This window comes from Equus asinus, chromosome 2 (genome assembly GCF_041296235.1).
Source record: "Equus asinus isolate D_3611 breed Donkey chromosome 2, EquAss-T2T_v2, whole genome shotgun sequence".
Lineage (NCBI taxonomy): Eukaryota > Metazoa > Chordata > Mammalia > Perissodactyla > Equidae > Equus > Equus asinus.
The window spans coordinates 13,068,011-13,138,818 of record NC_091791.1 but is presented as its reverse complement, the minus strand read 5'-3'; the positions used below and the strand labels follow the sequence as shown (position 1 = coordinate 13,138,818).

The following is a 70,808-nucleotide window of genomic DNA, read 5'->3' as shown; positions in this document are numbered from 1 at the left end:
AAGCCAGGCAGATCAGCGTCCTCCCCTGGAATGGATACAGGGACCCTTTGGATGGATACAGGGAAGCTTCTTTTGCTGTCTGCTTACCAGGCCAAGGCTGCCAGCTGCCATGCCTCCTGCCCCGTGGAGCAGGGTTCCCTGCAGCAGCAGGGAATGAGGTCCACATACAGAAAGGGCAAGCCCCAAGGCTCTGGTCTCTGAAGCATTTTTCTTGATTCTGTCAGCTACCCCAGAGTCCTTCGCAGGTCCATGAGCAGATAACCCCCACCCCTTTTATTTTTTAAATAGTGTGAATTCATTTTTCTGTTACTTGCAACCCAAGACTCCCGCTCCAATACACTTCCTTTCATGAAATCATAACAGCACATGCACTCTCCTTTGATGGTTGGGCTGAGAACCGCTGGGGCTGGCGGCGATACTGAGCACATCTGGCCTGGACTCCACAGGATTCGGGAGCGTGGCTGGGTGTGAAATCCCAGGCCTGGTGAGCTACGTTTGCCCAGAATCCTGCTCAACTTGGAAAGGGGCCCTGGACAGTTTGCCCTGAGGCACGCAAAGGGAGGCTGTCACCTGTCCTGACATCCGAGAAAACCAGGTCGCCAAGGCCTGGAGTTGCTCTGCCCCATCCATCAGCCACGTGGGGTACGAGGGTCATTTGGCCCAGGCCTCACAGCCATGGGGCCTCATAGCCCAAAGCTACACCTGCGAGACCAAAGGATGGTTCATGGGGCCAACAACTCCGAGTTTGTGCCCCTTTACTGACCAGACCACGTGTCAAGCACTACGGATATTTTTTAAACTAATTCTATAATTACACTGTAAATAGCACAATTACATGGCAATGTATTTTGCGGGTGTGTTAGAAGTGAAATTTGTTCAGAGTAACTATTTCTTTCAATTCCACCAGTTGTTTATCTTTTTGTGGCATTCTTTATTTTCTTTCATCTAAAAGCTTTAAAACGACCAGGTCTAGGCCTCTCTCCCTCTAAGAGGTTCTGGGTTTGCAGAGTCTCTCCGAAGGGTGCCACCCCCACCCCCCCCCACCCCCGCCACACGCACACAGCCCCACCCAGCCCACCAACCCCACCTGCCCTGACTCCACTAGGAACCATCTGAGGCTTCAGGTGGACAGTTCCACCTTCCCAACATTCTCCTGTCTGAATCTCCACCAGGTCAGAGCCATAATCCACCCGAGCCAGGCCAGCTAGTGGATGGATGGATTTCCCTCTAAGAAAATTATTCTCAAGTACCAGATTTTTCCTGTGGGTGACTATGGTCTGGTCTTGATTTGCTGCCAGCTGCGTGACCTAGACCTTTCTCTAGCTTCAGTTTTCCTGTCTATAAAATGGGGAGACTGGACAAGCCCTTCCCTTCCATTCTCAAGCTGGAGTACAGAGTTGTGATGGCAGTATGCAAGGCATGGTGACCACAGGGGACATTTTCCTGGAGCTTCAGATTTGCTCCATGGTGACTAGTTTAAGATATTATTTTGCTATATCCATAAACCACTAAGTTATGGAGAGGAATTCAAATTTGCATAAAATTGTAAGATAAACAAGTGATTTTGAAAAATGTTTATACTTGCCTTGGACACTTAGGGCAATGGCTCTGACTCCCTGCAAGTGTTCGGGTCTCTTTCCGGTCCATGGGCGACAGAGAAGCACTGAACTTGGGTGAGGGGGCAGTTCCTCCCCGTTCCAACAATCAGCCAGACTTCTGCAGCTTGTTCTGCTTTAGCCTCCCACCTTGTTTCCCTTTTATTTTCTCCTTTATCTGAGGGTTGTCATCTCTAATAATAATAATGAATGAATGAAGGCTCTACAATCCCAGGAGTACTATGTAGATTGTATTCTACGTACTCCCTGGAGTTATGAAATCCAGATGCTCTATGACGGATGGGTGGCTGCATGGATAAACGAAAGGGTGGATTGCAGGATGGATGGATGGATGGATGGATGGATGGATGGATTGATGGTTGGATGGATGGATGGATGGTTGGATGAATGGATGAAAGGGTGGATGGATGGATGAATCGATAGGTAGATGGACAAACGGATGGATGGTCAGCCGTGGTCCTGTGAACAAGATATGCCCTATATGCAGACCCAGTGGCGGATACTTGGTTGCAAAGGGAGTACCCAGGCAGAGCAGACCTTCCCAGAGAGTCTTCAGACCTTTTCCTGGTGTCCTGTGTTTATACAGGTGGCACTTGGCTCAGGAGAATCAGGTATGGAGGGTGGCCAGTGAACCAGGGCCCGCAGCCTGACTGCTGAGCATTCGTGTGAGGCCCGTATCTGCTGCAGTGATGTGAGAATAGAGTAGATGTTCTGAGCTGTAGTAGGGTTGAGTGAGCCCTGGGCATGGAGGCAACTCCATTTCTGCCCTAAAGGATCCAGTACAGACATTTGGGATCCAATGAGGGCTCCACCAATCCTCCTGGGTAATCACGGCGAACTGCAGAGTGGGGAAGGGGCCTTAGAGTTAGGGTTAACATCCCCCTAGGAGCCAGAGAACCCTGGCGGAAAGGAGAGGAGCTTGGTGCTCAGTTCCCAAGCAGAGATTTACCTGCAAACCTGGGCACAGCCCAGGCCGGGGTCAGGGGAGGGGATGGTTTTGCGGGAAGACTCCAATCAGCCCTCCCATGACCTAACCCCTAGCCCTGCTCCTGCTGCTCCCACCATCATTTGTGGGCCCCCCGAGGCAGCCGCTGGCTCCCCACCCAGCTCCTGGGTAGGACTGGGCCCTGAGTGGCAATTAGCTGTTAGTGCCGCCAAGTTGATTCCAGCTCCTGGTGACCCTGTGGACAACAGAGCAAAGCTCTGCCCGGTCTTTTTGCGCCATCCTCTCCTCTTCCAGCGCTCTATCAGACATGCTTACGTGAAATTATGTTCTGTAAAGAAGAAAGTGTTGGACGAGCTGTGCCCTCACCCCTTCCTCTGAGCCCGGGCGTCCCCAGCCTCCTCCAAGCTCACAGCAGCGGTGTGCCCTTCAGGCCCATGTGTTCCCTTGGGAGCAAACCTCCTCCTCCCTGCAAGGTCCTGAAAGGCACCGTGAGGTTCACCAGGGCTCACAGGGACCCACTCGAGATGTTTGCTGCTTTTTCTGAGAAGCCAAACATGTCCCTTAGCAGGGAGCCACACAGGAGTCTGTGCATTAAAAACTTCCCTTAAAAATGCTTTCCTTGGGGCCGACCCCATGGCCAAGTGGTAAATTTGCGTGCTCCGATTCGCCGGCCCAGGGTTTCGCCGGTTTGGATCCTGGGCGCGGACATGGCACCACTCATCAAGCCATGCCGAGGCTGCATCCCACATGCCACAACTAGAAGGACCCACAACTAAAAATATACAATTATGTACTGGGGGGCTTTGGGGAGAAAAAGGAAAAATAAAATCTTAAAAAAAACTGCTTTCCTTTTTGAGCTACCAAAACCCACCCTAGAGGCAGTAACAAGTTTGGGTCAGCTCCATTAGCCGCACAGAGTAGGGCAGGCCCCGAGACGCTAAGCAGCCTGGCACCAGCGGGGTCACACAGCGGACAAGGAACCAACAACCGAGCATCCTCAGTTCTTCCGCAGCCCTGGCCCCGCCGGCTGGCACTGCCCCTCTTTGCTCCACACGTGACTCCAGCTCCCACAGCACAGCAAGAGCGTCCAAAGGCACAGGGCTCGGGGCCTGCGGGGCTGGAAGAGTTCTCTCCTGCAATCAACAAAAGAGAAGTAACGTTTATCAGGCACTCACCAGGTACCGGAGTCTCTTTATCTTCACACACAGCCCTCATAAAGGGAGGCTGGAAGGCTCAGGTGTGCCCAGGTCACTAAGGTAACAGGAGGCAGAGCTGAATGAGATTCAAGGGCGGCTCCCAAACCCTGCTCCTTCTCCTCTAGGCCGGCAGCTTCCTTGCCTCGACTGGGAGAACACCCATCAACCCACACTGGGCCCCACAGTGAGCAGACTGTTCCTTCCGTAAAATGGAGAGGAGTAGGGAGGGCGGACCAGGCCTGGGGGGTCTCAGTTTTTAGTGAGCACCAGATCACCTAAACCCAAGCTGTCCCAAGCCTGGTCTTCATACCAGCAGCCTCGCTTGGGGGCTTTTTGGGAAGGGAGGACCTCAGGTCCCACCCAGACCTGCTGAGTCCAGATCTGCAGCTTAACGAGATCCTGGAGAAGCACTTAATGACATTCAGATTCCCAGGTTCTACCCCAGGGAGTCCAAGGCAAGGACCCAGGAATCAGCATTCTTAACCGGCATGGAAGGCTTCAGGTGAGAAATTCCTGCTGGACCTCGGGCTCCAGAGCCCTTTGGGGAAAGCCCATGGATGGGTGGCGGGAGTTCCCGTTGTCAGCAGATGGACAGATGGTGCAGCAACCACAAGGGAAAGGGCTCTTTCTCCTATAATGAGGAGAGGGTGCCTTAATGGCCCTTCTGTCTCCGTTCTCTGGAGTGTTCTTTGGAAGTTGTGGGTGACTCCTCTTCTGTCACTGAGGTCCTGGTCAAGTGCAGGTTGCTGCCTGCCCTGTGGTCAATCCCAGAAAGGTTCTGTCTTAGCCAAGATTTTCTCCATTGCAAGTAAGTGCGAAGGAGCTTAAAAGAAAAGGGAAGCAGAGAACCTCACGGAATTCCAGGACAGGAAGCGCTCTCCGGGGCTGGAGCGTACTGATCAGGAGGGGTGCTTCATCCTGCCCAAGCCAGAGGGCTCCTCTCCTTGGTGAAGAGCACAGGCTCCAACCCTACTGCTCATTACAATCACTTGAAGAATTTCACAACCATGTCAGTGATCAGAATATCCAGGGGGAGGGCCCTGGGGTGGCGTCTTAGTCTCAGCATCTTTGGCTATAAAATGGGGATAATAACTGTCCCCACCCCATAAGGTCATTGCAAGGATTTCACAAGGTGACCTGGCAGGAGCCCTTCACCCAGCGCCTGGAGGTAGTAAGAGCCCAAGAAGGGCTGGCTATTGTTACTGTTCTCCTGAGTCACCGGTACAACCCCCCAGCAAGGCGGAGGGTGCCACCCCATCACAGAGGGCAGCAACCTGGTTTGGTTGCTTAAGTCACTCACCCAGTGTCCCACAGCTAGGAAGCCCCAGACGGGGCTGGGATTTGAGGCCTGCACTGTCTGGCCACAGAGCCATGCTCTTCCTAGCCTAACCAGAGTTGAGCATCTGTAGTGTCGCCTCCTATATGTGAGCTCTTTGGACCCCACTGGCTCTCCCTCCACAGCCTCACTGGCCCTGACATTAGCCTGGACGCAGTTGGCCAGAGAAGGCTCCATGGGCCCCGCTCGCCCTCACTGCCCTCGTGGGCTCTTTGCCAGGCTATTCATCTCTTCTGGCGGCTTTGCTCGGTGCTAGAACTGAAGGACTCATGTGGCCACAAGAGAGACAGGAATCCTGTGGAATCCAAACTCAGGAAGATAAGATGAGACCTCTGGAAGTCTGAACCAAGCTGCAAGGTGGCACAGGGCCCCCGGCCCCCCAGTGCTCCAGGCCCCCCCTGCAGTGGCACACCTACTCCCCACGGGGCAGTCGGCTGCTCTCCCGTTCTCACCCGCCCACCCCACCCCAGACCTCAAACGGCTGCTCCTGGAATCCCGAGAGCTCATCAGACTCCTGCCTGTCATCATCTCCTGACCCTCACGGCCTCTCTGGGTCACAACCTTTCAGCCTCTGTCTCTGCTGCCAACTGCCCTGGCTCTCCACATGTCCACTCAAGTCCTGAAGGGAGAGCTCTAGGAGGAGGAGAGCTCCTGGCACAGAGTGGCTCGGCGTGGGCAGAACTTTGCCCCCCCAGGCCATCTCACAGGTTGACCACCTGCCCCTTGGATGCCCATCTTTGGTCCAGTCCTGATGCCGCCAGTGAGAAGAGGGGGTAGGGAAAGTGGACTGGAGTCACGTGCTGCCAAAAAACGTTGCCCAGGGCTGCCCCCTCCAGCAGGGCTCTGGGCAGTTTCCCGAACCTGGTGCCCCGATACTCCACCCGCCCCCTCCCCATAATTCCCACCTGCTATCTGGAAGCCGAGAGGGTGGACGTGCAGTAGCCAAGACAAAAAAACGCAAGTCCAGTGGGGTCTCCTAATACAAACGTTATTTTCATTACTCTCATCTTTAAATGTTTCACCAATGTAACATACACCAATGCGATGCAGGCCACCGAATACGACAGGTGTTAGCAGTTGCTAACCCAGCCTTCCGCACCTGCCAGCCGCACCTACAGTCCCGCCAACCCCTTTTAGACTCTGCCCTCCAGAATGTAAGATCATAAAGTTGTGTTATTTTAAGCCACTAAGTTTTTGGCAATTTGTTATAGCAGAAATAGGAGACTAATGCAATAATTGATATTAACAGATTCGTTACATTAATAATATCTTACGCTCATACTGCACTTTACTATTTATCAAGTATTTTACATCCATGTCTCCCTGACTAGATCGTAAACTCCTTAAGGGTATGAATTGCCTTTTCTACTTCTTTTGTACCCCAGGAGTGCCTAGCACTGCCCTGGGAACTCAGGGAAGGAGGAGGGGGGAAGGGAAAGAGTGATGCTGACGCAGTACGCATTATGTCCCAGGCACTGTGCCGAGCATCTTATATGCTTTATCTCATTAAATCCTCACGGTCCTTAAAAAGGAGAAGAAAGAATCTATTTTATAAGTTCCACATTTACACGTCCTCGTGTTTCCCTTGTTTATTTCCTTTTGGGCTTTGCGGGTTGTCAGTAAAGTTCCATTTGAAAACCGCTGCCGGCATCCTTTCGGCCAAGGAAAACACAGAAATGGGAGCTGCTTTGCCGACGCTTGGCCAGAGAAAGGCCAGGCCGGGGTGGCATGGGGTTGAGATGGGGCTTTGAGCCAGGAGAGCTGGTGCAAGAACAGGCCCTGCAACCTACTGGATCCACAATCTCTGGCAAGTTACTATAATCCCCAAATCTAAACGTCCGCCTCTGTAAAACTCACGGCACATTCGCCCCACAGACGTCCACTGAGCTCCGACTATGTGCCAGGACTGTCACTGGCTCTAGAGATACAGCGATGAACAAAAAAGGCGGAAGTCCCTGCTGTCACGGGCTTACCTTCTAGAGAGGGTACGGAGAATAAATAAGACACGTAAATAAATACATAGTATGTTTGTCAAAAATGCTAAGGGAGGGGCCGGCCCTGTGGCCGAGTGGTTAAGTTTGCGCGCTCTGCTTCAGCAGCCCGGGGTTTCGCCAGTTCGGATCCTGGGTGCGGACGTGGCACCGTTCATCTGGCCATGCTGAGACGGTGTCCCACACGCCACAGCTGGAAGGACCCACAACTGAAAAAAATATATATACAACTATGTACCGGGGGGCTTTAGGGAGAAAAAGGAAAAAAAGAAAGAAAAAAAAATGCTAAGGGAAACAAATGCCCGTTTTTTAAAAACATCTTTGAATATTTTTTTTAAATAAGATTGGCCTTGAGCTAACATCTGTTGCCAATCTTCCTCTTTTGTTTTCTCTTCTCCCCAAAGCCCCCCAGTACATAGTTGTATATTCTAGTTGTAGGTCCTTCTAGTTCTGCTGTGTGGGACGCCACCTCAGCATGGCTTGAGTGGTGCCATGTCTGCGCCCAGGATCCGAACTGGTGAAACCCCAGGCCACCAAAGCGGAGCTCACAAACTTCACCACTCAACCACGAGGTTGGCCCCAACAAATGACTTTTAATAGGTGAAGCCTTAAGTGAGCTGTGGTACAGCCAATGTGGTAGAATGCTATTCAGCAATAAAAAGGCAGGAACTATGGATTCACACAACAACCTGGATGGATCTCAGGGCATTATGCTGAGGCGAACAAAGCTAAATTCAAAAGGTCACACGCTGTGTGATGCCATTTATGTATCATTCTCAGAAAGTTAAAATTATAGACATGGAGAACACGTTAGGGAGTTGCCCAGGCCGTTGGGAGAAGGAGCAGCCGTGGCTGTAGGAGGGAGCATGAGCGAGAGCTTTGAGGTGATGGAACAGTTCTGTGTCTTGGTTGCAGTGGTAGTTACACACATCTACATGTGTATAAACATGGCATGAAACTGTATTCACGTTGAACCAATGTCAGTTTCCTGGCTTTGATGTTGTATCATGGCAACGTAAGGTACAGCATTTGGGGAAACTGGGTGAAAGGTGCATGGGACCCCTCTGTACTATCTTTGCAACCTGCTGTTGTCTACAATTATTGCAGCAATTGTCTATAATTATTTCAAAATTAAAAGTGTTTTTTAAATATGTAAGAAAATAGAAACTAAAGCAGGGAGGGGTAGGGACGATGTGGGCAGTGGGTGTTGAACTTGTACAAAGGGCCTAACAGTATGTAACTACCTCAGAGGGCAGCGGGCGGTTTAAATGAGATATGACATGAGCCCAGAACACTGCAAATGGTCAGTATATGCTGGATTCTTCTTCTTATTATTAGAGAGTTTAGTGTTATGTTTAAGTTTTTTTTTTAGTATGATAATATTGCTGTGGTTATGTCTTTTTAAAAAGTTCATAACTTTTGGAGATGCGTACTGAAATATTTATAGATGACATGATGTGAGGTCTGAGATTTCAAAGTAAAACAGCCGGCGGAGAAGTAGGTGGAGTGTGGATGGGCAGGACAGGCGACGGTTTGAGGCTGGGCGGGATGTCCCTTGAATTCCTGCGGGTTTGTGAGGTCAAGACCACACTCACGTCCTGAGCTCCCGGTGCTGTGGAGGAGACGTGCCTTGCCAATAGGGTGGACCCACATCTTTGTGGGGGGTCTGTAGGAGGCCATCTGAAACGCCCCCCCCCCCCCCCCCCCCCGCTCCTTTCAGGTTGAGGCCACTTCCTGGTTCGCTGTCTGGAGCTGGTTTTAGGTTTCATTCTGTTTTGTTCTGTAATGATCCATTCGCTAGGAAGCCAGGTTCTGAGAGAGGGCGGCACAGCAGAACACATGCTTTCCCCAAATTTGTTTTAGCTGTAAAATCTTTTCTCCCTCAAACAGATGCTTATGAGGCTCCCAAATGTATGAAACGGACAACCTTTCAACATTTTTACTGTGCCGTCTCGGGGAAAGTGCTTCTCCTCACTGGGCTGTGGTTCTTTTTTTTTTTTTTTGAGGAAGATTAGTCCTGAGCTAACATCTGCTGCCAATCCTCCTCTTTTTGCTGAGGAAGACTGGCCCTGAACTAACATCCATGCCCACCTTCTCCTACTTTATATGCAGGACGCCTACCACAGCATGGCCTGCCAAGCAGTGCCATGTCCACACCCGGGATCCCAACAGGCGAACTCCGGGCTGCCGAAGTGGAACGTGTGAACTTAACTGCTGCGCCACCCAGCTGGCCCCTGGGCTTTGGTTCTTTATTTTTAAATTTTTTAAATTTATGTTATAACAGTTTATAACATTGTGAAAATTCAATTGTACATTATTGATTGTCAGTCATCACATATATGTGCCCCTTTACCCCTTATGCCCACTGCCCAACCCTGTTCCCCTCTGGTAACCACTAATCTGTTCTCTTTATCCACGTGTTATTCTGCCACATAAGAGTGAAATCATCCAGTGTTTATCTTTCCCTGTCTGGCTTATCTTACTTAATGTAATACCCTCAAGTTCCATCCATGTTGTTGCGAATGGGACAAATTTGTCTTTTTTATGGCTGAGTAGTATTCCATTGTATATAAATACCACATCTTCTTTATCCAATCATCATCGATGGGTGCTTCAGTTGCTTCTATGTCTTTGCTATTGTGAATGATGCTGAAATGAACATAGGGGTGCATAAGTCTTTTTGAATTGTTGATTTCAAGTTCTTTGGATAAATAGCCAGTAATGGGATAGCTGGGTTGTATGGTATTTCTATTTTCAATATTTTGAGAAATCTCCATACTGTTTTCCATAGTGGCTGCACCAGTTTTCATTCCCACCAGCAGTGTGTGAGAGTTCCCTTTCTCCACACCCTTTCCAACATTTGTTGGTTTTTGTCTTGGTAATTATAGCCATTCTAACAGATATAAGGTGATATTTCATTGTGGTTTACTTACATTTCCCTGATGATTAGTGATGTTGAACGTCTTTTCATGTGCCTCTTGGCACACCGTATACCTTCTTTGGAAAATTGTCTGATCACATCCTCTGCCCATTTTTTTGATGGAGTTGTCTGTTTATTCATCGTTGAGTTGTATGCGTTATCTATATATTTTGGAGATTAACCCCTTGTCAGATATATGATTTGCAAATATTTTCTTCTAGTTGGTGGGTTGTCTTTTTGTCTTGTTCATGGTTTCCTTTGCCTAACAGAAGCTCTTTAGTCTGATGAAGTCCCGTTTGTTTATTTTTTCTTTTGTTTCCCTTTGGGCTTTGGTTCTTTTACACAGCACTTTACAGTTTGGTTCCAACTGTAAAGAACTGTTTGGCTCCAAAAGGTAGGCAGGCCAGATGAGGTCATCCCCACGTTGGAGCCAAGGAAACCAGGCACAGAGGGTGCTATTATTTGCTCCAAGTCATATGGTTGGCGAGCAGTAGAGCCACTTTCTTCCTGTGTCCTTCACCATGTCCAGTGGAAGGACGGATAGGTGGTCTTCCCGACTGCAGCCCTAAACTCCGAGTCCAGTGACCCGTGTAGGTGAGACGCCAGTGTGTGCTCAAGCCAGTCGGAGGCAGACAGCCCCAGCTGGAGAGAACCTCCTGGTTCAAGAGTCAGTCTGCCCACTGGCCACCCAGGGGACATTCAAGGGACATTCAAGGCGCCCAAGTTTCTTGGAAAGAAGGCACTTTGCCACTGCCCTCAGGCTTCTAAGAAACAGCGGCCTGTGAGAGGGGTCTTTATTAACGAAGATGATAACAGTTGACAGTATTCATCAGGTCATGAGCTTCACATGCATTTCTCACTCGATCCTCCCAACCACCCAGACTGTTTGGGTGTCATTGTGATTATCATCCCTGCTCTATAGACAGGGACACTGAGGTTCAGAGACTGAAATAACCTACCCAAAGTCACACAACCTGTCAGTGACGCGGTGATGGAAGCAGGACTCAAAGCCCAGTCTGTCTGATTCTGTGGGCTACATTTTTTCTTTTCTTTTTTAATCTTACTCAAAATGAGGGCTATACGTACTACTCTCCACCTGGCTTTTTTCACTGAATGGTGCATCTCGAAGACGGTTCTGTATCAGCACCTATAAAGATGCCTCATTGCTTCTTATCTGCTCAGTATTCTGTATGTATGGCCGTATTGGTTCTTTTAACCAGTCGTTTATACATGATCACTTAAGTGGGTTCCAGAGATTTCTTTCTCCAAATACTGCTAATGCCAATGCCCACACTCAGCCAGTACTCCACACTGCCCCTTGTCCAGCAACGTGGCCACTTGCCCTCTCTGGGCTCAGAGTCTAAGATTCCTTCTAGTCCTAACTACAGCCTCTGATCCTTCAGTTGGAGAAGGGCTGGAGCAGGTGTTCTTGGTCCCCCTGGCATTGTAGGAAGTTCCTACAAGAGGGTATGAGGGCCAGTAAAGGGTCCGCCGGTCCATTTGCCCTCCTCCGGGCATAACTGTGTTCAGACTTCCCAGAGGTGACATGTCTGGCTTGCTTCCTCTCTTGCAAGAATAAACACACACGGCACATGCAGATGGCCTTTGTGCCCTGACCACCTTTTCCTGCCCTTCCCCTTGGGCCTGAGTCTCTAGTCCCCTTTTCCCGTTTTGTAACCTCAGGCCAACTTCCTTCCTTATGTTCCCTCTGCAGAGGGCTAATGGTGTCCCAGGGTGGAGCAGATGGTGACCCGAGCCTCAGGGTCAGCTCTGCCTCTCATGGGAGGTGGCCCTCCGATGGCTTGGGACTCTGCATTGAGGAGGGGGCTTCTGGTAGGCAGCAAGCCCTGGGCCTGTGACAGGAGTCACTTGGGCATGAAGTGATAGCAGGGCAATGAGGCCACAGGCAGGTTGGGAAGTCACCCCAAACCCAGAAGTGACCCCTTTCTCCAACCAAATCAAATAAAGCACTAATTGAACCAAGCCAAAGCTTTCACTAGTCTTCTTTCTGCTTCTACAAAGCTCAAAAGAGAAGCAGGAAAGAGAAGCGGAAGGCATGCATCCTTCTCAGTCTGATGCTAAAGAACATGCACCTTGGGAGCAGAGAGAACTGGATTTGAATCCTCGCCCTGGAACACACCCGCGACATGACCTGGAGTAGGAACCCAGGCTAGGCCTCAGCTTCATCAGTTGTGAAATGGGGACAAGAATACTAACCTCGTGAATTGCTGTGACAAGGCATGAGGCTTTGGTCCCGATGCCCAACGTGTTAGTAATGCCGCTGTTGGTCTTAAGTCAGGTTCTCTAGAAGCAGAGCCTGAGCCTGGAAATCTTGTGCAAATGATGTATTGAGAGACTGAGGGAAGCAGGACAAGCAGTGGAAGAAGCTGAGCAAAGATGTGGTTTCAGAAGTCCCGCCTCAACACGGTACCCCGGGGAGCTCTGGAGCTTACGCTGCAGCAGAGAAGTGCTCCTGAAGCTGGACTCTTAAAGCCCTGCATCAATCAGCCGTTGGCCACAGGCATCAGGGGAGCCTCCAGAGAAGAATGCAGGTTTGAGTCCTTAACAGCCAAGCTCTGCAGCACCTGGAGTGTGGGTGCGCCCACTTGGTGAAAAGGCATCTGCGCAGGGCACGAACAGCATCTGCTAGGTTGTATCATCATCAGTAGGAGTGGCTCCCTGGAGCACTGAATTGAGGAAGATTGTGAGGCTGGATGGTGGGTTGGTGGAGAAGAATGACTCCATCGATTAGTGATGTCTGCAGTGGGCATGGGTGGCAGATAGCAGGAAAGTGTTTGCTCATAAACTTGAGGACCTCCCAGCCCTTTCCAGCTCTGCCTGTCTAGAATTCTAAATGCTGACCCATCACTCGTTCACCACACATTGAGTGAGGAGCTGCTGATGTAAAGTACTGGGCCTTTGCAGGGCCTTCAAGAAGCATTTTGTCCAGGAGGGAAGAGAAGACATGAGCATCGAGAAAAAGTACCAACTCACCCATGAATGAGCCAGGGTAATAAGAACTAAACCCTCACCGTGACCGCCAGCCACTCAATAAGGCCTGTCAGGAAGGGCCGTGTTTCCCAGCAATTCAAACGCATTCTCAAAACTAAATCCAAACAATTCAGTCCCTGGGTTTGCTTGTTTCCTCGTAACATATGTCCAACTCTTTGGCTGCCCCATTGTTCTCCAGGTGCCGTACAACACATTCATTAAGAGCTCCAGCTTTGGACACAGAGAGAGATGGGACTGAACCCTGGCATGCCGCTTACTAGCTGTGTGACCTTAGGCAAGTTACCTAATCTCTCTGAGTCTGTTTCTTCATCTGGTAAACTGATATAACAACAGCAGCTGCCTCGTACGGCCAATGTGACATTTGCTGAGGTGAGACATGGCAAGGAGGACATATGTCCCAAGTGCAAGAAGTGTTTCTGCAGAAGTGGGGAGAGTATAGGAGTAAGAGAGGCTGGTGGGATGGCCCCAGAGACTGGGAAAGGTGAGGCCACCGCGGCTACCTTCTCCTCTTGCTTTCTCTGCCTCTTTCTCTTTGCTGTCGGTCAGGTGTCTCCTGCCGCCCCCGGTGACGTAAGAGCCCAGCCCCCGCAAGCCATGATCTTGGCTCAGTCAGGTGCGTCTCTGAGTCTCTGTGTCCTCAGCACTGACGGGGCTGCAACAGGAGCCTGGGAGGCAGGTCCCCACTGTGGCGGCTGACAGGGCCCCTGAGCCCCAGGGGAGACCCTCAGTGCAATCCCAGACCTGGAGGGGCTTAGAGAGCCAGGCAGGGCCAAGAGGGTCGTGCACCCCCGCTGTCCCAGCGAGAGGGACAAGAGTGGCAGCTGGAAGGAAACTCCACTGCAGCCAGCTCTCCCTCTGGGAAGCCCCAAGGAGGGAGGCAGTTTGTGGTGAGGGGTGTGTGCAGCTGGGCTGGAGGAAGCCTGGGGGTCCCTGAGCCCCTAAATGCCCTTTACCCCTCCCAGTGGCCTCCAGGGAGGAGAAGGGTTGGGCTGTGTTCATCGTCCATGCTGCCTCCTGTGCCCCGGGGACGTTCTGGGGTCAGTACCTCCAGAGACTCCACCTGCCTCCTCGGACAGTAGCTGGGAGAGGCTGACAGGAGGCACAGGGCGAGTCTCACATGCCCTCCCCATCTCCCTTGCTCTCTCTCTTCCACAGTCTCTCTCCCACCCTCTTCGTGCCTCTGTGTGTGTCCGTCTCTGTCTCTGCTTGTTTCTCCATCCGCGGTCTGCTTCTTCTATCTGTCTGTCTTTGTCTCTGGCTCCCATCCTCCTCTGTCACTGCCTGTGCCTGGCACTCTCCATCTCCTGAGCTCTCCGTCTGTCTTTCTCTTACACGCTCTCCCTCCTGCCCCACTTCTCTGTAGCCCGCCCCTCACTCCCAGATTTTTCTCTCTCTGAAAAGAAGTCCATTCCCCATGTACCAAACCCAAGCCCTCTGAGGTTTTGGGAAAGTGGAGTTTGGGGACCAGAGGCCAGGCCTCCAGAAGCCGAGCAGAAAAGCAATCGGCAGCTCCCCAGAGGCCACGGCCCGAGAGCCGCGGCTTTGACCACCCTTCATTTGGCCTATTTAACGTAATTGTTTCTAACGTGTCCCACATGGAGTAACAAACAACCAATCCGTCCTCTCCCCCAGGGCCCTTTCTTTCTGAGGAACTTTGTCATCCAAGAGCTTCTTGTCTCCAGAACAGGGAGGATAGAGCTGACGATCCCAGCCAGTAGGCTCTGACGACAGCCAACCCAGCTGTCTGGGTTTTCCCACAGCTCATCCAGCCCACCTTGGTTTGGAGTCGGCTGTGTTTGGCACACACTGGGCTAGAATGGCGTAATGTGGGCTGGAATGCCCAGGGGCCATGAGGATGGCGTGTTAGAAGACCCTTCTCATCTGCAGAAACCTATTTGCTGCCCTGGCTGGGACGGGGAGCAGAGGGTGGTCCCTGGCAGAACGTGTTGCCCAGCCCTGGCCCTCGGACCCCGGCTGATGGTACAACAGGCCTCAGATTCAGCTAGCAGGGTTGGGTCATGTTCCTTCCCTCTGCACCACCCTGTAGCATCTGGAGCCACCTGGCACAGTAGACCGATGCCCCAGGCACCTCTCAGCAGCTGGCCAAGACCTTCCAATTTCACCCTTTTGCAATTTCCAGGTCTCCAGCTGTCCAGCCCCATTTTAACTGGAAGTAGGTTGGCCCAGAGCTAACCAAGCGCTTCCAGCCAACTTGCTCACCACCCAGCTTTTGATTCTAAAGCCATCTTTATGCCAGTCCCACAAAAGGAAGCGCAAACCAGCAACAACAGGATGGGGAGAAAACAGCAATAGTAATGTGCTGGACTCAGTGGATTTTTACACCAGGTCCTGGGGGGGGTCCAGAGAGGTTCTTTTGTGCAGGCTGGTCTCGCCTGTGACAAGGACCGAGCATCTAGGCTGAGTCACTGGCCCAGCTACAGAGGCATCCCCTTCCCCGTAGCCCAGGACTCGCTGAGCATTCCAAAAACAACAAGCGGATTTGAGGCTGGAAACTGTAGTTGAGCGATTTTGTTTGTGTTTTTGTAAATAATACACAAGTATTCATCCAAGTGAATGGGATAGGCTTAGACAATTTAAACATAATGTAGCGAGCAAGGGCAGATGACGGTGACGATCGCTGGCTCCGTCCTCGGGGGGCCCAGGCTGCGGGCACTGTTTTCAGAAGCGGCCTTGTCCTCTCTGTGGCTGGTCTTAAAGTCGGGTGTTGAGGCCATTTCTAAAGGACTGCGGGGGGTTTAGTGGCAGCATATCTCTTTGCAACGTAATTTGTGGAAATTCTGAAAGGCTGAAGAAGGAATGAATTTTAAAAACAATCTTTGTATTCTCTAAGGAAGAGTGTATTTGAACTTTATCCCTGTCCTCCTAAATTTGCTTAATACGTGTTTTTCTGTTCTTTTTTACCCCATTCTTCACATACCCACTGCCCAGGTCTGAGTTCGCCATTTGCGCAAATTCTCCTATTTGTCCATTGCCCAACAGAGGATGTGTTTCTGGTCTTTTAATGAACCCCCCCTGGTCCTATGAATTAAATAGATAGATAGATAGATAGACAGATGGAGATAGATGATTGATAAGGAGAAATAAGGTATCAACATCTATGATAGATATCAATATATAGATAGATATTGATATCTCTATGTCTATCTATTTATATCTCTATCTATCGCTCTATATCTATATCTATCAATCAACATATAAATAAAGAAAACAGTCGTAGACTAGGAATTCAAGGCTCTGTCATTCATCTGCCCAGAAAGCCCTGATGGTCTTCAGTCACATTAGAGTCCACCTGTGCCTGGGCGTGCTCAGTGGTGTGCTGGTAAATGCTTAACAACAGGCTCCCAGGGGAGAGAGGTGAAAAGCCCTCATTGTAGCATTTGCGATTTCTGCAGTGTAAATACTCCCACCACAGCTGGTTTCACACTACCCATGTGATGGTACTGAATGTGGAGTTGGGAAGAGATGCACATAATGGGCTCTCATGAGCTGTACTTGCTGCATCCAGCACAGCACATGGGAGATCATTATGGGGTGGACACAAATGGCAGGACGTCCCCGTGATTCCCTCTTCTGTCCACTGCAGCTCCCGGGGTTTGGAGGCACTTTCCTCCCAGCCAGCTTTTACCCTTTCCCCTCATCCTGTTCACCCTTCTGCCCCTCCCTTTCCTCCAGCAAGTACAGACCAGAGGGTCAACAATCCGTATCAATCCACGGACTGAAGCCAGCCAGAATAACATGCCTTTATTTTTTAAAAAACAGAACTATAAACCAAACCAAATAAATGTATTGTTTTTTCCAGATATGTAAAAAGAAAATACATGATTGGTTATTGAACGTGGAGAGTGAAAGAAAGGAAATGGGTGGTGGCTCCTGAAGGAACAGACCACCACTGAAGCGGTCAGGGTGACACTGGCTTGAGGGGCCCCAGCCCCGGAAGGTCGTGGCCTCTATCTGTGAAGTTTGCGGTTGATGGGGTTGGAGATGGCCTCAGGAAAGGAAGGAAGAGGTAAATGTGGGCTGTAGCGGGTCAGCTCAGAGCCCTGGGAGGTCACAGAAGGAAAGGGAAGGCCACTGTATGTATGTAGGCTCAGGTAAAGGGACCCCATGCACCTTCAGAGAGTCTCCGAGTAAAGGAGGTCACATCAGAAGATCACTTACTGTAGAGATTCAACTCTACCCACTTGAGAGACAGAAGCGACCATTTCAATATTTGAGGCAATTCCACCCACCGTCCCACGCAGGGAGCATATTTCCCCTGAGTCACATGAATCTGATCAGCTGCTCTGACTGCCCGACTCGGTCAGAGCATCTCATGCCATGTGATTCTGGTGTTGAAAGATGTGCTTTTTTCACCCAACCCGGGCCCTCCATGGAGGCCAACCAGTGGGCCAGGCACTTGTCCTCAGACCCAGGAATCTGTCCCCACCCTTCAACACAGTGTCTTCCAGGGGGTCCCAAGGGGAATCTTGACTGGTTTCCACCTGCAGCAAAGGAGCAGGGAGAGGGGGATGATGAGGCTCACGGGACCCAATGGGGAAGGCGGGCGGAGTTAAGAGACTCTTGGGGCTCAGGACCTTAAGAGAGTAAAGGTCAGACCCAGCTGACCCAGTCACCCCCATGCTGACCTTGCCTTGTCCATTGCAAGGCTGAACAGCTGCTGCCAGGACGCCCTCTTGGTGCTTCTTGAGTGAATCCTGGGGCTTTTCCAGGGGTGGCCACCCCTGCCCCGCCTCACCCTCTCTGCAGCTTTAGCCCCTCCCCACTTCACGACCTGAAGCCCCTGGTGAAATGAAGAGTATAAGGTTCCCCCTTAGAAAAGTTGGGGACCCCTGAACTACATGTCTACTCTTTCCCCAACATATGAGGGGCTTTTGGGTGGTGTTCAGACAGAGTTAAACAATATAAATTGACATCCTGGAAAAAAGTGATTTTCTCTCCATTTATTTTTAAGTCTTTCTGGTTACCTTACAGGGAAACTCTATAATCGTCTGCTCGGGCTGCTACACAAAGTCCCACAGAGCGGGTAGCTTAAACAACAGAAATTTATTTTCTCACTGTTCTGGAGGCTGGAAATCCAAGATCAAGGTGCCTGCAGAGTTGGCTTCTTCTGAGGTCTCCTTGACTTGCCAATGGCCGCCTCCTCCCTGTGTCATCACGTGGTCTCCCTCAGCCGTGTCTGGGTCCTAATCCCCTCTTCTTATAAAGATACCAGTCAGATTGGATTTGGGCAACCCCCACCCCCCCCCCCCCCCCCGCCCCGGCAGTGACCTCATTTCAACTTAATCTCCTCTGTAAAGACCTTATCTCCAAATACAGTCACATGCTGAGGTCCTGGGGTCAGGACTTTAACATACTAATTTGAGGGGGGGCACAATTCAGCCCATAACACCTCAGTTTAATGCTAATAACACTCCATCTCTATCTTTTCTCATTTTTCGCAAAGAGAGAGAAGATCTGAGGCTGAGAGACTTTGGAGGCAAGAGGACCTGAGTCAGAGTTAATCACGTCACGTTTCCATCAACTGTATCTTTACATTGTCTTCTAGGACGTATGACACAGATCTGCTACTTATAACAGTGATTTTATTTTTAAAAATAAGTACACTTAAGAAATGAGCAAAATTTTCAGTGTTACAAGGTGTGTTATGAAGGTGGGACACAGAGGACTGAAGTTTGGGGAAACGTGACCTGGCTTAGCAGATGTGACTGGGTTGCTCCCATGGCGAGTTGCCCAAAGTCTCAAGACTGGCTGTGTCAGAGCAAGAACTGGGACCCACGCCCCACCTCCAAGCCCAGAGCCTTTCCAGCAGACCGAAAGCTATGCCAGTTGATGTTTGATGCCACGCTCACGGGCAGGGTAACTCTCTGGCTTGGTGTCCTAGTCCACCCAGGCTGCTGTAACAAAATACCATAGACTGGCTGGCTCATAAACAACTAACTTTTATTTCTCTCAGCCTGGAGTCTGGAAGTCCATGAGCAGGGGGCCAGCAGGGTCGGGTTCTGGTGAGAACCTTCTTCTGAGCTGCAGACTTCAGACTTCTCACTGTGTCCTCACATGGCAGAAGGGGGAGGGATCTCTCTGGGGTCTCTTTCATAAGGGCACAAATCCTATTGATGAGAGCTCCACCCTCAAGACCTGATCACCTCCGGAAGGCCCCACCTCCTAAAAGCATCCCCTTAGCGGTTAGGATTTTAACATGGGAATTGGTGAGGGACACAAACATTCAGACCATAGCATTTAGGGAGCACGGTCTTACAAGTCTTGACCCCACCACTTCCAGGCTGTGACACACTGGTCACGTTCCTCGAACTCTCTGTGCCTCTGTGGCTTTATCTCACGGGGTTGTGGTAAGGATGAAATGAGCTAATACGCATAAAGCGCTTAGTTTAGTAGCTGGTCTGCAGTGAGCCCTTGGTTAATATCAGTTTTTGATCACGACCATAAAAAGAATCATGGAACACCTTCTGAGACAACTGAATCCCAGGCATGTGTATTTATTTTTAAAGAAAAAAATCTAGAAACTAATATCCTGTGAGCACTTCCCATACAACCCTAGCACATATAAGCAGTCACCCTGGGGAAGGAATGAATGAAACGAGTGAACAATGAACGAGTGGGCAGTTTCCATCAGATTCTCCTGGGGCACGTGCTAAAATGCAGGTCCCTGGGCCCATCCACAAACAGGGACTCTCTGGGAGGAGGGCTTGGGAATCTGCTTAACAAGTGCTCTGGGTAATTCTGATGCACTCTACGTGTTAGAACCACTGACCCAGAGCCAAACCTGTCTACCTGTACAGCCTGTGGGCCGGTCAGCCTGTAGACAGCCCCAATGGGGCTCCCTGCTAGCTACTAGATAAAAACAACCTTTCTCAAAATTGTACATTGTTAGAAGCATCTTCCCATCATTGACTGTAATACGGAAATGCAGCGTGTTTTGTTGTTGCTTTGTTTTGTTTGTTTAAGTCAACCTTTTTATTTTGAGATAATTGTAGATTCATAAGCATAGAGATCTCACGTACCCTTCACCCAGTTTCCCCCAATGGTGACATCTTACAAAATTCTAGTACAGCACCACAACCAGGATATTGACATGGATGCTGTCAACATACTACACACATCCATCACCACAAGGATCCCTCATGCTGCCATTTTATAGCTACTCCCTTCCTCCTGCCCCACCACCTCCTTAATCCCTGGCAGCCACAAAAAAGTGGCAGAAAGGGAGGCCACTGCAGAATGCACCTGCTCTCAGCCACAGAACTGGTTGGCTGAGGGCTTGGCAGCATGAGCCAGGGGGGCTCCTTGTTTTAGGAAAATACTTGAGAGCCAAATCTGTTAACACATTGGCATTGCAAGGGAAACCTTCAGTGGGGTGTGCGAGAACGAGAAATCTACAGAGACCCACAGGTGCGGTGGGAAGGATGCAGGGCTGGGCATCAGGGCCCCACGCTCTCTGCCGCCTCTGCTGGGGGCTGGGGAGGGCACCCCACCGGAGGTCACGTGATTTCTGCCTCTCGGCGTAGGAACTGAAGGAATAAAGAGATCAGTCAGCCCTCCCCACCCTAGACCTCCGTGATACTTAAAGTAAGTTTTGCAGTTAGTAGCACCTTGGAAACTGTTTTGTTGACATTAAAGAAAAAAATAATCCTGTGAACTGGTTCCACCTCTGAAGAAACTCTGTGGTTTCTACAGCCTGAACTTGAGCAAAACCGGAACATTAGAAAATTCTTTCCTTCTGTTGCATCTCTTAAAATCTTCTGATGCAACTCCTGATCTATTCCCGTTTCTGTTTCCAGACAGAAAGCTAGGTAAAGGAGGTTGTCTCCAAAAATACATTTTATTGTTCCTCTTTCTCCTCCCTCTGTCCCCTTCCACCACCCTCGCCTCCTCTGAGATCCATAGAAGGAAGGTTCTTTTTTTCTCTTCTTCTTCTCCCCAAACCCCCCCAGTACATAGTTGTATATTTTAGTTGTAGGTCATTCTAGTTTCTCTATGTGTGCCCCTGCCTCAGCACGGCCTGATGAACAGCGCCATGTTCACACCCAGGATCCAAACCAGCAAAACCCTGGGCCGCTGAAGTGGAGCGTGAACTTAACCACTGGGCCACGGGCCGGCCCCTGTAGGAGGGTTCTTGTTGGAAGAGTGATCTGCAACCAGTCTCTCTTTGAGATGAGCTGGCAAGGAGTTTGTTTACCTTTCGTTTTCTAACCTCCAAACACCTCAGAACCAGCACCTGCAATTTTCCCTAATGTATCCTTTGAACTTGCTGCAGGTTAAACCATAGAAGGTTTTATTTCTCAGTTGTAATGTATGTCGCCTTTGCCCACCCCACGCTTCCAAGAAACACCCGGTTCCTCTTTTCCTCCCCACCTCCCAACAACAGCAACAAAATGGAAATAAGAACGTCAACAGCAGCGCCCTTCCTTGGCTCTATGTAAATACCGGGGAAAGAATAAAGCCCGGCCCCCTCGCCCTCCTCCCTTTCACGTCTGAGCTGAGGACACCATCAACAGCAGCATGCTGAGGGGCACACGAGCGCATCCAGGCGGGACAGATGTAATCAGCAGCATGATTTCTTTGTGTGTGCAGAATAGATAGCAGAATGCCACCACCCACGGGATGCTTTGGCAAATGTACTGTCACTCATTTTCCCAAACAATTCAATGGGTTTTTAAAAAGTGCCTACAACAAGCAAAGAAAGGCCCAGGAAAAAACAGAATGACAATTCAGCCTTGAGTTCCCAAGTGACTTGAGAGTGGCTCTGGGCACAGGGAAGCCAAACCAACCTGATGACTCTTCAAACCAAAATTCAGATGGATGGAGAGCCTGGTGCTCACGGGGCAGGCAGTGGGAAGAGCCCCAGATTCACAGTCAGAACAGGGGAGCTGAAATCCCCCATGTTCCTCATGCGGCTGTCACACACGGCCCTCGTACTTTCGCTGCAAACATCTTTGTGTAGACGTCCTTGCCGCAAACATTTTCACTGCAAACAGTTTCACGACATAACAAAATTAAAAAGACTTTATTGCAAAATACAAAATATTTGAACACATTTAAAATGTGAGTGGATTCCTGGTAATGCTGAGCAAATATCTGACTTTATTTTGTGGGTTGTACCTAAGCACTTGTATTTGGAGTCTTCCGTTCATAATATTATACATTTTTATTGTTTTGCATGTTGATTCAGCTCCTTGTTCAGCATCCATCACACTTTTTCTTTTTGGCTATAATTTCTTCTTTCATTAAGAGAGGTATCGATTTCCAAATCCAGTTTCTAACCTAGGGTGTGTATATGCCGGGCTTTGAATCGTGTTGTGAAAAGCCTTCTACACTGCTGTTTGTTCTTGGCATATTGTCATATGATAGACGTGCCAAACTTCTATGGGAATGTGGAGCTAAGATTTATGTAATATGAAAAATGGGAGTACTGCATCAACGGAGAAGTGAATCCAAACTGTCAACCAGTCATTTAATCTTCTACAGCAAATTTGCCTTAGGGCCAATTAGTTATGCAGCGAAAAATGTTTGTGGCAAAAATGCTTGCAGCAAAGATGTCTACAGCAAAGATGCTTATGGCGGAAATACAGGACACGGTCACCTAGGCCTCTGAGTCTTACTTTTCCCATCTGCTTAATGGGCATATTGATACCTATGTCTAGACTTGTAGTGAGGCTCCAAGGAGATCGCTCGGAAGAGTGGGTGCTTTGTGATCTGTAGGGTGGAGATTGTTGTTTAGGCTGCCAGAGAGGCAGTACCATTCCTAAGGCAAGTCAAGTTTCTAGAAGCCCCTGTAAGCACACTCTACAATACTGAGCATTGGCTCTTCCACAGCAGCAACCCCAACGGCCTCTCCTCGTGAAGCCAAGGCTTAATAAAGTAGCCCTTATAAAACCCAGAACCTGCTGGCCCAGTCGCAGAGCAGCTGTTTTCCTTTTCCTCCTCCCAAAACCCTGAAGGAGATCCACGTACTAAGTTCTGGGAGCTTGTTAAAATCCCCGTTTCTCTCCCACCCTCGTCCCTCACCCCCGGCAGGGGCCCCGGCACCTCCCCTGCTTCTCTCTCCCTTCTTCTCTACTTTTCTGCATTGTGTAGCTCAGTCTCACCTCTCTGGGCTAGAAAGAATCCTTCCTCTCATGTGTGGGGCGTGATCCAACCGGCACTCATGGGATTCTCGAGAGCAGCTGGTAACAGAGGGAGGTCCCCCCCCCCTCCCGGTTAATATTTATTATTCTGTTGAAATTGTTTTGTTTGATGGTGTCCTCGAAGCTCTCGAGGGCTCAAACTTAAGAGCTTGGGCAAATGTTGAAACAAATTGTGCCTTTGGGTTTTTTTGTTTTTTTTTTTATATTTTTTCTCTCCTAAATCCCTCTTTTAAGCTCACTTCCTGCTTTCCCTCAGGGTGAAACGAAGATGTGAGCTCCCATCTTTCTTGAGAAGCATCTTCCAGAGCAGAAACCCATGGCCTCTCAGAGTTGAAAGAGGCTCTGGGTTCAGCTGGTCCAATCACCGGTGATGTGCAAAGGCCCTGTTGCACCTCCGGCAGGTGACTGCCCAGCCTCTGCTTGAATGCCTCCAGGGAGAGGCATCCACACAGTGCCTGGTGTACGGGAGGCACCCAATGTGTTTGAGTGGTGGAAGTTATTAAAGAAAACAATTTAACCTTGATCAGTCAGGATTCTGATGGCATCCTTTCACAACTGCAGCTGTTTCTAAGAAGGAATGGAAGGCCGCCCAGAGCACAGGCCACGGCTGGGCCTGCTGACGGAGGCCAGTTCAGGGTGCAGGTCCGCCAACCACTTACCCCCCAGGGACCTTGAGCAATTCCCTCGGCCTGTGTCGTCCCCACTTCTTCATCTGTAAAGTGGGGTTAATATGCCCTGCTTTGTGGCCTCACCAGCTGCTTTCAGTTTCAGCGGAGATAATGTAAGTGTGAGCTGGGAAGAACTTTATAAACATACGATTTGTTCTTATTATTCTTACTTTTTTTAAGGAACAGTGAAAGAAACCATGGAAAGGCCCCCCAACATTTCAATTTAGAATTCTAAGTAATTCACCAAGGAAATATTGATATTTGCATAGAAAAAGAGCCCCCAGTTCTTTGGATTTGGGGAAAATGGCCTCATTTGGTGTGAAACAGGGGAGGAGAGAACACAAGGTGGCGTCAGTCAGTAGCCCTGGAAAATTGCAATCACTGTTGAAATCTGCCCTGAACTAAGTCATGCCCTGAAGAGACATTGTTTATGTTTCTCTCCTCTCACCCACTAGAGGAACTCAGGGTAGGGCCGGCCTTGTTCACCTCTGAGTCCAGCACTGCCGTGAGATGTACTTAACCAGCGCCATTCAAGAGAACAGGTTAGCAAGGGGCATTCACAAGGCCACTGAACTCACTCTATTGGCTGGATCAAGACCCAGACTTTGTTCATTGAAACTTTACTTTCTTGCCTTTTTCCATTTTCTTCTCTGAGAGTGAACTCTGTGTCAGAGATGACCCAAAAGGACTTGTCCTAACACAGTAGTCTTGGAATTACTTAGACCACCAGGAATGCTCCTTTTTAAAACAGATGCCCGAAACCTACTGGATCAGTTTCTCTGGGGTGGGGCTCAGGAGTGTTCATTTTAATAAGTTGCCAAGATGTTTCTGAAGTCTAGTAAAGTTGGGACGCACTGCTGCAGGTCAGGAGGTGGTGTTCTCGTTCGCTTCGTTGAGACAACCCTGTGCTTGTTCACTTTGCCTTCAAATCGCTTGTAATCTTGCCGCTGAAGTTACGGGATACTGTACACATGTTATGGTTCCCGAACTGCCCACTGAGACACCCTGATGCCACAGCACACTGACGGGAGTACCACAGGATATTTTAAATTTTCAAGGGAAATACAGTGATAATTGAAACTGTGAATTAGCTCAAGGTGGTTCACGGTTTCAACATTAGATACTACATTCTTTTTGATGGAGTCATATCTTTGCAAAGTTGGGTTTTCAGTGGTTGCTGTGATAAAAAATAAGCACCACACGAAAATCATTGTGGGATGGGTGGTGACATCAATCTGATTTCAAGGTATGAGAAGCTGTGTGGTGTCCACAGGTGCCCACATCCCATTACTAAGTTAATCTGGTGATTTCTGAATGAAATAGAAATACACTTTTAAAACTCCAATTTTTATGTACACTATTTTTTTTCAGTCAGCTGCTAAGTTGTTAGACTCACATACTTATGAAGTTGTTTGGACCTGTGTAATAAATGGAATTGTTACATTTTTGTTTGTTTGTTTTTCTTTAATGTAAGGACACTGTGGAAAAATTTCTGAGACGACAATGATATCGTGAACTGGGAAAATCCAGGAGCCTCTGGGCTCACGGGGAAGGTCAGCATAAGGAATGTTCCTTCCTTCTCAGAAGTGAAGGAAATACAAGCTAAATGACACCAGGAAGAAAAAATAAAACAAATTGAGAATGTAGGGCGTTTAACACTATACTTAGCCTGGTTTCTTCAAAAAGGTAATGTCACTACATAAAACATAAAAAAGGTTAGGAGACTGGTCTAAATTGAGAGACATTACAAAGCCTGCTCCTTGCTTGGATCCTGGTTTGAAAAAAGGACGTTTTGAAGCGTTCTATAGCTTGGGAAGTTTGCATATGGAGTAGGTGTTAGATGACATTGGAAATAATGATTCATTTTATTAGATGTAATACACGCCCTTATTTTAGGTGAACCATCATGTCTAATTTTCTTTAAAATAATTTGGCAAAAACGTGAACAGATGGAGGAAACATGGCAGAGTGTTAATAATTATTAAATATAAACAATGGTTTTCTTGTAATTGTACTTTTACTTTTCTGAATGTTTGGAAATTCTTCCTATAAAAAGTTTTTTTTTAAGTGACAGGTTATTGGTAAACTGAGCAATACAACTTGTCAGCTCTGAAGAAGCAGGGACGTAAAGATAGGGACAAATCCTCCGAAATTCCTCCCGACTTTGCCACAAAGTTTACAAAGGCAAAATGGCCCCTTGGCTGCTAAAAAATTTGGGAAGTAACTAATTTCCCTAATGGAAAAAATGAGAAGAAACTCTCAAAGAGCTCTCTGCATGAAGGAGAGGCCTCTTTTTTCTCACTCCACACAGCTGGACGAGGAGCTGGGGACAAGGTGTGGACATTCTCCATCAGCTGAGAACCAAGACATGAAACATGGAAGGTAGAATGACAAGCACACTGGGGGCCCTGAGTTCCTCGACATCCCACCCCCAGCATCACCCTGGTCCCAGGGTGCAGGTCGAACGTTCCTCTAGGGTGGACCTCTTCTTAAAAACTGTCCCCCAGATGCTGGCAGTGTTCTGGACCAGGACCTCGTATAAACATGGACATTATTGAGCTGCTCACTTAAGATTCGTGTGCTTTACTGAACATCAGTCATACCTCAGTGAAAAAAAAAGTCCATCCCTTGCCCCCTTCTCGCCCGCCGAAATAATAATGCATCCCAGAGAGCTGGAGAGGAAAGAGTGAAATTTTAGCCTCTTATCTTGGAAGCTTCAGAAATAATAACTACATTTCAGAACAAACACCAGAGATAAAAGATGAGGATTTGGAGATACTCTTTTAAAATCCAGCAATGGGAAAGGGAGAAATTTAATATCTCAACCATTTTAAATCCTTAAGCCTCTGTGCACACAGCCAGTCATTTCTTGATCTCTTTGTTAATATGTTTAACTTTCCTAACAGGCAGTTTAGTCCTGCAGTTTTTTAAGTAATACACTCACATCAAAACATTGTTTCCAAGTGTTTAAAAAAAATTAGCCGTTTAAAAAAATTAGACTTTAGAAATAAATGAAATGAACAAAACAGTCTTCCGCTGATGGCCTGGTGAATATCTGCGGTCTTTGGGGCCAGCAGAGGCCAAGCTGGGGGCGGGGCGGGGCGGGGTGGGGGAGCGGATAGGACAGGAGCCGGGGTCAAGAACCGGTGACAGGAAGAGAAAGAAAACCTCAGCGCAGCCATGGCGCTGTGGGGGCTAGGAAGGGGCAGCTGTCCCGCCTTCTTGCCTAGTCCCAGCCCCTGTGCCACTCACACCTGGAAGCTAGGGCGGCTGCCTTGGTCACCTGGCACACACTTGGCAGTTCGAAGGCTGCCCCATCCCTGGACCTGGGCTCTCGGAAGCTGATTAGCACAAAGACCCTTTTACAGCCGGACCTGGAAGGGGGCGCCACAGGGGGCCTCTCTGGGGGGACCCCCCCCTCCCCAGGTGGTGCCCAGGGCCTTAGGGGGTCCTCCCTCGCTGCAAGGGCCCTCCTAGCGGGGAGCCCAGCTGCTCTCTCCCTCCACGGCTCACCAGCGCCCCCGTGAGCCCGAGCCAGGAACTTCAGGAAGGTTGTCGCCCAGCGAGTTGCTCCTCTGCCGGGAGTCTGGGGAGCTCGACACAGAGCAGAGCACGTGGGCAGCTCCTTCCTGGGAAACCATCATTCTCACATGCCAAGAGAAAGTCACCGAGGATACAAGCGGCTCCCCAAAGGACATCTCCTGGATTCCCTTCCCCTTCTTCAGATGCGAATGCCTCCAGAGGGGACACACAGCTTCTTGTTTTCATTGCTTTTCCCTCGTCAGCGACCCTCTCTCAGACTTCTGTCCCTTTAACTTGGCCACTTGGCTAGACCAGGAAGCTCGCTCCAGGTTGGCAATGGAGCCATCTCTCAGCCTTGTTACGCAATCCTAGGCCCACTCGGGCCTCCCCCTCACCTCCCTGGCTGCCCTCGCAGGTCCTCCCAGCCTTCACCCTCTCCTGCCAGGAGACCTACCCACTTTCCACCTCAGTCATCTGAAGGACATTCAGATTCAGCTCCCTGACCCCGGATCTCTTCTTGTGGCCACTCAAACCATGATGATGTGGAGGAAGAGCCCCAACCAAGGAGTCAGAAATTAGCCCAGACCAGGAATCTGCCACACCTTCCCTGTGTGACCTTGGACGGACCACACGACCTCTCTGGACCACAAATATTTATTGACCCCTTATGGGCTAGGTACTGTGCCAAGTACATTGCATGTGTTATCTCATTGAATCTTATGTTGGGACCAATGTCATCCCCATCAACAGGGGAGGAAACTTCGGCTTGGAAAGATACATGACTTGTCCAAGATCACGCAGCAAATAAGCGATGGAGCTGGGTTAGGATTTAGGCAGTTAACTCCATGATGTGATCTTAACCAAAACTCTCATGCTAACCAATAGTAAAAAATAATAATAATCAAGATAATTGAGAGAGGCTCTCCACTGCTAAGATTCTGGGGAAAGCTGCAAATTTAGTAAAGGTGGACCCACATTTTCATGTCTCTAGGTCATGGACAGTGACCTCACCCACCTAGGAACTCAGAGAAATACTCCCTCTGGGAGAGGCAGACACAGCCCTCCTGGGAGACCAGGGTGTCAGCTCTATAATCCCAAGGATCTGTAAATACAGATATTCACAAGGCAGCCTGCGGCTCTGTCTCTCTTACCCTGTTCTTACGAGGGTGAGAGGGGCGACATGTGGACCAAAAGCCACATACTTGCAAAGGCATCCTTCCTCTGGAGACCAAGCAGCAGCGGATTCCTTTCCTGGGAACATCTCTATCAAGTAGACATCTGTTACTCTTAGGCGATCTGTATGCCATAACAGTTTAAAAAACAGAGTTTAAATGCTTAAATAAGAAGAAAACAGTTTGCCCACGTTGCAAAACAGCATATAAACTGTGCTGGAATTAGCACAAGGGAAACAGTCATCTTTCCTAGATAATCTCGAGATTTTTTTCTTAATGGTGTATAATTATGTTTATTGGCATGGAAAGATGGTCATAATATACTGCTAAAGGAAAAAAAAAACTAGTTGCAAATAGAAAGCCAGACTTTTTAAAGGAGCATTTGACTCCACCTCTCTGGCTGGGGGGAGGCCCCCTCTGCATGTCCTGCAGAAGAAAAGGAAGAATGAGCCAAGATGGCGCTGAGTGGTGGCCTGCTCCCTGAGAGAACAGAGACTTCCATTTCTAGCTGAAATGGCCAAAGATTTGCCTGAGCTGAAATGTGGCCCAGCTCAGTGGAGTGAAAGATGGTGGGCTGTGGGTCTAAAAGCCCTGGGTTCCGGAGCCACGGCAGCCGGGTGCAGGTGCAGAGCCTCTGAAGGTCAGGTCTGCACTGATACAGTGGGAGCCACGCCCACTGCACAAGCTCCCTACCTCTGCAGTGCACCTTGCCCCGTGCTCAGCCCATGGGGGACGCTCAGGAAATAGTGGGCCTCTCTGGTCCTCCCAATTCTGCATTTTTGTGACAATCACAAGGGTTGGCCATTAGCCAGGGGCAACACTGAAGTGCCAGGATGTGACTGAGATCAACCAAAACTTGAGATCCTGACAAATTTGGCATTGATTCGCTCACTCAGGAAATATTTATGGAGGTGCCTCTGGGCCAGGCACCAGGCTCCCCTCTGGGAACATCTCGAAACACACCCAGTCCACGTCCTTAAGGAGAGAGGCCACAAACCGGTAACAGATAAATAGCTATGTACCAGTGCTCTGAAGGGGCTGGGAAGGGGCATAAGGGCAGGTGGCTGCTTAGCAGGGTCCTCAGGAAAGACCTCTCCCAGGAGCTTACAGTTGGCCTGAGACTGGAAAGAAGGGAAGGAGCTGACCATGCCAAGGTCAGGAGGAGCCAGCCTGTGCAGAGGCTGCAGAGAGCAGCACCCATGCCCTGCTCAAGGAGCCACAGAGGGGCAAAGGCAAGGTGCGGCTGGGCTCTGCTCTCTTGGCCTTGTGGCCGTGAGGCCATGGTCAGGATCTGAATTTCTACGCTGAGAACAAAGAAAGGCACAGAAGGGGCTTATGCAAGTGAGCAGCATGGTCAGGTTTCTGCTTTTAAAAGATGGATACTGGATGAAGATGGGGAGGGGGCGTGAATGAGGAGGACTGAGCAGTGAGGAGGCTGTGACAGCCACCCAGGCAAGGGGTGAGGGAGGCAGCTGGGTCAGGGCCTGGGGCCGTGGAGATGAGAAGGCATGGACGCATCCAAGCTAGATTTTGGAGAAGAATCTAGAGGGCTCACTGACAGATCAGACATAGAAGTGCAGGAAAGGGGAGTCACTCGGGCCACTTCCAGCTGCCCCTACACAGTGGCTTTGTGGGAATCGGGAAAAGGCCCCCCCTTTCTCCAGGGGGATGCAACACGATGAAACCTTCCATCCAGTGAGGCCACAACCTACAAGAGGCCCCAAGAAGAGGGAGCCCCAGGTTTCTGCTCGAGCAACTTTGGACTTGCAAAGCTAGCAGTGCCTGTGGGAATCCAGGGAGAGCCCAGGGTTCTGTCCAAGATTTGGGCCCCATTTTGATGGTGATTCTGCCCTGCCCCCAGCTGTGCACGAGGGCACACCCAGGCACCAGCCCTTTTACAGTGCTCACGGCATTGTATGCAACCAACCTGGGGAAGAAACACAACTTAAAAACCCTGGAAGCTAATGGTACAACAAGACTATTTAGCACTTATATAAATGCAAGTTCCAGAACATCTGCAGCCAAAATGAAAGTAAATAATGACAGAATGTGAGTCATGGCGGTGCTTGCCTCATAGTCTACAAGCTTGTAAGCAAAGCATGCTCCCGAAAGCAGAGCCGGGACCTGCGAGTTGGGTACCAATTCATCAGCTCCCAACTCCGTAACACAGGAAGGGACGTATGTCCTCATCAGCAAAACCATAACGGGAAACTTCATTAACTAATTCTTCATTCTCTAGAGTTCACCCGAGACTGGAATGAAAAAGCTTCTCCTTGTAAGACCAGAGTACTTATTGTCGTGTTTTTCAAAAAAAATCACCACCAGTGTCAACACGAAGTTTAACATCCTGATATTTAGGGGGAAAACAAAACAACTGAGCTTGTAAACTTAAGAGATGAACACAACCACCCAGTGTTTCCCATCCGTGTCTCTCCCAGGGACCGATCCCTTTCTTTCTGGTAACAGAGCGTTTGGTAAAGACCTTGTCTCATCTGACCAGCTGCTCCCTGCAGGCAGAGTTGATGCCTCCTTCTGTCATCCCTGTAGCTAGCATTTGGCCTGGGACGTTGTTGGTGCTCATTAGATATCTGTTGTGTAAGTAAATGAGCATCTTCGCCAAAAGGCAAGTATTCACCCCAGCTATGGGTTTCCCTGGGGCCTGTCCAAGCAGAGGACAGACCAAAAAGGGAGAAGGGGTCAGGAAACAAGGTTTGGTTCCAGCCTCAGAGTCTACTGGCTGTTCTCCCACTTTTTAAGGTTTTATGTATGACGCAATGGGAAAGAGGCACTTGGAAGGCACTCTGCAAGTGTGAGGTGGTCCCCACCACGCCTTCCAGGGTCATTCTGCAATTGAGACGGTGGGACCATGCAGGACTCTGGACCACAGTTTACTCTGAGAAAGCCAGCTGGGTCAGCAGAGTGGATTTGGAGGTATAATTAATGACGGCAAAGTCACAGGGGAACATGTCTCCCAGGCCATGTTCTCCGCACGTGGGAAATGGAGATCAGGGCACAAACTACAGAGCTAGCAGATAACACAGTTATGTGAGTGGCCTGTTATAATGCAATAGGGAATGGTGGGGCCTGCGGCCAACTGGAGATTACACTCATGCTCTGCCCAATGAACTTGCATTGAAAGCTTTAAAACACATGCTCCATCAGACACAACATCTATGCCCTGCAGGCTGACAGTCTGAGACCCTGCAGGCTGTTGTATTCACGTGTTTTTTATTCTGATGCTTTGACATCTAGGGCCTTGTTGACTCTCCAGGTACGGTCCCTCCCAGGGCTAGCTAATTCCTAGAGACAGGAGCACGTCTTTCACGTGCAAACTAACCAATCCAGAGCTCTGTTGCCACCCTCCTCCTTTACTGGGCTCTCACACTCTGGGCCACTTGGCCTCATGACCCAGAGCCAGGTGCCAGACAAGTAGGGACAGTCCCTCTGCCCCAGCGCCCACGGAAATTATTCAGACCAGCCAATCCTAAGCCTGCTTACCCTGCCCTGCCTTTCCCCAGGAAACCACAATAAAGGCTCTTGCCCACGTTTTCCCTGCTCCCTCTGCCTCCTGACCGACCCTGGTGCTTCCCCAGTGCCCCTGCGTGGTTCGGCATGCCCCCTCCTCGTAGAGACTGTAACAAACTCCCTTTTCAGTGGCAGTGCTCTCCTGATCTGTTGGCCTCGCCAGACCTGAATAATAAAACCTACATGTGAAACTCCCCTAGAGCATGAATCATCACAGCTGCTGTGTTCCCCCTGCTGAATCTCAGCACCTGACAGTCCTAGCACATTACAGACACAAATATTGCTCAGTAAACGCATGGATGGACAGACAGACACAGGGGGAAAGTGAAAAGCTGGTAGAAGCATCTATCCGGCTATGTGGGTTCCCTACAGTGTCACTCTTGCAATGGCCTCAGGAAGCTGAGTTCTGTCCATGCCTCGGTTCTGCAAGTGGCATAGACATAGGCAGCCAGGCGGGAGGAAGCTGGAGGAAGTGGTGTGAGTTCACGCTGGTAGGAGTCAGCTGTGGTTTAAGTTATAGGCCCACCACCCCACTGACATTCAGCTTTTCAGGCAGCTCCTAAGCAAAGGCTTTGCTTTTGGTCGAAAATCTTCCTGCTATCTCTGGCTGTTTCCTTTATTCAAATGCTTATAAAGAGAGCGCCACCTCAAAGGGTCTCTGAACTCAGAGGTAAAAGGGTAAAAGCCAGAAAGAGGGTTCTCAGCACACCGGCAGCCTCTGGGACCTGCCTGCACAGGCTCTCCAAAGGGAGCCCTGAGCGGGTTGTTCAGCTCCATGGTGCCCCGAAATTACACTCTATCTGCAACTGTGCCATGGGGTGGGTCTGCATCCCTGCACTTTTCTAGTTAGGAAACTGCAAGCTGAGCTAGAGAACCCATGCTGTTTTTAATCCCTACTCTTAGAAGTATATCGATCTACTCTGCTTGAAGACGGACTGAATTTCTCGGATGGCATGGCCCTTCGGTGTCATTCTCAGCATCACTCTCTCTCGTCCCAGGCAGAGAGAAGGTCCGTCTGGGATGTCCCAAGGAAACGGAGAACCCCCTGTAGGGGGATCGAGCATTTGCCACTTCTAATGAACACTCAGTTGGATGACTCCGTTCTCAGCAGCGAATGGCTCCCTGAAGGCCATCTTTTCCCAGGCCCAAGATGGAACGACAGGAAGCATTCACTCATAGTGAACGGACAATGAGGCTAGAAAATCTGGGGGAACCACCCGAGAGGTCACACTAGGGGATGGTCATCACTAGGATGACCATGAGAAGTGGTTCACCCAGAACAGAACCAGCTCAAGCCTCTTATCCCAGTGTAATTATTAAACTCACTCCTCTTCTCTCTCAAAAGTATCCTGGTTTGATTGATAAATTATGCAGTCACCCTCAACATCAGGGAATTCTGCAAATGGGAAAGCCTGAGTCAGAAGGCTCACAAGTAACAGAAGCTGGGTGCTTTGTGTGCACAAATGGGAGTTTAAGGTTTGGCAAACATGCAGGAGCAGGTCGGGCAGCAGCAGATGGCGGGAACAATTCGCAGAAGGGGACTGTGCCTGACCTCGTGCTCTGCTGGGCTCCCCTCTAAAAGGGCGCGGGGTGCCTGGGCCGAGCAGGACTTCGCTCACAGCCTCTCCACCCAAGAAGAGGCTTTCAGAGCCAGCATGTCTTTCCCTTGTTGAAGTCTCACACCCGGAGGTAACCAGTCCAGCAAAGGGTAGGTGCACAGAAGAAAGGGTTCCAATGTCCCCAGAGGGGCTATGGGAGAAGGGAACATGCCACCACCTCCATCATTGGCACGGGCTGTGTGCCACATCCCGTTCAACATCACCTTGAGCTGCCATGGGGACTCTGAACAATTCCCCATTTGTCTTTCTTTCTTCCTGGTTGAGATCTTGTTTCTGTCAAGATGAACTATTTATCTGTGTTGCAAGAAATGTCACAGATTGTGGGCAAAACCAGGACAAACTCACGCACAAGAAATCAGAACGATCTGCTGAGGCTCACACGCAGCTCCCCAGATCCGTAGAGGCCGGCAGTGATGAATTTCCTTTCCCTACCACTGAACTCGCTCTTGAGAAGTCTTTAAGCCAAGAGGTGCCCAAGAGACAACACCCCCGGTGGCCTGAGTTTGTCAGATCAACTCATCCTTGAGCTGATTCGCCAAGTAAATCTGTGGATATCACGACCCCTCCCACAGAGGCAGGGCAAAGACTTAAAAGGTAAGAGGCGGCTATAAGTTTCACCTGGTGGCCTCACATGACGTTTAATAAAGCTAAAAAATGCTTAAAGTGTCCAGTGTTTAAGGACTCTTTCCACCTTTTTTTGTGCATGTGTGTGTGAACTAAAACTTCGAAGCTATTCATTTTTTTATGTAAGATTAACCATCATGCAAAACTTACTGGTCAAGCAGTTAATAAAATACACATATCCCACTGAAGGGTTTTGTACATTTCGGTCCTTGCAGATAACAAAGCAATTATAAACCCTGCACGGTCCTGAGAGGGAGTTCCTCTGCTTCGGAAAGCTGCCAGTCCCATTGGCTCCCCGGGGGGCTCATGTGTTATAAATTCTTGAAGCTCTTTTAGCTGCACTTTGAGCATCGGGTGCGTCTTCTTCCTCTTCCTCGGTTCGCTTGTGTTTTAAAAACAAGTCAGACTTCAAGAAGCGGCTGTAGCTGTCATACTTCATGAGGTTGAAGATCTAAGGAGGAAGAGAAAAAGAGTCTGAAGGATGAAGCTAATCAGGCCATGAATCATCCTCTTAAATATTTATTAAATACCTACATGCGCCAAAGAATACAAATACGTGCAAAACACACACAAAGAGAGCTAAAGTCAGTCGTGTGCTAGACGAGGCGGATTTCCTGGATGTTTTGGGTCATTATGAAATAATCTCAATGGAGTATTATAGCTCAGAGAGTCACACGAGGAAATCTATCTTTATTTTCCACGGAAGTATAGATTCACAGAGCACTGATTTGTACCCTCGTATCAAGAAGTCCTTTAAGAATCTCTACTTTATTTGGATAGATAATCCAGGGACGTATTTCTCCAGGAATTTGAGACAGCGAATAGAAACAGCTCCTGTAGAGACGGTGGTGTTGTAAAGGCCACTATCCTATCAGATGATGCCAATGTCGTCGAGACCCCCAGATCTGGCATCCAAGATCTCAAACCAACCTGTTATTATGCCCAGAAACAAAATGGGGCTTATTCAGTGCAGGGCCGGGGAGTGAAATTATAGTCTTAGCAAGGAGAGGCTTCGGGCACAGCCCTAATTAAAGGAAACAGCAGTCAGCTGCAGAATGAAAATCCCTGCATACGCACAGCACGCACACAGGCCCTGGAGCACGTCTCTGGGCAAGGAACGATTCTAAGGTATGCTTGTCAGGTGCGAGAGGAGGACCCCTGATGGAGCCTAAGCTCCTGGATTTGAGGACTGCCACCTGCCGCACTGCAGGTCCTCAGAGGGTCGTCCCCCTCTCTTCTCAGCCCCAGTCCCTATTCCCAGCATCCCCTCTCCCCTACTCTATCCTATGCCCCCCTCCTCCCTTGCCCTACAAAAGGGGTGGGGAAAGGAGATAGAAAAAGGGAAGCAATTTCTGGCTGTCAAGGGGACAGTCTCATTTGAGAAATCTCTCTCTCCCTTCCTCTCTCTCTCAGGCGTTTCGACTGAACTTTCAGGACCTTCGGCAGACTAAAAATCCACACCTGCACCCTGCTGCCCTCACTTACTGCACTACCATGCTACCGTGGGCTCAACCAGTGGAAAGTTCCAGAGGTGTCTAGAATGTCACTCACTGCCAGGTGGGGTTATCAAGTGGGTGGCAAAACCCTGACATCTTTTAAATCCGCCCTCTCCCAACATGCACACAAACTATTTTGTAAATTAAACATCTGACGGAGTCTAAGGACTCAGAACACCTGCCTGGGTGATGGGAGAATTGGAAACTTCGGTCTTTCCACCTTCATTTTCCCGAGACAGCTTCAAGCACAGGAGAACTGCCGAAATCATTTTGCTCTCGGCAGAGTCCATAACCCAGGGAAAGATTTAGGACTTTGGGTTTTCTTTAAACTTCAAAACTGCTGCTGCCCTTCCCCCAGTGGCCTTCCAGTCCTTTCCAACCGTTCAGATAGACCACACCTCTGTAAGCCCCACCTTGCGCCTCTCAACAGCAGTTACCTATTTTGTAGCAATCTGGTAATCCTAAACTTATTTGCTGAGGTTTGGAGAAATTATTAAAAAAAAAAAAAAACCTCCCAGAAAATACAAAAATCATAGCCAGGGGTGAGCTGGAAGATGAGAAATGCCATTGTCATTTTGTGGGCTCCTACAAATGTGCTAAGCAGGTGTCACCATCCCTCACCACCTGTATTATGCAGCCCTTCCAGGCTTGGGAGCCCCCAAAGGGAACTTGGAGATGCCCACCTGGTTCAAAGTCTGGAACAGATGCTCAAAGAGTGATGAATGAAACCAGCTCCATGAGTGCCCCTCCTGGCACCCAGCCCTACACCCCCTCCCACACCAGGTCCACAGCAGATGGGACCCACCACTGCCAGCAGGATGCGGTTCGACCCAAGCGTCTCATCTGAAGTCTCTGCATGTGGGAGTGGAACATCCTGTTTGCCTGTGGTGGCTCTGAGGCTCACACTTCAAAGGAGAGAAAAAAAGGTCGGGGCTGGAGGCACCCAGAGCCAGAGGAGGCGGGGGAGGGAGGGCAAGGAGGTTCAGCTGAGGAGAAAGCTCAGGAGAGGCTCAGGGGCTGCAGGGCTCTCAGCCTCCAGGAGATCCCGAGAGACTGCAGGCTCTTCTCCCCCTCGCACTCCAATGGTGCCAGCAAGCTCGAGGGGAGGGGGCTGCGAACTATTTAACAAGAGCATAAGGGCCCCTTCCTGCCGTGGGCAGGTATGAAATGCCCCTAAAGTCCTTCAGGCTGGGCTTCCTTCTCCAGGAGCCCTCGCCACCTCCTGGTGCTGCTGCGGAGTCACTGGGAGACAACTGCAGCCATCAGACTCCCCGTGGCCTCATTTTCAAGGGCTGTGAGTTGCCGGATATTTCTGTGCAGGGCCTGGAGAGCAGACTTCCCACTGGCCACTGGCCTAGAAGCCCAGGGCAACAGGGTGCTCCTAAGACAGGGCCCTCACGGGTGGTGCGCAGCAAAGACCGGCTTAGAGGACGGAGAACGCTCCTAAAAACCTCTTCCAAGAAAGTGGCCAAAGACAGTGCACCCAGCTGCTGCCCACAGCCTTATTTATCACAGGGTAAATGGCCACAACAAGGGTCCAATAAATGTTCACCCAGCGAACGAACAAAAACCACTCAACATGCAACAACGGAGGGCTGGCAAAATAAATCAGGGTAGTGCCAACACTGTCAAGAGCGCCTTCTAACCACACACCAGGCAGGATTGGGGGGCTACAATTCAGCCCCTAAGAGTGAGCAAAAGAGGCAGGTGGGATGCAAACACTGGCAGTCTAGCTCTGGAGCCCACACTCCTAACTACTAGGCTACACTGCCACTTATATGGCAGACTGATAGGCAGTCATTAAAAATGAATTCTGCAAAGAGAGTTTAATACGGAAAATGTACGTGAATGTTAAATGGCTGAACACCAAATTTTGAAAATGCCCTATACCTAAAAACGGTGATGTCAAATATGTTATTTAAGAGTGTGTTTGTATGTATAAATGGGAAATAAATATCCCAAAGGTCAGTGTAGGGGGTTGAACGGTGTCCCCCCAAAATTTAGGTCCATCTGGAACCCCAGAATGTGACCTTATTTGGAATCAGGGTTAGTTGAGGATCTCAAGATGGCATCATCCTGCCTGGAGTGGTGTCCTTATAAGAAGAGGGAAGGACACACAGACACACAGAGGTTAAGAGGGCCATGTGAACACAGAGGCAGAGATCAGAGTGATGCAGCTACAAGCCAAGAACACCAAGGATTGCCAGGAGCCTCCAGAAACTAGGAAGAGCCAAGGAAGGGTTCTTCCTTAGAGCACCCAGAAGGAGCTCAGCCACCAACATCTTGATTGTGGACTTCTGGCCTCCCAAACTGTGAGAGAATAAATTTCTGTGGTCTTAAGCAACTCAGTTTGTGATAATTGGTTATGACAGCCCTTGGAAACTAATAGAGTCTGCTTATTGATTTCACCTCACTGCTACTTGAGCACAGAAAATGAGATGGCCCTAGGGGCTCCAGAAGATTCTACAAAACCAGGACTCTCTGATGGGGAGAACCAGCCTCACCAGGGCTAGACTGTGACCCCGACCTGACCAACACATCTCAAGCTGTCTGCAGGGAAGAGAAAGAGGAAGGGGGAGACACATCTGGGATGCGGGGTGGGGCTCCAGGTGGGCGGAGGCCATCGGCACAGAGCCATAAAGCAGCCGGTTCTGAGAGACAGGCAGCCGACGAAGCAGAAAACTCAAGTTGGCAGCTAAGTTGCATTCCGTGCCTTTTTTTTTTTTTTTTTTTTTTGCCAAGACAGCTGTGGCTCAGCAGGTTTCGGGTTTTGGCAGCCCCACATCTGTGAGCTGCATGCCCAGACTGTAAACTGTTTAGCATGGTCGCCTGGGCATCCAATCCTGCAGGCCACTGGAGGTGGGACTCTCGGTGAAAAAGGAGAAGGGAGCCTTTCCGCCAATGTGCAGCTACGCACAAGGGCCCCAACACAAGGCCATTACACAGCCAAGGCGCCCCTCCCTCTCCAGAGCCCGGCCAGTGGGTGATTGATTGGGGCTTGCCTTTCTGCAAGGGAAAATATCCACGCGGTGCTCCAACTTGAGAGTGTTCAGAATTGGCTGCTCCGGGAAAGGACCCCGGCCCTGAAGCATCCTCATCTGCACAGAGGACGAGCAGCTTAACCAGCCTCGAAGGCCCCTCCATGAAGGCTCCAGCGCTGTCTCAATTAAGTGCATTTCAAGCCTAATAAATCTTTTAAGACTTCTCAGAAGACAAGGACCTTAAAAGACCTAAACTCCACATGCGTCCTCCTTTCTTTTCAAAACTCTCCACCATGTTATTCCAACTGGGTACAAGGAGGAAAAAAATAAATCCTTTAATGCAACAGAAAGGTTTTTAGTGGGATTTCATATCTGTTTCAAGAACTAGGTTTAGTTCTTAGGTGGAAATTGCTGAGAGAAGGCGGCAAGCGCCGCTGTCTGAATTGCGGTTCTAGAATGTGCTCTCTCCCCAAGCCCCTGGACCGTAGACATGCGTTCACACCACACAGACAGGAAGTACGGAGAAAGCAGCCCACTCCCTCCAGCCTCTTTCAATGAAATGATGACAGAATCAGCTGGGCGTCGAGGAGGCTGTTGGGGCAGGGCACAAACGGGATGTCCCCAGCCCTGAGTGGAAGACTGCCTCCCCTCTTCTGAAGTGGGAATGGGGTGCACCCAGGAGAAGGACTGAGGGCAGCTGGCAGAGAGCAGGTGACAACACAGGACAGCTCAGGCCAACCCTGTCCCAAAGCGCCAGGGAGGGCCACTGGAAGTTTCTGTCACCCTGGACAGTCCTCCCGCTTCCTGGACAGGTCTGCCAGAGATGGACGATGTGCCGGGATGGGATCAGAACTCCAGAAAGAGACAGAGAGACCCCTGCTCGGGGTGAAATGCCCTTGCAGGCCCGTGGGTCCAGTGCTGTCACACGGAGGGAGGGCGCTTTGTCCACTTTTTCCTGGAGACCATAATACTCAAATCCAAGGCCCAAATGACACGCTTTCTACATGACGCGAAGGTATTTTAATTTTGCCTTTTGCCATCAGGAGGAGAGTTAAATGCTATTCTGCTGCCCACACCCCACTCTTCTTTCCCTAAACACCATTTTAAAGTTAATTTCAAATTTCAAATCCGCTGCTTCCTGCCCCACCCCTCAGAAGGCAAATGGCTGCGGCAGACGCAGGCAGCCAACTTTCCTTCCATTTGAATGAAAACCCACGACCTGCCCTTTCTGACTATGCACGTTGGAAAATGCCAATTTCTGGACTGGACTTGATCTTTGGGAGCAAATGTCAGCTGGCACCCATAAGACCGAGGCGTCCAGAATCCCGAGCTCCAGCCGCCACTGCAGACGTGGAGAAATAGGGGGTTGGGAGAGGGTGTGGACCCCTAAATGACCCCAGAAGGCACAGCAGCCCCTCCCCCACCTCTGGGTCCTCACCAGCTGGTTCAGCCCATCTCACTGATGTCTAAAAAGGAAGTGTTTTCACTTCTTGGGTTCTGGGGAAATTCAAAGAAACGACACTGCTAAAAAGGAGCCGACGTATGGGTCTTTCTCTGTCAAGGATGTGGCTGGGAGCACTGACATCTCACTGAAGTCTTTCAATTTTTTTTAAGCACCAGAGGTTGAGGACTTCCTTTTCAGTGGAGAAGGCCTCCTCCCCTCTGCCTTCCCCAGACCAGACTTAGCGCCAACCCCGAAGCCTGGGTGAGGGTGTCCTGGCAGCACACGAAATCCACTTCAAGCGTAAGATTTACAGAAAAAGAATGAGTGCACCTGCTCCCCGTCAAACCCACGGCCCTCTCTTTCACAGCCCGAGAAAGCAACGATCTCAAGGTCCCATTTGCAAGGACCTTGGCCCTTCCGCCTTCTTCAATCTCCTTGTGGTTCCAGAGTGAACGACCAAGCTATGCTGTGGAATTCCAACCGGGGGGCCCGGAACAAGAAAGGTGTGTGACTGGTGCCGAGGAACTCGCAAGAGGAGAACTTTGTTTTGAATCTTTCAAATGGCACAACCTCAAGTCACTGAGCAGATTTCAAAGTGTTCCATTCTTAAACATTCAGGGAAGGGTCTGGAAGGACATCCTTGAGTCACCAAGGGAGTAAGCTGGAAGGGGCGGGCCTGAGTGATTTTAACTTTTCCCTTCATACCCTCCTGGGGTGTGTGAATTTTCTTTTCTTTGTCTTAACAATGAACACGTAGTAACTTAGCAATTAAAAATAATTTTAAAAATTCACTTGTCCAGAATTCCGAGCAACGCAGTAATGGGTTGTGCTCGCGGCTCGTGCTGGCTTGGCTGGTCTGGGGCTGCCCTTCCTCCCTGGAGTTCCCAGCCATGTGGGTTAATGGGACACATGTTCAGGCCACGGAGCTGACAGGGCCAGCACAGAGTGAAGCTGTAATTTCTTGTACAAAGAAAAGCATGTTAGCCTGCTGTGACTCATACGATCCCTCCATGTTGCAGCCGACTCTCAGTGCCTGAGTAACTGACGGGAATGTTCTAGAATCAGCCAGGGCTGGAGGTCCAGGAAAGCACAACTGAGCAAGCGAGACAAAAGTGGGAAAGGAGAAGGAGGTGAGAGCGTTGGTTGGTCTTCAGATGCCACAGGCAATGGTGCTGTCCCAGCATCCATGACAGGAAAATGGCGGCACAGACCAGAACGGTAAGAACAAAGACCACCGCTTGCCTCTGAGCACCAGGTTGAGGCAGGAAGAGCCGGCTGACCCAGAAGCCCTGGGCTCAAGCTGTGTCCCCCTCTCCAGCTCAGATGGGCTGCCCTCCCACAGAGTGAACATTCTCCCTGTAAGCAGAGGTGCCAGGCCCACCTTCCCCAAGACTCCTTGGGAGTCAATGAGACGCACCCCGGAAAGCACCATGACAACTGTGCAGAGCTTCAGTCTTAACGTCTCCCGGCATTCACCGAGGTGCAAAAACGGCCACACACCTCATTGCTGTGTTTGGTGGGGCCCTGAGGCTCAGTGGGAGAGAGGCAGGTGAACTCTGCTACTCTGTTGGAAGTCACATTAAACCAGGTTTCTCGATCTCGGCACTGCTGACATTTGGGACCAGATACTTCTGTGTCGGGGGCCTGGCTTGTCCCTGGAGAGTCTTTAGCAGCATCCTGGGCTCTACCCACTGGGTGCCAGCAGCACCCCCACCCCAGCTGTGACAACCAAACATGTCTGTAGACATTGCCCAATGTCCCCCAGGGGCAAAATGGCCCCCAGTGCAGATCTGCCATGTTGGCTAAGGTTCATCTTCCTGTCGCCTTCTAATGGACGCGCACAGGGAACCCCATAGAGCGCTGACTGCAGCCAGGCCCGGCACTGAGCGAGCCTTCACAGGCACCAGTGCATTTCATCCTCACAACCGCCTTATCGTAACCCGCCTCTCACAAATGAGGACGCTGAGGTACAGAGAGGGCTCGCATCTTGCCCAAAGTTTCACAGCTACTAAATTCTAAAGTCAAAGAAAAGAGAAAAAAGGCAGGTCTAAGAAAATAAGGTTGTGGCTGTCAGGGAGCGACTTTTTAACATCGAAGAATGGAAGCCACACCAGGAAACAGGACCCACCTGGGGGGGTCAGATGGAGGCGGGACTGGAACATGAGCCCCCACTTCCCTCTCCTGGCTGACGGACATACAGAAATAATGACAGTGAATATGAGCTCAGTGTCCAGGAAGCGATGGGCGGGGAGGAAGAGGGAGGGGCAGGGGGCAGGCCATCTGGGTACAAATGAGCCACAGTCAGGAGGTCGTGGGTTCCCAGCTGACTGTCTAGGAACAGAGATGGCTCTGTACCGAGCCATCCACATTCTCTTGCCCAAGAGATGAGGGATGGGCACAGCCAGAGCTGGGAATCAGAGCCAAGGTGCTCAGCTTTCAAGAGGACCAAACTTTATGAACCCAACTGGCACATTCTATAAATAGTCACCGTTCAACATCCTTGAAATTAAACCAGTTACTACAGCCTTAGGGCCTAACCCTAGCCAGTCCCTCCCAACTCAGCTTCTACCACCTTCGCCACTCACTACACTCCAGGCCACACTGACCTCCCCCAACACATCCAGTGATTCCTACCCCAGGGCCTTTGCACTTGCCATTGCTGCTCCCTGGAAGGTCCTGCCCCCAAGTCTTTTCCCTTGACTCCTTCTTGCCACTCAGATCTCAGCCACCTTTTCAAGGAGCCCTCCCAAACCACTAGACCCAAAGTAGGGTCACTCTTAGTCTATCACCTGTTGAATGTCTTTGTCTGTCCCCGTGGAAGGACAGGTGCTCAGTGCACACACAGCTCCTAGCACAGTCCCTGGTACACAGTAGGCCCTCCGTCAATACTTACAGCATAACAGAGTGACTGAAAGAGCAAGTCCACACACCACCAAAACAACCGGAACTGAAACAGACCCGCCACGACTGGACCAATAACAGAAAAAACGACACTGCAGGGAAGGGCAATTCATGGAAGAAACCAACTCTTTGTAAGGTCGCCTCCTCCTTCCGGCTTCCTACAACTTAAATTCGTCCACCAGCAGCCTTTCACTTGCAGCCAAAATACCCAAGAGACACCCAGCCCCGGCTCTCCTGGCCTTACAGCACCCACGGGGCCAGGTCAGCAGAGCCGAATTCAAGCAGAGAACCAGCTGCCACTACATGAATTTTCCACGGCACAAAGTTTTAAGCCCCCAAACTTCTCTTAAGACATCGTTTCGATGAAATGCCTACTAAAATGTCTAACGCATTTTCCACAGAATACGCTGACCACCATTTACGTTGTGCTCAATGCTTTGGGGCTGTTGGGATCATTAATCATGTCACATGGGATGCCCCAGTGCAGTGTGTGGGCTGCGGGCCCCCACGCTCAGTGGCTCCAGATCACTGTGCTGTGGTTTTGGGTTCAGTATTGTTTTCCTATCTCCTCCCTGGATGTTAGCTATCGCTTCTTGCTACCCATCACTGTGCAGCCTCTACTCATACTTCGAACCTGCTGTGAATGAAAATCCAGACCCTGTTAGAACTCGGTGTAGACTAGGAATAAACAGGACCTGAAGGAAGACCCAGGAAGCTGTCCTTTCAATAAGATTCATGGGTGTTGGGTCAGCTAATTTGATGCTCAGGGAGGATTTTCACATCCTTCTAGGTTCCAGTTTGTGCCCCAAAGTCCACCCTGACCTATCGGCAGCCTCCAGGGTGCAGAGCACTGCCCCCCAACCCCATGAGGAGGGGCTGAGGCTCCTCCAAGTTTTCCTGGTAAACAAGCGTTGGGGGCACAGAAGCAGCCTGCTCAGACAGCTCGGCGGCGAGAGAGCCAAGCGGTGCTCAAAGGCGCCAAAGCTGCTGAGGAGGCTTTTCGAAGTTCTGTGAAATCCTGTGGTTCCAGACATGCTCCCCTCAGCTTCACACTCCTTCCTTTAGGAAAACAGGGCTCTCGGGGGGCCCTTTTGGGAGCAGAGAACCACAGACCGTGCTGAGCACACAACTTGACGGTTACCGGCAAGGCCCCTGAGAGCAGAGTTTTCCAGAACAAAACAGAACCCAGAGCCCCTGCACGGGGACGCGCTGTGGAGTCAGCTCAGATTCCCAATGCCTCGTTTTCCCTCAATTATGCCTCAGGAAGAGAGTTAGTGCCTCTTTCTCCCTCTCGAATAAATGGCTTTGAACAGCAGGGGATAAAAGCACTTTCTTTACATTAAGCGCTTTGAACCGCACTGCGCCACATTTGTTATCCGTGTGCCTACGCGTATTTACAGGAAAAAAGATAGTCTAGAGAGCAAGAGTTATCTAGTGGTTATCTCCAGCTATGAAATCATGGATTTTTTTTTTCATCTTTATATTTTGGTTTCCCAAGTTTCCTTCGTTGAGCGTGCACGACTTTTCTAGTTAGGTAGGTAAAAGTTATTTTTAAAATATTTTTCTTTCTCACTTAAAAGAACTCCTCCTCTGTCCCTTGCGTCTCCTCCTTCCTGTGCCAGCCCCCAATGTATGAGTCCAGTCGGGTGTGCCCAGGTCACAGAAGTCCCACTCCATTCTGAGATGTGTCACAGGCCTCACCGCAGGAGACGTGGGTCCTTGGGAGCCCCCACCGCCCGGAGACCCCACCGCCCGGAGCGCTATGGGTTTATCTCATCCTTCACCACCTTGGCTCCTGCAGCCCCGGAGACGGCCTGTATTCACAGGCCTGACCAACCCATCTGCTCCGGCTGTCTCCTGGCGCTTTGAGGAGCAGTGGGAGGCTGCCTGGGAGCCTGGGGGAGGTGCACAGGCTGTGATGCGCCAGAGAGAAGACAGCGTTCGAAGGCAGGTGGACGAGAGTGAACTGGCCTCCAGCACGTCCTCCCACCTGTGTGACTCTGTGCTAACAAACCACTTAGTCTCCCCAAACATTGCTTTTCTCGTCATCAAAATGGGAATAATAATCCTCACTGGGGATTAAACGAGATGATACATGCCAAGTGGGCATCGGGCACAGGAGGGCACCCCTGCACGGTAAATACTGTTGTTATTGAAAAGAACAGAGGGGCTTCATAGAGGTTCTCACGCTGCACTTCCAAGTATCATAGGCAGCTTTTAAAAGATTCTGAGGTCCAGCTGGGGTGGATATCCCCAGGTGCTACAGCCACAAGAATTGCCTTTTGACCTTACATTCTACTTACTTTCTCTCCACAAATCCATGTCCATGGCATCCTTCCTATTGGCTCAAAATCACCACCTCCAGGAGGCCCTCAGCAAGTCTCCCGTGCTCACTGGAGTTGGAGTTCCTTCAACACCAGTTGAAATTTGATTGAGAATTCAATGTGGAATTTACACTTGCCACTGTATCAGTTGGAAAACATTCTCAAACTATTTCTCATATTTGTATTTTCTACCAGTATATTTGTTTGCGATCTGAGCAAAGATGAGGCCTCCTGGATGCTGGGACATGCTGTGGGGTCTGTGCACACTCCAGGTGATCAAAAAAAGGCCAACTAGTGCAAGGGACCAGTGGTTCTCAGAGTGTAGTCCCTGGGCCCGCAGCATGAGCATCGCCCGGGAACTTGTTAGGATGGCACAGTCTCAACCCACTTGGGAACCACGGCATCTGAGGGTTAACTCTGGGGGTGGGGCCCAGCGTCTGTCTTACAAGCCCTCCAGGTGGGTCTAGGCTTGCTCCCCGTTCGAGGACTGAGGAATTAAATTAAAAGCTAGTCTCCACCTGTGTACCAAGGAAGGCCTTTGCTCCTCGATAAGGATGGGGCCAGCAGAAGTCTGAAACTGGTCTGTGTTCCTTGTCTCCAAGTGTTTATCTAACATTCGCAAGAACAGAGCACACCGTGAATGGTCAGATCTGCAAATTCATGTCGAGAAAACCTCTCCAGTGCGGTCTCCTCCCTCTGCCTATGACTGCCAGCATTCCTTACAAGAAGATTTGCCCGAAAACTAAAGTTGATCCCTTACAGGTCATTCGTTAAACCTAATTTTCCCTGTTTTAAGTGGAATATGCTGCCAGGCGTTAACTTTTCATTACGATTCAGGAGCCTCATTATGAACTAGCTCATGTATGGGGCCACCAGAAGTAGGTGGCAATGTTTGGATATTTGCACAAAAAACAGCCCGGGTTCCTGGACACTTTGAGTCCTTGGGCTTGCTTTCTAGTTTTTCTCTTTTCCCTACCTTCAGCAGTTTTCACGTTGCTCCCTCAGTGTGGGCTCTTCAAATAGCCCCAGCCTCCCTAACCTGGGCTGAGAAGACAGAGAACACTGCTGGTTGGGGTTGTGTGGAGGCCAAGAGTACACAGGCTGAGGGAGACCCCTCTGGGTCAAATCCTGAGCCTGGCACTCCCATCCTCTCTCTCGCCAACGCTGGCTCCTCAGGGTGCCTCAGTCTGCCCAGCTGGATGGGACGGCTTCTAAGGGGGTCTAATATTTAGTGTTTTGCTGAACTCCTCCAGGCTGGGAATAAATGTCAGTTTTCAAATCAAGGTGCAGGTGTGGAAGTCAGTTTACCTGGTCCTGGAGCTTCTGGAACATCAGCGGGTGTGGTTCTTCCAGTATCTTCTCATTGAGCCGGGACTGCCCCTCGACGTTGACTTGTGACGATGCCTTGCTGGACAAAAAGGTCATGTAGATCTCCTTTGCCTTTTCCTGCATCTAGGGGAGACACAGAGAGCCCGTTTGTTATCTGTGGGCACTGCACTTCCCGGTCTGAGCCTAGCTCTCTGCTCCAGCCAGACCCAGAGGAGCTGCTGCAGGAAGAGAAACGGCTCTGCAGTGCTGGGGGCTTTGGCTCCAGAGCTAAGCTCGATCTGGCGGGGCTCGTGGTCAGCCTAAGCTCCCACCCCCGCCCCTTCCATGCATCTGTAGCCACATCTCCTGTCACGAAATGGTTACAGTACCCATTGAGAAATGACAGAAAGAATCCTGGCCCAGAGTGAGTGACATTCTGTACCACTCAGGACCATCCTGTGACTTCTCCAAATTAAGGACTCGTGGGAATACTATTCAGCCATAAAAAGTATGAATGAAGGAAGTACTGACCCATGCTCCAACGTGGATGAACCTTGAAAGCGTTATGCTAAGTGAAAGAAACCAGACGCTAAAGGCAACATACTACATAATTTTATTCATATGAAATATCCAGAATAGGCAAATCTATGGAGACAGAAAGATGAGTGGTTGCCTAGGGCTAGCGGGAGGGGGCAATGGGCAGTGACGGCATCATGGGGAAGGGGTTCCTGTTTGGGGTGATGAAAAAGTTCAGCAACTAGACAGTGGCAATGGCTATACAACAAGGTGAACGTGCCTAATGCTGCTGAACTACACCCTTTACAAGGGTTAAAATGAGAGGCCCCAAAATGGCTAAAATGGTAAAATTCCTGTTATGTGTATTTTACCACAATAAAACAAAATCAATTTAAAGCATGCAGACACAACCCCACCAGGTATCAAGCACCTACTGTGCTCCAGGCACATGCTAAGTGATTTACAGCCATGGTCCATTTCCCAAATCCCTGAGCATCCAACAAAATGCCATTTCCTGTTAGCGCCACTTCCCAGAGGAGGCAACGCAGGCTGGGAGAGGCAACGTGACTTATTAAGGAGACTGCAGGGAGATTAGGACTGATCGGCTCTAAGGCCTCCTGTTTCGGTTCAGATCCACGCCTGCGAGATACGCCCCCCCCCCCCCCCCACCCCCAGGTGGTGGGGTTTGTCGGCATTCCAGGGCAGGGAGCTTTTTTCAGGTAATGAGATACGAGGGTAAGCAAGGGAGGGGACATTCGCGGCCTCCCTGAGGGCCAAGCGCGTCTCGCCCGGAGAGCATCAGCCCCCAGCAGGTCCGGATCAAGAGAGGCTCGTGTGCACAGCTGGAAAAGGCGCGCCCAGCAGGCGGATGTTGCACCAAAACCATCCGTGGCTGGCGGAGGAACACGCCCCCTGTGAGTGCTGCGTCTTAAAAAGAGCGGGCCTCCTTGAGGGGCCGGGTACAGGAGCCTGGTCCTCCAGGGCGGACCCGGAGGGTTCTCTTTCTTTTTTTTGAGAAAGGAGATGTCGTGGACTCGCACCTCCCAGCAGCAAAGATGGGGGCTGTTTCTCTAAACATCAGAGCCCAAGAATTACCTCACCCTACAGAGCAAGCCAGACAATAAACGCCTCTGACATGCAGTCGCGGAGCAACGAGTTGTGGGGGGGAGCGAGGGGGCTTCCCGGGGCCTGGAAAACTGCCCTTCTCTCCAGGGAACCCCCCCTGGGGCCCCGCACACCCTGAGAACTTGCTAGGAAATCCCAGGCTTTGAAACCCTTTCGCCTTAAGGAAACTACCAGAAGGCTCCAATACCTAGTGCTTGAAAGGAGGGGGAAAGCAGTCCTTTCACTTATTTTGGTTCTGGGGACTAGTTGGCAAAGGGCCCCAGGAGGCTGAGGTCTGACGTCTCCTGTCCCCCAGAAAGAAGGCCTTGACACGACCTGCAGGAAGACTGCCCAGGTGGGGGTCAAGGCCCAGGCCATGGTGTCTGTTCCGGATCAACCATCAACATGAACAAGTAACTGATGCCAGACTCAAAGGCACAAGGAGCATCTTAAGATAAATATGGCTATTCCAAGGGACAAGTCTGGAGACCATCATGGAGACCCAGGCCAGCCACAGTGTGGGGCTGCTTGCCTCTCAAAGACCCGCCCCCCCCCATGAGGCCATGAGCCTCCCTCCCACCACCCTCATTCTGTCAGGAGGGAAGATTTTTGGAAAACCGCTTCCTGTTTTAATGATACTTCATAAAAGCAGAGTTTCAGCCAGTCAACAGGATGAGCAAACTCCATGAGAGCTCAGGAGGCAGAAATCACTTCAGGTCCCCCCCGCCCCTTGAACAGTCACACACACACGTTTTCCAGACAAATCCAAGCTATCTTGGGTGGTTCTGAAAAGCAGAAGTGTGATGAGTAGCTGGAGGCGTAGAGTTGGGGGCGGGAGGGGCCAGGAGGAGAGGAAGCAGGTTCTGGGGGGTGGGGGGCGGTCTGTAGGTCAACAATCCTGGCTCAGCCCTACCCTCCAGCCCCCAGCCAGCCCTCCTGAGTCCCTGTCGGGGAGCAGCGTGGGGTCCCTGAGGCACGCAGCCCCGGACCCACCTCCGACTGACACCCCGAGTGATGGCTTCAGCCGCAGAGCTTATCTGCACCCGGATAGGAAGCGTGACTGAAAAGGGAAACCCCGGGCCTGCCGACCTCAGGCCAGTCACGGGAAGGCCTGGTGTCCATGCTGAGAACACAAGAGAAAAGAAGAACCAGCCTCTCGAGTTATTTTGGTAGATTTTCCAGAGCTTTGTTAACCCTGTAATAGCTCCTATCAGGATAGGAACAGAACATCCACCCACGGGTGGAGCTGCCCAGGTCTGTGATTCGGGGTCTGTGATCTGGAAGGGCAGCCGGCTGCTTCTCCGGCCCTTACAGCCTCCACCAGGGCACATCCTCTGTGGAGAGCAAATGTGCCTGGCATGTGACCCCGTCCCAGAAGGTGCTGGAAAAGGACCCTGCCTGGGCCCATGTGATGACTCCTGACCTCAACCTGAGGATGGCCTGTGGGCGTGTTTGCACCCAGAGGAGCTCCTCCCTGACACCCACAAGTCTGGGGCTTTCCTTGCAGGCCAGGCAGTGCCTCAGCCATGATCATGCTCAGGCAGGAGTCAGCAGCTGCTCTCAGCAAGCGCGTGCGCAGAAGCAGCAACTTCTTTTCAACATCAGCCCCAGAAACAGACATCAAGTCAGAAGGGCAAGGGCATCGACAGTCCGAAGCTCAGAAGAGAGTTGCTTTGTATGTTCTGGTTCCTCTCCCTCATCCAATAAGCTTCAACTTTTCCACTGGGAAAATGAAACAAAACCTCCTTTTGCTCCACCTATAGCTAACGACCCTCCTCCGCACCATCAACTTTCTTACTGAAACATCTCAAAAGAAAAGCATGCACTTTGTGTCTCCGTTTTCTCCTTCCCACCCACTTCTCAGCCCACTCAGGCTGGCTTCCGCCCACCTGCCAGGTTGGCTTCCCACCAGCTCACGATGTCCTCCACCTAGCTAAGTCCCTCAGACCTTCTTCTGGACTGCTCTCTGCCCCTGGCCCTGCTCACCTCTGCTGCCCTCTCAGGGTTCTCCAGCACCTCCCTGTTTCTATCTGTCTCCTTTGCCAGCCCTTGTCCTTCTGTCCGCCCCCCCCCCATCAATTCTGAGGTTTCCCAGAGTTCTGCCCTTGGCTGACTACTTTCCTCATGACATGCTCCCCCAAGATTTCAGCTGAATCCTCTCTCCCAAGCTACCGACCATATAGCCAACTATTTCTAGAAATGTAGGCTTGGATGTCCCACAGACACCTCAAACTTGACACCAAGGAAAGAAGTGGTCCCCTCCTGGTCAGCAAGTCCTGCGGTCTCTACTCCAGGAAGCTGGGAAGCGCCATCCTCCGACATGTCCCTCACCCCCGCACCCTGCCTGTCACCGAGTTCTGCTCACTTTGCCTCCTGCACGTATGTCCATCCCGCCCATTCCCCTCACTCCCGTCACTCTGCCAGAGATGGACGATGGGAGAGGACACAAGAAAAGTGGAGGATCAAGCCACTACCTTTATTAATAGCAGCCTCAGAAAGAGAAGGAGGCAAAGAAAATATCAAGTAAATGATTGGAGAATATGTTCCAGAACTGGCTCCAGAAATAGAAAGCAGATGGAAGGATAGTGAATGACCCCACACAGAGCAACACGAACAGCCCTCAGCACCTGCAGGTTGGGGAGCGAGTGCCAACAAGAGACGTCCAAATATGGCAGGAACTCAGGGGCATCGGGTCACCCAGGTGGCAGGGATGAGGAGGGCAGCAGAAAGAAGTCGTAGACCCCCAGGTGCTCGACCCCCAACCCTGAGCTGTTACCTCCCTCCCGTCTCTGTCTCCCTCTCCCCAGGAGACTGGAGTTTTCTTCTCTAAAGAAATTGACGTGGCGAAGCTACAGAACAGAGGATGGTGGCAGGGATGTGGTACCAGACTGACTGTGAGGGCTGAGGGGAATCCCGCACACAGACCGCCCCCGCCCCCAGCAAGTTTCTCCCAACCCAGTTGAATGGAGATGTGTTTGCTTTATAAACGTACTGGGCTTGTGGCCACCAGGAGGAGACTGGAGGGTCCTAGTTTAGAGAAAACAAAAGCAGAAAAAATTCAACAGAAGGATTTGAAGATAAAGTTGAAATCTCCAAAGAGAAGTAGGAACTAAAAGCCAAAGAGATGAAAAAATAGGAAGGAAAAAAAGACAGAAGGAAGAGCTCAGTCCAGGGGAGCAGAGCCATCATCGGAAAAGAGAGCGGAGAAAAGGGAAGGAAAGAAGTTACTAAAAAATAATGATGATGATCCTAACAACTAAGGACATTTCCCAGAACCATAAATTTCCAGATTAAAAGCCTCCACAAAGTGCCCACACAATGGATGAACTCCACACCCTCCAAAGCCTCTGACCGTACAGTTTTAGAATATTGGTGATGAAAAGAAGATCCTGAGGTATTCCAGAGAGAAAAAAGCAAAGAAAACAAAACAGCTTACATGTAAAATACTGCTTCTTAACAAAAATGGAAGACAATGGGACAATGTCTTCAAAATTATGAGTGAGTTTCAACCTAGAATTCAATTCTGTGCTCCATCAGATTATCAATGAAGTGGGAGAGTAGGGAAAAAAATAACATTTTCACTCAACAAAATCTTTAAATGTCTACCTGCCATGTCCCATTTCTCAAGAAGCTATTGATTCACCAAAATGAGGGAATGACTCAGGACAGAGGAGGACCTGGGCCCAGGAGGCAGGAGAGGGGCAAAGGGGATGGCCAGTGGTAACAAAAGAAGGCCAGGGGACGCCCCAGTGGGAGCTGTGGTCAGAGGACCCCAGTAGGACTGTCCCCAGGGGAACCCGGATGAGAGATGATCTGAGAAGCCTGACCCTGTGCAGCTCTGTATTGAGAAGCATTATAAAGGCTATCAGAGAGGGTGAAATAAGAAAAGCAAAAAATGGTCCAAGAAGAAAAAAATGTAACGGTAGCATCCTCTTTGGCTTAGCAGCGAACAATAAACAATGAATTATTATTATTTTTTTTTAAGGAAGATTAGCCCTGAGCTAACATCTGCTGCCAATCCTCCTCTTTTTGCTGAGGAAGACTGGCCCTGAGCTAACATCTGTGCCCATCTTCCTCTACTTTATATGTGGGACGCCTACCACAGCATGGCTTGATGAGCAGTGCCGTGTCTGCACCTGGGATCTGAACTGGCAAACCCCGGGCCGCCGAAGCAGAACGTGCACACTTAACCACCAAGCCACCGGGCCAGCCCCAACAATGAATTCTTAATAATAAAAATGCAGTAGACAGGGATGGAAGTAAGTGGAACCTCGGTTATAGTAAGAGGAAGTCAGTAGATAACATCTAAAAGTGATGAAGTGAGTGGGGAAGGAACGGAAGCTCACGGCAGGCCAGTGCCAGGCCCAAGACCACACCGCAAGCAGCTGAGCTCCGATCGGTCTGGCCTGGACCTGCCAAGTCCACGCTGAAAGGCCAAGGTCGGAAAGAGACAGCCCAACCCAGAGGGAGAGGGGAATCTTTAAATCTTTAAATGCTGGTTCAAGTCACTCTCAGAGCCATGATTATTAGAAACTTTGCACCACACCCCCACTTCCCCACCCCACCCCCTCAGTTTGGTTTTTAGAAATCTCTACAAGCTTCCGTGTGCATTTCAATCCTGGTCACATAGGAAATAGGCCCAAGATGCATGTGCTGGTGAATGAATGAATTCAGGAGTAGCCAAAGAATAAACACCTAGTTGGAGCTTTTTCTGGGGTTTTATGAGACATACATGCTGCTTTGTTTTAAAAGATAGATAATTCATGGGGAAGAGGCACTTTATGGAAAAAACTTAAACCAAAAAGAAATTGCAAAGGGAGAGAACTGTTCTGAAAGCTGACTGCTGACTATGAGCACCTGGAAGGGACAACCATCACAGGAACCCCAAGGAGGGTGGGGTGGGGGGTGTCACCCTCCCAACTTCCTAAAGCCCTAGCATCCCCACCGTAAACGCAGAGTCAAGACCCTCCCAAACGTGAGGGGCTGCTTTCCTGCCTGCCAGGGGGCACAGCCCAGACCAGGGAAGACAGTGAAGACACGGCACCGTTCCTCCATCTGGAGCTTCTGAGAACATGAGCCCCAACAGAAGGGACTGCAAGGTCCCCTCTTAAGTCCATCCCTAAGGCACCACTGCAGCACGAGGTGAGAGGGAGGCCAGGACCCCGCCGGTGTCGGCTGATTTGGGTGGAGAGAGCTGTGTTCTAGGCACTCGGATGCAGTGGGGGAGAAGACAGACAAAGACGTCAGACCTCATGGAGCCCACACAAGAGAGGGAAAAGCAAATAACACAGACGATCAATAAATAAGTTACGTGAGGTGCCACATAAGTTGCTAAGTACTGGGGAGAGAACTGGCTGGAGAATCCAAGGAAAAGAATGAAAAAGCCCACCAGCACAGGTCCTGTTTAAAACAATGGAGGTCAAAGAGAGATTCGCATCCATCCCACAACTGCCTTCATTCACCGTACAGATAAACCCTTGACAAACTCCCTGCTGGACCAGACGTGATAAGTCTGATTGTGAAATTCAGTTGGGCTGACTCTTCCCACGCTTACATCCTCCTCCACTTTTTAAAATTAGTGACTTAGAACTTAGTCCTGGTTTTACTTCCCCTGCAGCCAGACGCACTAGACATACACAGGCCCTGGAGTCAGAGACCTGGGTCTGCATCCTGGCGCTGTCTGCGGCACCTGGCAAGCTGCTGCTTAACCTCTCAAACCACAGCTCCTGTATCTGGAAGGATGGGAATCGCCATGAGGCCAGTGTGATACCCAGACTCAGGTCTGGACACCGCCGGCCTCACAGATGCTTCCTCCCTTCCCACTTACCTTCTGCATTCTCAGGCTGCTGACAGTAAGGCAGCATTCGCTGCACCGAAGCAATCATCAGGCGTGTTCCAAGCCTAAGGACACAAACCTTCAAGGAGTCCTATCCTGGGTGACAGGTGTAGGGGTGCATGGAAGGGCTGCCAGACTCCGGAAGCTCTCTGTAGGACGTAGATGGGGCGATATGACCCAACACCGTGGCTTTCCAGGGTCCACCTTGGCCCCCAAGGTCTCCTTGTGTAGCCCCATCTCCCTCCCTGCCTCCAGCACAGCAGAGGCAGCCTGCTACTCAAGCACGACTTTCCCACCATCTGGTCTTCCTTCAGCTCTTCTCTCTAGGCCTTCCTCCCCACATGCTGTTCCCTCTTCCAGGAACACTATCCCCACCCCCAACCTCTACTTCAGGTGTCAGCTTAAAAGTCACTTCCCCTGGGGCCTTTCCTGACGGCCCCCTGCCTGTGCTCCCACGGAACCCACACTTCCCATTTCTATACTTGTCACACTTGCAAAGGCTTGTCTTGGCTTCCCTTCTCGATGCCTGTTCCCAAAAGCTCATCTGTCTTGTCCCTGTGTGTCCTGTGCTTTTCACCAGGCCTGGTCTTCAGCAGGCACTCCACAAAGATTGAGTGAACTCAAATGAACTGAGGGGCACACCAACATGGTGTGCAGGGAAAAGGAGTGGGCAACCCCAGAGTGCTGGTTCAACTCCCAGCTCGGCTGTGGGGGGACCTCAGGTTCCTGATTTGTACAATGCAGGGGTGAGCTGGCTGACCCATATGCCCCCCTCACCTCCAACCTGCAAACAAGAAGGCAGAGGAAGGGCAATTGGCCCCCCTGCTTCACCCTGAGCTAGGACTTCAGGGTGAGGCCAGATGAAGCAGTTGCCAAGTCCGGCATTTATGGGCGGTTGTCCCCAGGCACTCCTGCCTGAAGGGTGGCAGCCCTCAACCCTGCTTTCCAAAGCGGGCCCTCCCACCAGCTCACTCACTTTTCCCCTGAGGCTGTTCACCAGCCAGGAAGCTCTGGCAAAGGCACCCAGGGAGGAGAAGAAGCCAGAAGGAAGCAAATGCCAAGGGTCATGCCCAGGACAGCTGTCTGAGCCGCCCTGGGGAACTCAAGCTAAAGGGACCGTCTCAGAATCCATCCTTGCCCCTACAGAGAGGAAGGTGGGAGAGGGACAGCCACACGGCTCCCTCCTGGGGGAGGTGCGCCTGAGCCCCAAAGAGCCTCTGAATAAACCAACGATGGACGTTTTCCAAGCTGTTGTCGTCAAACACATCATGACTGACGCCCCCGTGGATTTCAGCTTCTGGAGACAGAAGCTCAAAAACTGGCAGCCCCCAAGCCACATCTGCCCATGGAGGTGTTTTATTTGGCAGGTGAGGCTTTACATTTTTTAAAAATTAGTTCCAACATTTTAAAAATCAGACAGCTTCACATAAGAATCCTAATGTCCAGATTTTCTGGAAAAACAGGCAGCACTGGGCTAAAGATGGGAGAAGACACCTTAGGAAGAAAGGCCCCTCAGGGTCTGAAGACAAGGGTGGGGAAGCAAGGACCTAGGTGGGCAGAACTCAAAGCAGGGAAAGCCTAGACAGCTACAGACCCCAAGTGTTCACTGCCAAAGTCAGTGAAACAACGAGCTGCAGCCTCTGGAGGCAGGGCAGGCTGCCCCCTGATGGCCTCAGTCCCCACCACTCCCTATAGCCTCACACCAAAAACTTCACTCATGCACATTACTTATGGGCCCCTGTAGGCATTTAGCTGGTAGTCTCTTAGAAATACACAGGCTCGGGCCTCATAAACACCCTCAATCCACAGGCCTCCTTCCTCATAATCTCCTCTGCCTCCCTGTACCCCCAACTTTCCATGGCAGAAAGTCCACTGACATTGGGATTAAAGGCTTCCTCCCACAAAGAGTACATATCTACCCAGGAGAACAGTCAGAAACTTTCTGTGTGGGATGCCTGCCAACTACAGGAAGTTTTGGAAGATCTATTAAATAACTGAAGGTCCATCTGATTCGCGCTCTGCTTTTATCACTACACATCTGCTTATCATTTTACTACGTCTGCACCAAACGCCCGACATGTCAGATGCCGGGGGAAGAAGCATTCTCATTACTCACACGTGAGGAAAAACTCGTACGCGATGATAAACTCTAAATGACATGAATCGTTATTTTTGCTTTAAATATTTGTCCATTTGAACAGCTCCATTTAAAAATGGATTAACACTCTTTTTAAAATTATTAATATTTGATCAATGCAAGATACCTACTCTGAAGCTTAAATCTTCCCCCCAATCCAGTATGGACCAGATTTCTTTAGGCAATCTTGAAATCTATTGGAAAGACAGCTGTAGCTTTATAAGGAGGAAAAAACATCATCAAGAATGTGATTACAGGGGCCAGCCCAGTGGCGCAGTGGTTAAGTTTGCATGTTCCGCTTCAGCGGCCCGGAGTTCCCGGTTAGGATCCCGGATGAGGACTAACACACCACTTGTCAGGCCATGTTGTGGTAGGCGTCCCACATATGAAATAGAGGAGGATGGACATGGACGTTAGCTCAGGGCCAGTCTTCCTCAGCAAAAAGGAGGAGGATTGGCAGCAGATATTAGCTCAGGGCTAATCTTCCTCAAAAGAAAAAGAAAAAAAAAATGTGATTACTGAGAAATACCTGCTTCTTATCTTGTGTTTTCTTGAAATCTTCACATGCGAGCCAAAATAACACATTTTCTTCACTGAATTCCTTTTTTAAAAATTCCTATGGATAAAAAGAAGAAAAAATATCAAACAGTATTCTAGTTTAAACAAACAAACAAATAATGCTTTTCCCTTCACAGCCTGACGTGGCCAAACTTAACACACGAGCATGGTTCCATCACCCTGTGAAAACTCCATCCTCAAAAACAAAGTGTATGTTTCATGTTAAAGCTAAAATTTCATATGCATTTGAACTCAGTGGCTTTGACGTTGTGAGGAAGAGTAAAAACGAAGCAAGAATCTACTCGCAATTCTAAGCTGACAATAAATTACCAAAAAGTAAATTAAAGTGGAAGATATATTAGTTCCTTGTAGACAGTGTTTAAACAAAGTACATTCCTCTAAAATCAGGCCCATTTTTTTTTTAAACAAAAGAAAAGAAAACATATTAAGCATGTCTAAAAACGCCATGATGAAAACTATTTTAAGTTGGAGGTGTGTTTTCTCTTTTGGCACTGTTGGGGGGTTAGTGGCACAGCCTGCTATTCAGCTGTGCACACAAAGGTGTCCTCCCTGAGACCCAGACAGGGCTCACAGTGGCGTCGTGTCCAGGGATGTTGGTTGCCCTGCCCCCGACCCCCTCCCTGGGGGCTGCAACAGGGAGGCACCCAGAGAGCACTTAGCCCAGCCTGACCCAAGACTTCAAGACAGGAGTCGGCGGGACTCAGGCAGACACAGGGCATTCTTGAAATTCACATGTGGTTCTTCTAACTGACACCTGGGGTGTCTGCTGGCCAAAAAAACTATGGCTAGGCAGCGCCAACATCTCCCCATCCACCAGCTCTCCTCTTGGAGTTCAACTTCACTGTGCCAGCTGTTGTCCAGCCTCTCTCACTCTGCTAACAATGCATCCTGAGCATCTCTGACACACAAGAAGACAAACCTTCACATCAGAGGGAGCCAGACCACCCCTCCCGGGTGTCCCAGAGCTGGGAATCCTTTGTAGATTCTGCCAATGAGCATGGGACCACTCCCCCATCATCCCCCACCCCCCAACTATATAAAAAACAGAAACGGTCTGTGTACGCCCCTCAGTGCTGGTCCGTGGGACCAGGGAAAGCCTTTCCCTCTTGAACTTGACAGGTGAGAATTTCTTATTCTCGAGGTGGGACAGACAGTGTTAGAAAGTGGCCTGTGTCTCCCCCCACCAGGCACCTAAACTTCTTCACGTGTTGCATCAATCCCAGTCAACAAGGAAAAAGGCAAACCCTAAATCTTTTCACGCCTTCTGGGTCTTCGAGCAGATTCTCCAGAGAGGCCGCCCACTTGGCTGTGCTCTTGGGGTTCTGGTGGCTGCTGCTGGGACTCCCATCGCTGTCGTGGATGTCTGCAAAGCAAAATCAGACTGTGGATGTGGCCCCAAGATCCGGTCATTTAAAAATAGCTGCCTATAATGGTCATCAGCATCAGCATCACCACTGTGGCTAATATATATTCAGTTACATGCCCCAATATATTTGAGACACTTAACACAGTGAACTCATTCTAGTCCTGACAACAACTTTATGAAGTAAGCGCTACCATTCCCTCCATTTTACAGATGAGGAGAACTGAGGCTCAGAGCTGGGAAGGGACATGTCACTTCCCAACACTCCCCATACATCCTTCCCCCACCCACATGTCCACTCGCCAACTCGAAGGCAGCCCTCAGTCTCACTCAAACCCTCCTCCCAGGGACCAGGACTCAACAGCAACTCCTTCCCCATTACACTTTGTGCAGTCTTACAACGGTCACGCTGTGTTGTGAGTGTTTGCATGACTGGCCCTCACGAGTCTGAAAGCTCCTGTATATCTTGATCTTGCTTGTCCAGCATGTAGCTCATTGCCTGGTGCATAAGTAAAAGTATGTACGAGGGGTGGGCCTAGCGTGGGGAGAGGGAGGGACTGGCTGCAGGTGCAACATGGAAGGGGGCTGCCAAAAAACTCAGGCATCAAGATAAATATTTTCATGCAATATTTTGAAAAATCAAAATTAATGCAAGAAAATTCCATAGTGGGGGCCGCCCCCTGGCCGAGTGGTTAAGTTCGTGCGCTCTGCTTTGGTGGCCCAGGGTTCCACCGGTTCGGATCTTGGGCACGGACATGGCTCTGCTGGTCAGGACATGCTGAGACGGTGTCCCACATAGCACAACCAGAGTATACGACTAGGTACTGGGGGGCTTTGGGGAGAATAAAAAAAAACGATTGGCAATAGGTGTTAGCTCAGGTGCCAATCTTAAAAAAAAAATCCATAATGAGCAAAAATATCAAAGTTTTAAATAAACAGATTTTTCCTTTTGCCTCAGGCTCCAGTAGCGCTGGCATCACCCTGTGACTATGTGTGTAGAGGGAATGAACGCATGGCTCTTTGTTCCTGCACGTCTGCTGCACTCTCTCACTCAGACACCTAAAAAGCCTCTGGACTAAAGGAAAGGGGACAGGGCACCTCTGACTAACACACTTTGGCGACTTGCCTGAGGGAGGAAGTGACAACAGAAATACTCCTCAGTCTACAGAATTTGGCCCCTTCCCGGAATCAAGCAAAAACCGTGGAATGTCACTTCAGGTGGGCCCAGATTCCAAGTCTAGTGTGGCCGATTCAAGCTGTATGACCATGGGCAAAATTCTGTGTATGATGGATAAGTCCCTATCTTTCGGGTCATCCCAAGGATTAAAAGAGAAAGCACTCAGGACCTACAAGCTGACAGGAGACTCTCAACAAACCTTGGTTCCTCTCTCCCCTCCCTTAAAACAACGATCTATCCAGTGAATGATTTTTATAGCTAATACTTTTTCTCATTGCCTTTTTTTTTTAAAGTAGAGACATATTTCTATAAAGAAAAGTTTGAATCTAGAAGAACATAAGCTTTTAATTAAGAAATCGGCAAGCAAATCACTTTAAAAGGAAAAAGTGTAAAAGTCTTATAAAGATTACTTGCTGCAATGCACTAAGTTATGATGTGCTGGGTGACAATCAGAGCAGCAGTGGGACAGGACTGATCAAGTTAAGAAAATAGCATGCATCTGCACAGCTCCTGGCACAGAGCCGTGTTCATTTACACTGCCATTCTCAGAGAAATGCAAAGTCAGAGCCTGCCTTCTCTCAGAGGAGGAAAGAACCTTTCTCCACTGGAACCCAATCATAGGCTATTGGGACCACCCCATCTCTAACATCTAGACTTAGCCAACAGGTAAAGAAATTTGGTTTAATATGAAATAAAAACAAAAACAGAAGAAAAAAGAAAGATTACTTGCTGCAGATAGCTAGGGGGGCCACACAGCTTAGAGTGTTTTTGGAGGAAAGTTGTATCAGAATACACCGGACTTAAGGGTAACAGCCTCCGCGATGGCTCACGTTCTGCTGGGGGTCAACGCACATGTTAACTTCTCAAGTAGCTGAGACTCCGTTCCCAGCATCTGGGAAAACTACCCCGATTTTAGACACTCAGTGGCTGACGGGCTCAAGAAAGCAAAAGCCAGAAGCCCAGCGGGGGACTGTGTTTCCACACTCCTTGGTGATGGAGCATATAAGAGAATTATTTGGGACAAATCCATTCCTTTAATTGAGAAGGAAACTCGCTCGCACACATTATAAATGGACCTGATGCTTCTGTAAAGTGAATCTCCAGTTCGTGGATATTAAGTTAGCTCCCTGCTCTCTGCAAATGCTACAGTGGCAAGCTTCTGAACACTGAGTTTCTTCCCACCGAAGTATAAGTGAAATTAAAAGATCGTTATTATCAGAAATTTCTGCAACAGGGTTCATTCTGCCAAGCTTTTCACTAATTTACTCTCCTGTTCTTCACTCGGAGAATACAGTTGGACAGTTTACTCCATTTCCCTGCAGATCTTCTCTTAAGTAAATAAATGTAGAGACACAAGTTCGCTGTTCCAGGAGCGATCTCAGGCAGCCGCAAATTTCTCTTGCCATCGCAGAACAACTCCTTTGCCCATAAGTTTTCAACCTTGGCCTGAAAGGATTCCAAAACTCAACCTTCTTTTCAATAATAAACCATACCTCACTTGGGTTTTCACTGCCTCTCTGTCTCGCAAATAAATAGACTCAGTGGGTTCCCATTTAGCCAAAGGAGTGCTGTGGTTAACCAGATCTTCTGGTTCACTGAGAGATAAGATGGCTGCCCGCCCCCCGCCCCACATGAGATAAGTGCTACTTCACGTCACCCTTTATTTTACACTCTAATCATTTTGCCTATTAGGTTTCTGTGCCAGCTTTCATTTGAACACGTTTTACAACTCAAAACTCACTAATCGGCTCGAGTTCCCTTATTTTATAGACTGAGAAATCAAGGTCGGGGAGGTAAAATGACCCACCCAAGGTGACCCAGCTCAGGAACTGCAGGATGGAACCAGCACTGGGACCTACGTGTGAGGGCAATGGTGCCCAACAGGGTCACCTCCACCGAACCCCGAACCCCAGGGCTCCCTGGGACATAGGAGTTTCAAATAATGGCCCTTCCTTTCAATTCTCTCCTAGGCTGCCATGGCCCCACCATCAAAAGCCATGAAATACATTCACAGCTCACACTGTGACAGAAGGGCACAGAATTTTCAGGGCTGGCTCAGAAAGCACACCAAGACGCAGCCACCTTCCACAGCCGTGGTTACTGGATTCTGGCTTTGGTGCCCCGGGTAAAGGGAAATTCCTTCTTACCTTTTTGCCCACCTTCTGCCCCAATAGTCCGTACTTACTTTAAGAATCTTCTGCCCACGTTCCATCTGTCACGTGTTTTCACTTTTCCCAGAAACATTGGTTTGAATTTTTCCAAGACTTCCTGATGGTCTTTCAATTTTGATTAAGGCTTTTGGCCATGCCTTTTTGTCTTAATCCTTCTTGACTGGCATCAATATAAATAAATCTGGATGGAGCAGCGTTTGCAAACTCCATTCACTTAATGGTGCCTCTCTTTTTCCAAGTCATTATCCCTGACCTCTAAGGGACTGAGCAGAGTTCCCCTCCATTTGCCACGCCCCAGAGACTGCCCCTGAACTCGGGGCATTTCCATTACTCAGGTCTCCTGCTCAGACTTCCGCTATTCCCCCAGGCACGCAAGTAACGGCTTGCTAAGCTATCCGAGTTCACTTTAAATGTTACAATCGGTCCCAGCAACTTATAGGAGAAAGAAAGAACCTCTCTCCATAGCAAGAAAGTTTATTTCTGAATTTAAGAATAAAGCAAAACCAAGAGTTCCGGGCTTCCCAACTCCTGGCACTTGGAGACACAAAGCTCCCATACTCTTCTTTCCTTTTTCATTGATAAAAGTTTCCATTTTAGATGGATTGCACAAGAAGATGGGTTTGGAACGCACAGGTGGCAAAAAGTTAAACTCATTTTTGTAGCAACTTTAAAATCGCTCAAGTTAATAAGGAGCTGTTGGTGAGAACCACAGACAATTGTTTGTTTCAATTTTGTCCAGCTCTGTTTATTTTTGTTGCTGTTCAGTTCAACTGCAAAACATTTTTTGCAATGAAAAAGATTGTTTTTGGACCTTCTGGGCTCTTTAAAGCACTTTAGACCTTCATATTTTTGCAGGCACAACACTTATTTTTCAATAAATTTATCTTCAGATTAATCTGTCATTGGCTAACAGTAAAAGTTAACACGAGTTGTTAACAACGTGCTGAGTACTGTTCCAAGCTTTTTCTATGGGTTAAATCATTTAGTTCTCACAGTAACCCTCTGATGTGATTAGCATTATCCCCACTTCACAGATGAGGAAACTGAGGCACAGTAACTTGCAAGGGTCACCCAGCTAGGAAATGGTGAATCATGGTCCAGGCCTAGGCAGTCTTGCTCCAGAGCACATGCTCTATACCACAAGGTTCTACTGCCATTTTTATTTTTAATATTTGCCAATCTTTACATGCACAGAGGCCAGAACACAACAGCCATGAAGAGAATGACTACAGTTACGCTGTGGGAAAAGACTGAGAAAACCAAGGGTCCCATTCCACACAGACAGAAACTCACCTAAGACTGGGCCGAATCCTCTAGCATGCAGACACAATGTACACACACTTTCCATTTACGTTTATGCTGTTCTATGTGGTTTCTGACCTCAGTAAAAGCCATTATTCTGATGACTGCGCAGCATCGCGGTGCAGATGGCTGAGGCCGGTTGCTTGCAGCATATTGCGTAATGCATTATTTATAGATGCTGTGATGTCATATCTATCAGAGACCTTCTCCAGACATTAATTCCTTGAAAACCCATCCTCAGAAGGCATCTGTGACACTCATCGGAACCAAATGCTTACAGCATGGATTCCTGCTATTAGTCCGCAGGAAGGGCTGGGTGACCATCCTGCATAGATAATTTCCCCACGTCCAAGAAGATCTTGGTCAGATCGCAATATCCAGCTTCCTCAACAGCAGAGTCAACTGACATCCTCAAGCACCCTCAAAATTCACAACATTTTAAAGAAAACAAACCAAACGGTCAAGCCCAGGAAAAGGCAGAAATGTTAACCCTAAATTCTAACGTAGCTTTGCTACAACACCACACACGCAACACGCACGTGCACACACACAGAGTACTCCTTTAAAATACTCAAGGAAAGCGCACAGCCCACAAAACTTATTTAAAACTGCATGTCACTTATACCACATCAAACATATTATATTAAAACAAAAAGGCCATCCCAACTTAGCAGCAGAGGATCAGTTTGTTACAACTGGTGACCAGGCTCCAGAGAAACCGGGTCATGGAAACACTCGATCTAAACATTACTTAAGTGTTTATGGGCTCCTCAGAATAGCTTCTGAGAATAACTACCCTTCAGGCAGGCAATTCCCTGGGTAGGGAGGTTTGCATGACCTTCCATTAGCATAAAATTACAATAAAAATGAAAAAGTTTTAAAATAATCATAATAGTAAGTATCAAAGACCAGAGCAGGCAAACAGGTTGCAGCCGGTTGGCTCGGCTCAGAAACGGCATCAGGGCAGTTCTCACACGCGGTCTGAGGCCTCAAAGAGAGCCAAGCGCTCAGGCGGCACCTCCAAAGGTCACCTGCCACCTGTGCATGCACACCACACTCCCCCAGCCCCCGCTCCGCCCTCCCAGCGCCCGGGCCGAGGGCGAGCCAAGGACATCTGCCACAGGGCTGGGGGCCGCTCCTTACGGTCCATGCTCTGGGGTCCACTGCGGAGTCCCACGCAGCCAAGAAATCCGCTGCCTTCTCAGAGACGTCTTGTGTGAGACAGATGGGGGGCTGCGGGGCTCCCGAGCACCCTTGGGTGCAAAGCAAAAACAAAACTCAACATCCTCTTTTGAGCGGACTAAACAACAGATGGCCACTGGTTTCCAGTTTCTACCAGAGGGAAGGAAATAAGAACGCCGGACTATTATTCGCAGGCTCCCTGGAATCCTCACTTTCTAGGCAAAGGCCCAGAAAAAACAAAACTACCCAGGAGCTCGAGTCTGGGGCGCAAGTGAAGACCCTGCCATCATTTTTTTTCACTTTCCAGAAGCCTCAGTACTTCCTCTGGGCCCTGACACTCACACAGAAATGTGCCCTCACTCTCCCCTGGCCCTACCTCGAGCAAATAAATGACTTTTCCCTTCAGTATCAGTCAAGTAAACTGAGCGTTCCTTGAGAGTCAGAGCTGTGCCTTCCTCGGGGCCAGCAGCATCCGGCACTCACGTACAGATCTATACTGACAAATGACTTCTCACGGATGGGGGGTTCGGAGGGCAAGGCAGAGAGGAGGGGGACGGCTGTAACAGCAACTGGCATTTGTTGAGCACCTACCATATTCCATCTCAACTTCACAACAACTCCGGGAGATTGGGCCCATTGGTAGCCCATTTTACAGACGAGGAAACTGAGGCACAGAGAGGTTAAATAACTTTCTCCAAAGGAGCAAGTAAGGAAGTGGACGAGCTGGGATTCAGCCCTAGGCTGTCTGGCTGCAGGGCCTGGAAAGCGAAGGGCAGCGAGAGATGCAAGAAATGAAAGGCGGGGCCGTTTTTCTCACGGAACTTAAAATTAATTCAGAAGATGAGACCAGGAGTTCCCAGATGGCCATCTGCCCTCAATGCCAAAAGCTGGCATGAAGTTTTCTTCCCTGGTCCATTAAGAAATGAGATAAGGATAAGGAAATATTTACCAAGTGAGCTGTGTTGACAGAGTAAGGACAATCTTGGATTGTTTTTTAAAAATAGATAATTGTATTTATTTGCATGTAGAAAATTCAGGAGACACAAAAGGGTGCACAGTGGCATAGGTCTTCCTCTCGCCTCTGACCCTCAGCTACGCAGCACCTCTCCCTGGAAGCAGCGACGTCTAGAAGACTCCTGCACATCAGGACACTCCTTAACATGAGATTTCGTCTTTCCTACGATTTGGGGTGTTAAACCATCCCTTCGTTTGTGAAATGATAAAGACAGTTGATGGTGGTGTTGTTTGTTTTTAATGTCTTCACTGGAGCAAGGAAGAAAGGAAAGGAGGGAAGAAGGGTGGAAGCGAGGCAGGAAGGAAAGAAAAGTCGTCAGCTCTATCTTCGTTCTCTAAATCAGTTTTAACAAGGTGACTAGATGGATGCTGTGGGAGGTCATGCATGTAGCTCTGGACTGGGGTCAGAGATTTGAGTTCCCTGGTCTGTCCCTTCCAACATGGGAGGCTCCAAGGCAGTCCTGCCCTTTGGTGGGCTCTGCCGCTGCCCAGGGAGAGCCGAAATGGACAGGTGCCTCTCAGGCGCAGAGAGGGAGGGAAACAGGAGCGGAAGAGCGGGCCTGCTGGAGCAGGGAGGACCAAGGACGGAGGACACCCTCCGGGAGCGAAGGCACGGAGGTGGGAATGTTCAGCCACCCAGGGGCAGAGTGGGGAGCGGGGACGTGGGACCGGGAGGGAAGGCAGACCAGATGAGGGGCCCCTGACGCCGCACACGGGGAGAGCAAAGCGGGCCCACAGGCAATCGGCAGGGCCCTGGAGGAATGGGAACCTGCTTGGAAGGGAAATTCGTCCCCAGAAGTCTGCAGGGGACTGTTTCACTCCACTGCACGCCTCCTGACAGCTCTTATCGAGGAGCTGCTGCCATTGCCTGCCTGGGCCCCCTCTGCCCCTACTGCCACCCCAGGCTGCTGCAGTGGAGAGCTATCTGCGGGAAGCAGAAGAAACCGGTGAGTAAATTTAGTACATACAATTCAAACAGCACGTTTAAACAGAGCCCAGCGTCAGGGGGCCGAGGGGTTACTCAACCCCAGGGAGGGAAGTGACTCAGTTCACCCAAGAAGCCCTAGGATGTGGCCCAGCCAGGCACCTGCTGAGGTTTCCAAAATTTCTAACAGTGAGGAAAGGCAACATCAGTTCAAATGCAAAGTCAGTGAAGGCAAATGAAGCACCATTAGCACCTTGCACCCACCAGTCCACAGGCTGCTCTTGGTGGCCTTCAGAGCCGGTACCATGGACCCACTGGCTCATGGGCTGATCACACCTGTATAAAACAGTGCCCCGTGGCCCGGCCCGGCCTTCTGTCCCTGCTCTGCTCTCCTGAACCCGCAGGCCCTGGCCAGTGACGCTCTGCAGGGAAAGTTTCCCAGGCGGCCAAGACTGTCCTGCTGCTGGGTTGTTAAAACAAAGACATTAAATTGCTATGTCAACTGTCATCTTTAAATAAAAACTTAAGCCCAGCCATAAATCTGAAACTGGTCCCAAGGGTTTAATGGGATAATGTATAACAGGCCCGGGGGGAGGGCCGAGGCCTGCCCGGCGGCATGGGGATTCCCCCCACAGGTCACCCCTCGGTCTGGTCGCAGCGGGTGGAGGGCTGTGGCCATGGCTCTGCTTGGAGGTGAGCAGCATCCCACTTCTATCATCAACAGTGCGAGGTGCTGTCGGGGGCAGGGTGGGGGACAGAATCCTTCCAGGGGTCCTCAGAATTCAATGGCATAACAATCAACTCGGGGGCTTGTTGAAAATGCAGTCTACTCTCCCTCCCCCCCCCCCCCCCCCCCGGGTCCCCAGACTGAATCACTGGGTCTGGAGGGTGACCTGGAAAGCTGCATTTTATCAGGCTCCTCCCCCCTCCCACGTGGTTTGTGAACACACTTGGAGAAACCTCAAAAAGGAAAATAAGGGACTCGCATTTAGAACCGTGGAATCAGGGGTTAGGAACTCCACACCCTCAGCTGACAGACACTGCCTCCCATAAGATGTTGCTGAGAAGCAGGAAGACTCTAGAGCCAGAGGTGCTGGCAGGCAGGACTGCGGCCAGGTCCAAATCAGGGGTCCTGCAGGGGCAGATCCAGCTCTTGTGGGGCCAGAAGCTGATCCGACTTAGAGAGTCTCTTTAAGAAAAATAATTCAAAATTACCACACTCAAATAAAATTCAGCACAGGGCCCTGTGGATCACTTGGCCAGCTTCCCAGGATCTCCGCCATGGGGCCACATTCCCCCTTTCTCAGTGGGCTGCTTCTCCCACTGCTGAGTGGTGATGACCAAATGGCAGGGGTTCATGTGTCCTTTCCCATCGAGGGGCAGACTTTAAACCTAAAACTCCTACAGAAATCAGGCTCTTGGGGGCCAGGCATCCAGTACCAATCCATGACGTTTAGCTACTGACCTTTCCATCAGCAACCTCCCCACGTTTCAGCCTAAAATTTGCTGCCCTGGGAGAAATACACTCCACTAGTGTCCCTAAAACGGCCCCAGTGTTTCTGGGGTGCAACCTCTCCACACACCACCCCCCCAAAATCATGTATGTCCTATAATGTGGCTGTTCTATTTGGAAGACTTCAATCCCAAAAGGATCCAAAGCACCGAGTAACCCATGCCGGGAAGCTCACAGCAGCTCTGTTTATAACAGGAAAAGAGGGAAAAGATAACAGCTGACTATTATTACTCATGTATTACATGCCAGGCATTGTACTAGGGACTTCATATGTTTTAGTGTACTTAATTCCACAACTCTACGAAACCCACTTTACAGATGGGAAAATGGACGCAGAGGTGAGCTGGTAAACCAGCTCTCCTAGGAAAAAAGAAAAAAAGCTTGATTCTTAGCGTTTGCTGATTTCCACGGTGTAACTATTCAGCGATAGTCAATTTCAAGCTATCTATGATAGAGCAACCAGTTTCCAAATTTCCCAATAATTTAGCAATTGGCTCAGAGGTTGAGTAACTTGCCCAAGGTCGCTGAATGATAGACTCAGGGTGGGAACCATTCTGCCCAGCTCTCCATAGGCCTGTGAATACCCAACGACAGGCAATGGCTAAAACGCACACCCACAAGGGGCTCTCTGACCCACAGGAAACACGGCAAGGTTTACAGGACCACTAACATTAATAGAAGCTCCTTACAATAACGCTACGAAGTTCTACTTTATTACAGTGGAAACTCTACTTTATTAGAGATATTAAGTGCAATGATTTGCTTAATTTGATGGAGGGGAAACCAGCTCCACTGAAGTGCTTGAAGAGGGGTGACTATTTTATTCCCATGTTGCAGACGTTATCTGCAAAGACACAGAGAGGTTCCACAGCTAGTAAGCGGTGGAGGTGGGATTCAGACCCAGCCAGTCCGGTTCCAGTCCATCCTCTTAACCACAATGTTCCTCATAAAACATATTAGGCGAAGAAGGGACACAGACCAACACGTACAGATTCTTAGCACTGTGCAGGAGTCACTCCTGGAGCGGGAGGCGGCAGAAAAACCTCTGGACTCCAGAGTCAGGCCAACCAGGGTTTCAAAGATTCTCCATCAACTCTTAAGAGTGACCGGGGCAAGTTACCTAACAGCTCCTGGCTTCAGGTCCCTCCTCTGGAAAGTGATGATAACAATACCTATCTCACAGGGTTGTCGTAGCAGTGAAGAGAGAATTCACAGACCCGGGTGAATACAGACCCGGGCCCACTTTAAGCATTCAAGGGGCCTCGGCTATTGATATGAACACAAAGGGTAAGATAGTTGGAATCAAGGGCACAATTTCATCTTCACCGTGGGTTCTTTATCCCATCAAATTGCTCCAAATTATGGCTCAGGCTGGTCCACTGTGACAGCCAAGCATAATCCTCTGTAATGTCAGTGCCTCCCTGGCGCCAGTTACTTCTCCACCCTGGTGTTCGCCCTCCGTGGCGGCCCCACAGCTCGTCTCCGCCGCGCAGGACTGAGGGCGCCCGGCAGCCCAGGCCCAGGTGCCAGTCGGATGCGCGGGGTCCAGCCGTGCCTCCTCTGGGCGCGCGCGGCCATCATTTGCACCAGCGCCCGCAGCGGAGGCGGAGAACTCAGGAAGGGGGGGACCCCGCGCGACGTTCTGCTTTCGGAATCTAGAACCCATACTACCTCCAAAGTTTAGGGGTGTTTTGGATCTCCTTTTTCTCCCAGACCATCACTAAAATGAAAACTGCTGTTATTTCCCCTTTTGGCCAAACTTCCTCCCCGGGGTGCCTCTCGGGGCTCTGCGCTCCCGCCGCGGCTGGGACCGCAAGAGACGCTGGATCAGGCGGGGAGAAGTGGCGCGGTCAGCCGGGGCTCCCGTCGGGGCGGCATCGCCAAGCCGCGCCCGAGTCCAGGAGGGAGGGTAGGATGCCCCAGGCGGGCAGCGCCGGCCGGGGCGGTTCCTCGCAGTCCCTCGGGGCGCCCCGATCCCCAGCCCACGGGCCCCGGGAGCCGCTTACCTGACGGCGGCCGCTTCCTGCTGAGCCGGCTCACCGCGCGGTTAAACATCGCCGCGGGCGCCCGGGGGAGGAAGGAGGAGCAGCCGGGCGGCGCAGCGGCTGAGCCGGAGGAAGGAGAGGAGGAGGAGGCCGAGGAGGAGGAGCCGCTTCAGTACCGCCCCGGCGCGCCCGGCCCCCGACCCGCCGCCCTCCTCCCCGCCAGGCGCCGCGTGGCGCGCTCGGTGCGCCCTGCCCGCCCACCCACTCGCCCAGCCGGGGGCCTTACGGTCCCGCCCGGGCCAGGGCGGACCCGGGAGACTCCCAAACGCCGGGATCCGTCCCCGCGCTCGGGATGGAGCGCTCTCGCCTGCAAGGAGCGCACGCCGCCCGGGATTTTGGAACCCTGCTTCAGGCGGTTCGCGCGTCTCGGGGCCCCCTCGCAGCTTCGCGGGACTCGCCAAAGAAGCTGCCCTGGGCCCCGCCCCGCTCCCAACTCCAGCGTCCATCCCAGTCCCCCGCCCTCTCCCTGCAGCTCCCAGGAACAGGCAGGGCACCCCGGGCGCACCGCGCTTCGTGGCTCCACGCGCTTTCGCGAGGCTGCAGGCGGGGGTCACCTTCCGGTTCACAGACCGGGAAGCCCAGGCCTCACGGTTGTGCAAAACCCGGGCGCGGCCCACGCCTTCGCCTCCTCGCCCCCGGGATCCAGAGTCTCCGCGCGCCCGGGCCTGTCCGCCCTGCGACTCCGTGGGCACTGGGTTTTCCCATGGCCGCGACTGCCGGTGGGGCGTCCCCGGGGTCCCGGCCGCGGTGCCCGCGCGCCAAGCAAGCCGAGCCGCCGCCGGTGGGCGCCCTCTCCCGGGCCGCGCCGCGCGGGCCCCGGAACTCGGGCACCTTCTCCCCTTGGCCTTGAGGCTCCGGGGGCTCACCTCGGGGGAATTTTGCAGGAACCTCTTGGGTTCCAGCGCGGAGGGATGCCTCTGCCCCCACACACCGCCTGGTCGGGTACACTTCTAATAACTTTGGGGACACGTGGCGCCCCTTGCGGCAGGGCTTTTGCGCTCTCAGCTCGGGCCCGCTCTGCGCTCTCGTTCTGATTTCTCCTGCCGCCGCCGGTCACCTGCTCAGCGCCGCGCGCTCCTCCCTAATCTTTTATCTCATTTCTTCTGCAAAATAGCCCAAGAGGGGGTGTCAGCCCCATGTTCTTGAGCATTTGGTTTGCAAGGAGTTGTCTTTCTGGCGA

General features: G+C 50.4%; 1 protein-coding gene across 4 annotated transcripts; it reads right to left on the bottom strand.

The window, feature by feature from the left end:
* Positions 1–34,294: 34,294 nt before the first annotated feature.
* On the bottom strand, positions 34,295–70,482 carry RGS10 (regulator of G protein signaling 10). 4 transcript variants are annotated; one of them, XM_014849235.3, is made up of 6 exons: positions 70,134–70,482; positions 69,590–69,688; positions 58,181–58,299; positions 56,887–56,973; positions 46,765–46,908; positions 34,295–34,761 (listed from the first exon to the last, which is right to left on the bottom strand). In XM_014849235.3, exons 2-6 carry the CDS (start codon positions 69,636–69,638, stop codon positions 34,615–34,617), a joined length of 546 nt encoding a protein of 181 aa, XP_014704721.1. In that variant the 5' UTR covers positions 69,639–69,688; positions 70,134–70,482; the 3' UTR covers positions 34,295–34,614. The 4 variants fall into 4 exon arrangements, with proteins under 4 accessions (XP_014704721.1, XP_070338389.1, XP_014704722.1 ...); XM_070482288.1 differs by lacking the exon at positions 70,134–70,482 and adding an exon at positions 69,855–70,128; XM_014849236.3 differs by lacking the exons at positions 69,590–69,688; positions 70,134–70,482 and adding an exon at positions 64,093–64,554.
* Between the last annotated feature and the right edge of the window lie 326 nt (positions 70,483–70,808).

Coding starts and splice junctions, on each gene's coding strand:
- RGS10 (XM_070482288.1), bottom strand. CDS start 70,074: ATGGACGCTGGAGTTGGGAGCGGGGCGGGGCCCAGGGCAGCTTCTTTG. Junction 69,689..69,854: donor GCCCTGGCCCGGGCGGGACC/GTAAGGCCCCCG, acceptor CCTCCGGCTCAG/CCGCTGCGCCGCCCGGCTGC. Junction 58,300..69,589: donor CAGGAAGCGGCCGCCGTCAG/GTAAGCGGCTCC, acceptor TTTGCTTTGCAG/ACATCCACGACAGCGATGGG.